Genomic DNA, 72,089 nt, shown 5'->3' on the forward strand with positions numbered 1-72,089 from the left:
CGAGTAGCAGCAGCAACAACAAGTGTTTGGGGGTGAAGAGGGGGTATTTATAGGCAAGGAAGGAGAGAAAAGGAGGAAAGGCGGGCCGGATCGGCTGGCCCGTTCGGTCTGCCGGCCCAGCCGATCGGCTGGCCTGTCCGATCGGACGGCCCAGCCGATCGGCTGGTCCGTTCGATTGGGCGGCCCAGCCGGTTGGCTGTTCTGTCCGATCGGGCGGCCCAGCCGATCGGCTGGCCCGTCCGATCGACTGCCCCAGCCGTTTGGCTGGCCCGTCCGTACGGAAGCCTTTAGTCCTCGTTTTTGGCGCGTTTTCGACTGTTTGGGCCATATTTTCGTATATTTATATTATTATTTAATTATTTGTCATAATTACACACACGAAAAGGTCGCATATACGCATCTATATATCCAATATTCGGTGTGATGATCGAGTTACGCGTGCCTTCGAGTGCGTTTTTCGATGTGATGAGCCACAAAGATTATCGGGACACTACTTGCTCGTGTTGCCGTCATCGTCACGATGGCTGGAGACATGGTACTCACCCGATAGTCTTTGTTAGCGTTGCTTGTTTACGTTTGACACCTCACGGTTATTGAGGAGGGTAGATTAAGTCCTCACTCAACATCATCGTGAGTGTTATAATTTATTGAAAATAGGTTTGTAATAGCGATAGAATATGCGTAATCATTCGACTATACTTTGATTTAGCGATATATTTGATATAGTTACATTATGATCCGAATCTCTGGTGCTAGGCGTAACGAGTGTATCGAGTAGTAACAACGCACGAAGGTGCGGGTTGTTACAGTCTCCCCTGCTTTAGGAAATTTCGTCCCGAAATTAATCCATTAGTAGGGTCGTAAGAGTTGATGCGAATGAGAGTAGCGATTAAAAGCGTCTAGATAAGCGAGCTATTGATTAAAGATTCGACGAGCGAGAGCGGTGAGAAGGTACGATTCGAATAACCAAACGCGATGACACACACAAAAGCGATTCCATAACGTTTTAAACTTACCGATAATCGATTAATCTTGAAGATATTTAGGAAAATCCCCTCATGGCGCGGCGCTAACTGCATCGTTGTCCACACCAGCGCTATGGGGAGGGTTTTCGTTAGTTTGATGACAGATTTTTGAGTTATACATTTTAAAAGAATTTAGCGGCAAAATAAGTTTTAAGAAAATTTTCCTGCAACGTGAGTTCGAGCTGAAACTCGGTTGTCGAACCTTCGTTTTCAGGAAAATTTCTTTTTGTCATTGCAAAAGTTTTTTTAAGGAAAAACTGAACTTATGAAACTTCCATTGGGCACGGAGCTAAACTGATTCGATGTTTCCTCCATGTTGTAAGGAAATTTCACTTGTCCAATGGTTTTAACAAAGTTTTATAAAAATCGGTTTTCTTTAACAGTACGGAAAAATAATTTACATCGAGCCCCACGTGGCACTTTCCCACGAAAGTTTGCTAATATGATTAAAACACTTATATATAGGAAGTACCAGCGGCGTATCCACCATATTTCGCCCATATTACCTCTGTTTCGTGAGGCAGTGTCACGCGCGCCGATAAGACACAGATAGAATTTCGATCCCTCGGTCCAAGCGATAGGACGCTAGACCGAGTTGTGAATTGAAGCGAATTTGATGCAGACAGGGCGTTGATAGCGAGTGCGAGTAGTTCGATCGTACCAAAACATTGATATGGCACACAGGGTTAGATGACGATTGATAAGCGATAGTGAATGATGCGATTTTGATTCGACTAGATGCGATTTCGATTTGTTCCCACGTAAAAACCCACATGGCATGTTTCCACGAGAGTTGCTAATATGGAAAACACCACGTTTCCCAGATTAGTTTTGTCCCGTGAAGCGATGTCATGTACCCAAATTCTACACAACTGTGATGACTTACAAGCGATAACCGAATATCGATAGGCAATAGATTCTGATAGATGATAAGGGACGATCGTTGCGTTGTGAATGATATGCGATTCGATTGAGTTGAATACACCACAAACAGTAACCATTGCTAGCCCGCATGGCCTTTTTCCACGAAAGTCTGCTAATATGGTCAAAACACCACCATGTTTCGACCCTATTAGTTTTATCTCGTGAAGCGAGGTCGTGCCTGCTAAGATAACACAGATAACACGAGTATCGATGAGTGATAGCGACACGCGATGAGAGTATCGAGTCGAGGAAATAGGCGCGAAATGCGTTAAAGCGAAAAGCGACGAGTGATTTTCGGTACTCGTCTAACGATCCGCAATAAGCGATCCACACCAGGCGGTAGAAGTTCACACAGTAGTCAATAACCAGCGTTAGAGATTGCGGGATAGACACCAGTTACGATTGCGATTTCGAGCCGTATATCGAGTGATTTAGATTGCGAGATGGATCCAGCAAAACTGCGATTGAGTTGCATTCTAGACTTACGACCAGTCTTGCGTTGCTCCAATTGCTCTTCGGGGTGAACTTACCTAAGTCCATCGATGTGGCAATTGTGTTGCGTACGCGGACTTACGAGAAGTCTCGCAGTGATGCGATTTTAGTTTTGTTACGCCTTGCGATCGATTTGTATCATGTCGAAAATAACCATTATAATATAATAGGTCTAATAACGTCCAACTCCAAATGGCACTTTCTTCCTGAAGCTTCGGTAGTATGGTAAAGCACACCTTGTGTTACCCCTACTACTTATGCCCCGTGCTTTGGTGTCATGCTTTGTTGACATGGCCAAGACCCTTGATCATGCTTTTAAACGTTATGGCACCATTAGAACTTCACTACGATCTCCGTGCACTGACCAAAATAACCCCGTGTGCACCCGCGATTAGTTGTTCCTTGCACGTACATCGTACCACATTCTAAGAGTGTTGTAAGGGTAAAATACATTATATAGTACATTGTGCTAGTGTTTAGACAGTGCTCGAGTATAAGAGAAATAGAGTCCACATACGACGATAGATGAAATAAGTTCCACACATAAACGAAAACGACAGCGATAAGTCATATTATTACAACAACATTAGAAGCAAAATAACGTTGCTGTGGAGGACACCTGCGGAGACTGTGGTTGTTGCTGACTTCCTTCAGAGTTGTGGTCCTGTGCGGCAGCGCTGTGTATGATGACCATACCAGTTGCAATTTGCGCAATAGCGACAATTTGCTTCTGGCGGGTGATGATACGTGCATGTGAAACACAGGGGATGGGGCCCATTGTAAGCACGTTTCGGTTGGACTGGAACTGATCGGAGAGGTTCGGGTTGTGGCAGCCCAGTTGTTGAAGAGTCTGGGCTCACGGTCTTTCGTTTGCGGCTAGGTTGAGCTTCCTGAGATGACGCAGTGTCGTTGTCGGATTCGTCTGACGATTTGACGGAGACATTGTCGGAGCAATCCTTAGGAGAACCTTCAGAGGAGCTGTCAGATGAACCATCGACCGATTCTCCAGAGGAATCATCTGATGAGTTGATGATGATTGCTTGATGAGCTTGTTTGACAGGCTTCTTGGAGAAGAACCCGTCCAAGACTCGTTTGCTGTTGTTCTCTGCGGCTAAACGGTAGGCTTCTTCGATGGTAGCAGGTCTTGCAGCTTCTACAAAATCACCCACACACTCAGGTAAGCCGCGTAGGTACTTCGCGATGGCTTTCCATGGAGTGTCAACTTGACCTGGGTAGATTGCACTAAGCTGCTTGAACCTTGCTGTGTAGTCAGCATTGTCACCTTCGGTTTGCTTGATTTCCCAAAATTCGTTTTCTAGCTTCTGGACTTCATGAGGAGGACAGTATTCTTCCTTCATGAGTTCCTTCACCTCGTCCCAAGAGAGGGCGTAAGCTGCGGAGATTCCACGTTTGTTGCGTTCGGCGGTCCACCAGTCGAGTGCTCGTGATTGAAATACTCCGGTGGCACAAGTAGTACGAAAACTATCGGGACACCCACTTTGTCGAAGGGTGACTTCGATAGAATCGAACCACTGGAGCAGTTGGGTCACACCTCCTTCACCTGTTGTCACGGCCCCCGACCCACCCTGGACGGAGTCGGGGCCCGCGATGCAGATTTCAGTGGTACCCGTGGTATTTAATTTATGCGACAGCGGAAGTCCTTTTTACAACAGGATCTTTTCACCGGAAAATGCTCGTTTAATATATTACACAAAGTTTAAGGGATAAATCCCATAATTTACAATAAGTTGATTTCACACAGAAATCTTTATTTTTCCAAAACATGTTTTATTCATTTATTTACACTGAGCCACTTCTCTGAGCTTGATAGTGCTTTACTGCACTTTTCCTGGATCACACAGATCACCTGAAACATGTTTGAAAAAGGTTTTGTCAGCGGGGAAATACTGAGTGAATCATTCCATTTTCTGAAACGACCCGTTAGTTATAAATTTACAGTATTAAGAGCGATTACAATGTTTCTATCAACCAATTATCAAGAATGGGTATTTGTCACTCGACCGGATCTGTGACTGTGGTCATATCACTATTGGTCCCGTTGCCCTAATAGTGACGGTTTACTCACACAGAGTAATAATCACTCACATAGAGTAATATTCACTCACATAGAGTGATAAAATAGTAATGTGCACAATACCCCACATACCAGCTGTAATTTGGTGATTACAAAGACTTAATCCCTGTAATTATAACCTTGAAAATAATTTGAGGTATTGTAATACTTACTCACAAACTGTGAGAAAACAATTTAAAAAGAAGAATGACTCACATTGCAGATTAACGAGCAATAGATATAAGCCTACTGATTAGCCTTGATTTCACCTAGTTTAACACAATGCACACACAGGCAGGTTAGTAACTAATACAGCAGTTACGACAATTCACGAGATTAAACCTTCACAACGATTAATCAGTGCGATACTCGATAATTCAATCGGATTCACAACGAATAACAGAGCATAGTCCGAATTCGAACAACACTCTAATATTCAAGTCGAAATCACGACGAATAATCAAAGTACAAGCTCAATTGAGCAGCACCTGGACTATCGTTGGATAGTTATAATCGATCGGACGTTGAATCGTAATAGCGATCGAGTTATTACCCTGATTGCGGCAGCACTTCGTGATCGGTGTGTGTTTTGTGTGAACGATATTTGCTATAACTCAGAGCTCGATTAGAATTTGAACGTCGAAATAAAACACAGAACTAAGTCCCACGGCCCTCTATTTATAGTTGGAATTTGGCCTCCCTCGCGCCACGCGAAGAAGACCTGTATACCCGTCGCGTGGCGCGACGGGTCTATTTCCTAGCCTAGGTTGTTTCGTGTCCAAACTAGCCTTGGTGAGCAAGTTAAACGAATCAATTTCGTTTCTACAGCAATTTAGAAGATAAACATCACTAGGGTTTAACCCCCCCTGAGTTTTAGGGGCCCTGATCCTGATTCCGATTGTTACGAAAATTTTAGGGTTTATGCGGAATCACTTGGGTTTCTCAATTAGGGTTTCCTTATTACCTAATTACCATCCTAATTATGGATTTTAGTGGCAGTTGTTACATCCTCCCCACCTTAAGAAAAATCTCGTCCTCGAGATTTATTGGAATAAATGAGGATATTTGCGCTTCATTTCTGATTCTAGCTCCCAAGTGTATTCTGGTCCTCTCTTTGAATTCCATTTAACCTTGACCAACACCAGTCGTTTATGTTTGAGAAATTTGACTTTTCTATCTTCGATCTGTATTGGTTTCTCTATAAACTTTAACTTTTCGTTCACCTCTACATCTTGAAGAGGTACTACCAGGGACTCATCTGATAGACATTTCTTGAGATTGGATACATGAAATACATCATGTACTCCAGCTAATTCTTCTGGTAGCTGTAAACGATAAGCAACTGGTCCGATTCGTTGAATCACTGGGAATGGTCCAACATACCTTGGACTTAGCTTTCTTTTTTTTCCGAAGCGTACTACTCCTTTCCAAGGAGAAACTTTTAAAAGTACTTTATCTCCTACTTGGAATTCGAGCGGCTTGCGACGATTGTCTGCATTGCTTTTCTGACAATCTCTGGCTGTTTTTAATCTTTCCTTGATCTGTGTTATCTTGTCAGTAGTTTCTTGTACAATCTCAGGACCTGATAATTGACTTTCTCCAATTTCTGCCCAACATACTGGAGTTCTGCACTTGCGTCCATACAATGCTTCGAATGGTGCAGCTTCGATGCTTGAATGATAACTATTGTTATAGGAGAATTCAATTAATGGCAAATGGCTATCCCAATTACCACCAAAGTCAATTACACATGCTCGGAGCATGTCTTCTAGCGTTTGTATTGTCCTTTCACTCTGTCCGTCTGTTTGTGGATGATAAGCAGTACTTAGATTTAGTCGAGTTCCCATTGCTTTCTGAAAACTTTTCCAGAAATGAGATGTAAAACGACTATCTCTATCCGATACAATGGAGAGCGGGACTCCATGTAGAGATACTACTTCGTCCACGTACAGTTGTGCTAACCTTTCCATGCTAAAGGTTTCTTTCATTGGTAAGAAATGAGCTGACTTGGTTAATCGGTCTACGATTACCCAAATCGCATCATTACCTCTTTTGGTTTTGGGTAACTTTGTAACAAAATCCATTGTTATGAGTTCCCATTTCCATACAGGCATTTCTAATTGTTGAAGTAATCCTGAAGGTTTCTGGTGTTCTGCCTTAACTTGTGAACAAGTTAAACACTTGGATACGTATTTGGCTATATCCTTTTTCATTCCTATCCACCAGAAATTATTTCTTAAATCTTGGTACATTTTATTATTTCCTGGGTGCATGGTATACCTAGATTTATGAGCTTCTTCTAAAATCTTATTTCTTAACTTTCCTTGCTTAGGTACCCAAATTCGTTTCTTATGGAATTTCCAAATTCCATCATTTCCTTGTTCTAGTTCTTTTAGGTAACCTTTCATTCCTTCAGCATCGTCTTGGATGGCTGTTTTCTGAACTTCTCTGATTTGTGCCATTAAATCTACTTGTAGATTTAACCTCAGAGCACGGACTCGTTTCTGTTTCTCATGGTACTTACGACTTAAGGCATCTGCAACTACATTTGCCTTTCCTTCGTGATATTGGATATCACAGCCGTAATCGCTTAGCATTTCCATCCATCTTCTTTGCCTCATGTTTAGCTCTTTTTGCCCAAATATATATCTTAAACTCTTATGATCGGTATAGACAGTAAACTTACTTCCATACAGATAATGTCTCCAGATCTTAAGGGCAAAAATTATGGCTCCTAATTCTAAATCATGAGTCGTATAATTTTCTTCGTGCTTTTTCAATTGTCTAGAAGCATACGCAATTACCTTCTTGCGTTGCATCAACACACATCCATAGCCTAACTTTGAAGCATCACAATATACTTCAAAGTCTTCTGTTCCTTCGGGTAAAGCTAAGATTGGTGCATTTGTCAACCTATGCTTTAAAATTTTAAAAGCTTCTTCTTGTCTAGGTCCCCATTCAAACTTAGCGGCTTTACAGGTTAACTTAGTTAATGGTACGGCTATCTTCGAAAAATCTTTGATAAATCGTCTATAGTATCCAGCTAAGCCTAGAAAACTTCTTATCTCCATAGCTGTTTGTGGAACTTTCCATTTCGTAATGGCTTCTATCTTAGCAGGATCTACATGGATACCTGCATGATTTACCACATGACCTAAGAATTGTACTTCTTGTAGCCAAAATTCACACTTTGAGAATTTGGCATAAAGCCTTTCTTTTCTTAACAAAGTTAAGAGAACGTGTAAATGCTCACTATGTTCTTTTTGGCTTTTGGAGTAAATAAGTATATCGTCGATGAAAACGATTACAAATTTTTCCAGATATGGTTTACAGATGCGATTCATCATGTCCATGAATGCTGCTGGGGCATTCGTTAATCCAAAGGGCATGACTGTAAACTCATAATGACCATACCTAGTTCTGAAAGCAGTTTTAGGTATGTCTTCTTCTTGTACTTTCAACTGATGGTATCCGGATCTTAAATCTATCTTTGAGAAATACCTAGCTCCTTGCAATTGATCAAAAAGATCATCAATCCTAGGTAGTGGGTATCGATTCTTAATCGTAACCTTATTCAATTCTCTATAATCGATACACATTCTCATCGATCCATCTTTCTTCTTTACAAACAGTACCGGTGCACCCCAAGGGGATGAACTCGGTTGTATGAATCCTTTGCTTAGTAATTCATCTAATTGCTTTTTCAATTCTAGCATTTCGGTAGGTGCTAATCTATAAGGTGCTTTAGCTATTGGTGCAGTACCTGGAATTAAATGAATTCTAAACTCTACTTCCCTATCAGGTGGTAATCCAGGTAATTCTTCTGGAAAAACGTCTGGGTATTCTGAGACTACGGGGATGTCCTGAAGTTCTTTATCTTTAGTGTTAATGATTACTGAAATCATATACACCATTTCCTGTTTTCTCGAATAACTAGCCAATTTCATTACTGAGATAAATTTCAGTGGCTTTCGAGGTTTATCTCCAGTAATCAAAATTACTTCTCCTGTAGGGGTTTGAATTTCTACTGCATTTTTGTCACATAAGATTTGTGCATGGTTGGCTACTAACCAATCCATTCCTAAGACTACATCGAATCCTGCTAAATTCATTGGTAACAAATTTGCAGAAAACTTATGGCCTAATAATTCTATTTTTCCTTCTTGCCAGATTTTATCTATATTCACAGAATTTCCTTCTGCGGTTTCAACTGTGAAAATTTTCCTAAGAGTGGTTAACTGTAACTTAAGAGCTTGACAAAATGAAGTATTAATGAAACTTTGGTTCGCACCAGAGTCAAATAATACTTTTGCAAATACGTTGTGAACTAAGAACGTACCAGCTATCACATCTGGAATGAGTTCAGCCTCTTGAGTGGTCAGCTGGAATGCTCGCGCATTTCTCTTGGTTGCTCCTTCAGCTGGTTTGGCTTGGTTAACTACAGGTTTAGCTACCTTAGGACATTCAAATTGAAAATGTCCCCTTTCTCTGCAATTATAACAAACTCTTGTTTTCTTTCTGTAGTCTTCTTCCCGATGTCCTTTCATTTTGCAAAAATTGCAAACCATGTTGCATTGTCCATAATGCTTCTTTTTGCAAATTTTGCAGAAAGGAGATGATGAGGACTGCCCGGTTCCTCTTTTCTTGGTATTACCCACACGAAATCCTTGGGTAATCTTTTGAGCTATTTCCTTCTTGCGATCTTCTTCTCTTGTGCGTACCAACTCATCCGTCAGGGTATTAGCTAATTCTACCGCATCGTCAATAGTACGAGGTCTCGCAGCTTTCACGATGTTTCGGATTTCACTAATTAACCCCCAGATGTAACGAGAGATAAGTACCGGTTCTGGCGAAGCCAGTGATGGCACTACCCTTGCGTATTCAAAGAATGTCGAAGTATAGCCCCGACAATCTATACCTAACATACGATGACTCAGGAACTTGTTTGCCATCTGTTCCTTCTCGTATTCGGGACAGAATTTTCTTTCTACCAAACTCTTAAATTCTTCCCAACCTATGGCGTAGGCTATCCTTCTTCCTTTTGCCTGGAGGACCGTGTTCCACCATTCGAGTGCTCCTTCTTTGAACAGATTTGATGCATACATCACTTGATCCTCTGTGGCACATTTGCTTATTGCAATTACTGCCTCGGTTTTCTCTAACCAACGCAGTGTTGCAGTTGCCCCTTCGTTACCTGCAAATTCAGCGGGTTTGCAAGCAAGAAATTCTTTGTATGCGCAACCAGGCGTTGCAGCTTTCATTCTTTTAGGGAGTGGGGCCTGCTGCGGATCATGATCGTCATGATTGCCGCCTCCATTTATGCTGTTACTGCCGTTATCTTCTGGAATACGTTTACTAGGAATTAATTGTGGCTCGGCAGGTTTCTGAACAGCAGCTACAATTTCTGGAATAGCATGAGCTATCCCTTGGGCGATAAAGTGCTCGATATCTTGTCGAGTTATATATTGATCTTCCTGTTCTTGCTCAGATTGATTTACTTCATTAATTGGTTCATTATTAGCGTTTTCCATCTGCTAATTGGTAAAATTATTAGTGTCTAACTTATCAATGACAAAATTCACATAGATAAACACATAGATTATCACAGCATAACCAAAATTGTCGATTTCTCGACTTTTACTTTGTTATGGTATATTGTATATGCATCCATACACACTGTATTTTACAGAGTTTTATTGCCCATTTTACAGAATTTGAGTTACTATCATACAATACGGTTTTCTGTGGTTTAACTGACGGTTCTAGTAACGATGCTCCCTCTCATCGTACTTCCAAGTTAGATGCTCCCCCATTTCCCTGATCCTATTACCTGTACCTATCAGTTCTTCACCGAACTGACGGAGTTCAGCTAGGTTTTCATTACTCATGGGAGGATTTGGGAGTGGTTCTGGGTCAAATTGTGGAAGGAAGCTATAAGGACTGTTGACTATGTTTTGGAATTGCCAGTCATTGGTCCACCATTCCTCCATTTGGCCTAATGGTCTGGTATGAACTAGTGGGTCTGGAATAGTTGGTCCTAGGTTTAGTGGAAATTGAACTGTAGCCGGGTAAGAGAAGAGATTATCATTGATAGGCTCTAAAACATCACAATTTTCCAGTAGGCGATCTATTTCGTCTTGGAACGTGAATTCCTCAGATTGTTTAGAGCTTTCGCCAATCTCTATTCCCTTTTGTTTCAGATCTATTCCTATTTCCTTTTCGGGTGGTTTTGGACTTTCTCCAGTTTCTATTTCCTTTCCCTTGTTCATGATCACAGGATTTTCTATTTTAGGGAGTCTCCTAGTGGCAGGTTTCCTACGGCGTACTTTCCTCCACCCTACGTATCTTCTCTTCTTTTTAGGTTTGGCTTTTTCCAGCGGTGGAGCTTTGAATTCCACAGGTTCTTCTATGTCAGCAATGTAACCAGTAAAGTCGTGCGAGACTTCGATAGGCACTGGATATAAGTTGAGATTCTGGAAGACTTCCGACATCTCATTCATGCTGCATAGCATATATGCAAAATGCAATGTTAAAACTTTGGAACAAAGTTTAACAAACAAACACTGAAGTTTTATTGCATATTACTTTTTGTACATAAATAACTGAAATAAACACACTGGGATTTTATTTATTTACGGGATTGTGATTTCTCTTGCTAGACCCAACTTATCGGATATTTAGAGATTAGTATTTTCTGCTACAGTAGCTAGCATATAGAGATTTGCCCATTTCTCGTCTATTTTATTTTCCCAAGGTGTACTATTATCCAATTCTTGGACTTCTGGGTTAAACCTAACTCTCTTGGTTCGGGGTTTCTTTTTCTCCTGACTCTTTTTAAGTATTGAATCCCTTTTCTCTGGGGAAAGAGGATTCTCATAGTTTGCTTTGCGGACAAAGATTCCTTCTTCTAGGTTTACTGGGTTTCTAGAAGAAGATGCCACATCTAGTTTGTGGTAGATAGCAGACAGCTTTAGCTTACCCATACTGTCACTAAAATAACCAGTTAATACAACATATAATCACCGAATAATAATTAGTAAAATTAAGCATTTGGACAAAATACTTAATTTAGGCTTAATCAGTGGCTCGATCAGTGGCTCAATTTAACTATTAGCTCTGATACCACCTTCTCTGTCACGGCCCCCGACCCACCCTGGACGGAGTCGGGGCCCGCGATGCAGATTTCAGTGGTACCCGTGGTATTTAATTTATGCGACAGCGGAAGTCCTTTTTACAACAGGATCTTTTCACCGGAAAATGCTCGTTTAATATATTACACAAAGTTTAAGGGATAAATCCCATAATTTACAATAAGTTGATTTCACACAGAAATCTTTATTTTTCCAAAACATGTTTTATTCATTTATTTACACTGAGCCACTTCTCTGAGCTTGATAGTGCTTTACTGCACTTTTCCTGGATCACACAGATCACCTGAAACATGTTTGAAAAAGGTTTTGTCAGCGGGGAAATACTGAGTGAATCATTCCATTTTCTGAAACGACCCGTTAGTTATAAATTTACAGTATTAAGAGCGATTACAATGTTTCTATCAACCAATTATCAAGAATGGGTATTTGTCACTCGACCGGATCTGTGACTGTGGTCATATCACTATTGGTCCCGTTGCCCTAATAGTGACGGTTTACTCACACAGAGTAATAATCACTCACATAGAGTAATATTCACTCACATAGAGTGATAAAATAGTAATGTGCACAATACCCCACATACCAGCTGTAATTTGGTGATTACAAAGACTTAATCCCTGTAATTATAACCTTGAAAATAATTTGAGGTATTGTAATACTTACTCACAAACTGTGAGAAAACAATTTAAAAAGAAGAATGACTCACATTGCAGATTAACGAGCAATAGATATAAGCCTACTGATTAGCCTTGATTTCACCTAGTTTAACACAATGCACACACAGGCAGGTTATTAACTAATACAGCAGTTACGACAATTCACGAGATTAAACCTTCACAACGATTAATCAGTGCGATACTCGATAATTCAATCGGATTCACAACGAATAACAGAGCATAGTCTGAATTCGAACAACACTCTAATATTCAAGTCGAAATAACGACGAATAATCAAAGTACAAGCTCAATTGAGCAGCACCTGGACTATCGTTGGATAGTTATAATCGATCGGACGTTGAATCGTAATAGCGATCGAGTTATTACCCTGATTGCGGCAGCACTTCGTGATCGGTGTGTGTTTTGTGTGAACGATATTTGCTATAACTCAGAGCTCGATTAGAATTTGAACGTCGAAATAAAACACAGAACTAAGTCCCACGGCCCTCTATTTATAGCTGGAATTTGGCCTCCCTCGCGCCACGCGAAGAAGACCTGTATACCCGTCGCGTGGCGCGACGGGTCTATTTCCTAGCCTAGGTTGTTTCGTGTCCAAACTAGCCTTGGTGAGCAAGTTAAACGAATCAATTTCGTTTCTACAGCAATTTAGAAGATAAACATCACTAGGGTTTAACCCCCCCTGAGTTTTAGGGGCCCTGATCCTGATTCCGATTGTTACGAAAATTTTAGGGTTTATGCGGAATCACTTGGGTTTCTCAATTAGGGTTTCCTTATTACCTAATTACCATCCTAATTATGGATTTTAGTGGCAGTTGTTACACCTGTGAATCCCATCGGGTCACAGGCTTTGAAGTGTTTGTAGAGGAAAGTAGATTGCGGCTCTTCCGTCTTAGAGTCCTTCGCGGCTCGAGCATTGCTGTGAGAGTGCACTTGAGCGACAATTTGAGGAATGAGCTTGACCACTTCCTTGGTCACAAGCGAGGCAATCCTCTTATCGGCGCTTCGTTTGGCTCTTCTCCTAGCTATTCGTTTCGAGATAGAGTTGTTGGAAGGCATCTAGACAGAGAGAGAGAGAGATTTGGAATGAGATTCGATCATAATGATTTCGAGTTTACGATGCGATTGAGCGTGGTCGAAACTTGTAACGTGCAATATAAATAGACTTCACATAGGAGCCACATAGGAGACACGAACTTCCTAGATTCTCACACAATGTCTTGATTGTACTTAGATATAGATAGTTGTAGTTCATACCTACACACATATATTATGATTTAGAATGCGCGAGGACGCGTCGAGAGAGAGGGAATGCGAGAGAAATCGGACAATTTGGACATTAGTTTTGTTGCGATCATTCGGTCTTTGTTTTGGATTGCGATGGCTGTGCGAGTTGTGCGTTTTGTAAAATAGGAAGCGAAAATTGAAAATCGCAATTAAACACATAAAACGTAACTGAGTTCATCAACTTGTAAAATCTGGCGAGTCATAGGCTTAGTAAAGTACTCGGAGTGCCTCGGGTGTTTAGGCGTCGACTACCCAAGGTGACCCAATCACACCCAACAAGTTCGTGCACACGCGTTGACCCTGGAGATTTATGCTTCCACTAGGATGCAGCTCATGGCAATCATCCTCCTAGTCATCGCATGGCTCGAGTCATTGTGATGGTCGAGTCCCTGGTGAGAGCTTTTGAAAACTATTTTAGAGAGTGGAACGGTTCATTAAGGTGCGGGTTTCACCCCTGACTTAACAGTTTCGTTCCCAATTGCGGTTATGCTCATCGAATGAATCCGAGAGCTCCACTAGAATTTTTCAAAAGGGAGGCTTTCGTCGAGGTATGGATGTCACTCCTGACTCAACGAAAGATTCTCGTGCTAGAAAAATGCGCTGAGTGAGCAATCCTATCGAGAGTTACTGGTTTTCACACCTGGTCTCGATTGGATCGCTCGGTTGTGAGATGCGAGTATTTTCGAAAACATGTGTATTATGTCTGCCTTAGGAAAGGCTAGTAGTATTCCAGCCTTAGGAAAGGCTTCTTCGTGTGAAGTTGTAGTATGCGGGGTTGACACAAAGTCATAGTTTTTTGCAATTTCGATCAGAAGCATCAGGTAGGCGCAATACAAACCCTACTGGGTTCGTACGAGGCAGCCTGTGGGTGCTTAGACTATAGACTAGGTCATTCTCTAAGACGTCGACCCGGACTAGGTCGAGTCTTGCCTAATTCCCTATAGTTATGGCTCTGATACCAATCTGTCACACCCCAACCGATGGCGGAATCATCGAGGCACGACACTAGGCGAATCAGATTGCTCAAGAGAATCCATAACGACTATATTGCGATAATATTTATTACATTCGTTATCCCATACTAACAAATAATACAATCACATAAGTCATCACAGATTTCTTGTCATCTCGAACAATTCAAATTCGTCAACCTAGAATTTAGGTGAGTTTCTAGACTTCCTAGCTTGATTTGATGTAGACTTCGACTAATCCTGCAACATACGTTAAAATATTGTCAATACAAAAGTATTGGCGAGTATACAGGTTTGTTATGTAATAGTATAATAGATTAAAAGTGCTGCGAATTTCCATATGCATAAACGCAATACACGACATATATACTCACAAACTGATACTACCAGCTAAGTCCTCGATGCTCGACTCTTCGATGGCATAACTAGACCCCGTCGGGCGCAATAGTACTATACTAGTCTGGGTGGGACGTCACGAGTATAAGTCCTAGCATACATGCAACTAGCATCGCGTATATCTATGCAAACAGTTATTCGCAAGTGATAGATTGACAATTTGAATCATTCGTTTGATAAGTTCAATTTATAAGGAACGTATGTTACACCCAAAATTCGATAAAAAGGGTCAAGTATACTCACAGTGCGTATTTGGTTGGATTGACGAGATGATGCCTGAGAATGTCCTGATTTCAGACTAATTACATGAGTATTGGGTTACGCGTTAAACGGTATCGAATTACATGAAATTGGACGAAAATTGGATTGGAACTGGTCCATTCGGATGGACCGCTCGATTGGCCGGGCTGCCCGATCGAGTGGGCCGTTTGATCGGCTGGTCCAGCCGATCGGCTGGGCCGCTCGATCGGCCAGCCTGTCCAGCTGTTTTCGGCGATTTTCGCGTGTTCTCCGGTGGTTTTGGTCGAGACGTTGTCGTGACGTGTTGAACAACTGAAACCCCATCAATTCCGACCTGTTCTAACGGCCGGGAATCACCCCCTTTCATCAAAACTGGCCGTTCTTGGCGGTTTTTCCGTGTTTAACCCGAAATTGGTCGTCTCTTCGGTAGGAATCAGATCCTTGACCAACACGACACTAAGAATGAGTAGAAGGTCGGTCTAAACTCTGTTTCTACCATTTTTATTGTCACACCCAGACCACGTAGAACATACCAAACGTGGCGGAAATGTCGGGGAGTGTTGTAACAGAATTAATTGTTTCAAATCCATGGCAATTGAAGATCCGTTTTATTAATCAAACATGAAAGTTTACATTGTTTAAACAAGAACCAAATAGTACATAACATAAATTAACTAGTTCTTGTCTCGTTTTAAGTCACTAAGGCACAGGTCCGCCTAAGTACATCTTGATAAGTCCTATGCATCATCTCCTGAAAACACATGTGAAAATAGGTACGTCAGCATAAAAATGCCTGTGAGATACATTGGTTTTGTGAAAACGGAATTCATGACTTATGTTTGAGAAAATGTTTAGTCATGAACCTTGTAATTTGCTTTGTCTTGTAAATCATAAAAAAAAACGATAAGATCAGATGATATGTATAAATAAGAGAACACTATATGGTTAAATGAATAACCAAGTAAAAATGAGTTTGTAATAGATAAGTCGTTTGTAAAACAATGTCATGTGAAGAATATGTTATTTGTGTAAAATGTAATGTATCTAACTGAAATGACTTGGATAACGCTTCGATATGTAATACTATACAAGCATTTATATATAGGAAGTACCAGCGGCGTATCCACCATGTCTGTATCATATTACATACGCCACGTTACACCAACCATTTACCCAAACCATCCACCATGTAAATTGTTCATGTATAAACCAAATGTCAAGTGTTATTGTGTAAACCATGTAGAAATGTCTATGTTCAATGTAAACCACCAAGTATGTGTATCAATGTCAAAATGTTTATGTTCGATGTAGATAATGTAATGTGTACCCAAAATATATCTTGTATGGTAAGCGAGATGTATCAACTTAAACCATATGTAAAATGCACAAAACAAGGTGTTGAAGTTAAACATGGTTTAAATCAACGTTATGTTTTGTGGAACAATGCATGATCAAATGTAAATCATGTAATATGTAACCAAAATGATATGTATGGCTAGTGGAATATATCAACTAAACCATATGCACGAAAACATAGTATTGAAGTAAAACTTGGTTTAAATCAAAGTTATGTTCTGTGGAAATGCATGCTATACTGATATTAACATTTATGCGGTATTGTGAAATATGCATACATCCAAGCCTTGAGACTGTGGCGATAAACCCTTAAACAAATTAAAGGTTTATCTAAGTTATGTATATCGAATTCGGTCATTCCTTACTATCCTATCAAACCCAGGATTTCAAGAACGGGAGTTGTCAATTCCTATGGTACCACTACCTACTAACGAACGGCGTGATCAATGTTAATGAATGTATTGTTCCATGTTAAACAAACCAAATGTTGTACCAAAATGAAGGCATGTGATGTAAATAATTGTACTAAGTATGCACACAATGGGCATAAATAGCATGAAATGTAGTGTAAAACAATGTACTAAGTACGCACACAATGGGCATACATAGCATGAAATGTAATGTAAAACAATGTACTAAGTACGCACACAATGGGCATACATAGCATGTAATGTAAGGCAATGTACTATATATGTACTATCGAACATAGCAAGTATAAGATGTGAAAACCGGAAAGCATGAAAGTAACAAGTAGGCACATGCGTTTCACCCCAAAACAGTTTGGAAAACAGTAAAAGAGGGGTTCAATGTACTCACCTGAGATTGCTTTGAATTCCTTGTATAATAACCAGATAATGCTAGAGATCACGGAATATCAAACGGCACCTAATAGGTAGCTACATTAATATACCGGACCAAAATCGGAAGGATCGGACAGTATGCGGGTTCGTAAACCAAACGAGTATGGAGACTCGTGAAATATGGTTTAACAAAGCCTACACACTAAAATGAAACCTAACCTAAGTGCTTACGACCCATTACGACCCGTTTAGGTAGCTTATGCTACCTTACGCGTCGTTCGCGTAGAACGCGTCTGGAACGCCTAACATCGTGACCACAAGGCATAACCTCGAAAGGTTATAGCTATGGTCACCTAATGTGTTTGGTCGGATCCTAATGATCGACCAAATGAGTCAGGTTCGAAAGTATAAGCGATGGTTTAGATCGCTTACCTTACGACCCAATATAAGCACTATACTAAAAGTGACGAGCTAAGCATGTTAGAACATGCTTAACTAAGTTTAGAAAACAGGTTTGGCATCAAAACAAACGGCTTTGATGCCCACGAGTAGTTTGGTTACAAAATATGCAAGAATGCACATTTTGGCCGAAACTACGACTCGTCACTGAGCCTAGATAACGTGGTAATCAGTAGGTATAGTCACTACGGACTATAACCATCATGATCACGCTCACGTTATGAAGTTCCATGAACTTCGTGTTGACCATAGGCTGGTCAATGCAGAAAGTCAACAAAACGTTGACTTTCGGACTCGAAAAGCGAATAAAAGAACGAAAGAACACTTACGGAGGGTCCCCGAATGCTAATCTAGATCAAAATAGCTCAGGTATGAAACAAAGGTTCCAACTTAGAGCTTAGATCAGATTCTTGTGGGTTTTAACCAAAAAGGGGGGGTATTTATAGGAAAAGCAAAGCCGTTAGGATCGTTTCTTGAAAAACGTGATCGAATCTCGTGCGTACACTTGTCGCAAACTTGTGGTTACTGAAAATGCCCCTTAGTGAGCTGAAAGGGCAAGTGAAAACATGTGGACGAGGTTTAATCAGCTGAGATTCGCTGACTAATCGATCTTATCTGATCTGCTAGTCTGACGCGCCCCGTGTAAGGATTTGGGCAATCCTTACGCGCCCCGCCTGGCCCTGTCTGATCTGCACCACTTGCAGAATTTATAGTTTTGGTCCCTGTCGCGTATTTAAGCCATTTCCGACACTTCTAAGGCCCGTAAAGCCAACTTTAAGGCCCTAAAATGATGCCTAAACATTGTGGACATGAAACATGCCCAAAAATATGTCGGATGTTGGTTCGTTTGGCCGTACGAACGCGAAGTTCGGTTAATTACGACGGAATGCGCATAAGCGCGAAAGACGATCCAAATGACGCGACGAATGGATTTTTCTCATGCTAAACACTAAGGCATAATATAAGGATGCTTACATAAATTTTTGGACGTCCGGATGTATTCAGAACGTAAGTTATGCGCAAAAGTGCAAACTTATGCACTTTTTGACACTTTTAGTCCCTGAATGATCCAAAAGTTTGTTTTAGCATACCAAACCCCTCAAAGCCTATTTCTAAGCTATGTAAAGGATATTTATGGTATGTTTAACTTATGGACATGTTCCGGAATGTTTGTTACAGTTCAAATTGGCATACTTTCGCAGTTTGTCAAGTTTAGTCCCTGTAAGCGAATTAACATGTTTTTGCCATACCAAAGCCTTCAAAACTTATTTCTAAGTTATGTAAAGGTTATTTAAGGTATGTTGAGTATATGTTGGTGTTCCGGAGTATTTGTCGCATTAAACTGAGTACGTTTACGCACCAGTTTGCGTATAACTCTCCAGAAAGCGATGTAGAGTTTGAAATTGAATAAAAGTTGATATGTGCAAACGATACACATATTCATACAAGACCAAAGTATGAAATACAATATTTCATTGGTTTGGCGTTTGTTTGATGGTTGAAGTGACACAGGTGTCACATTTATGTATAGATCTGATGTGAAAACCTTGATTATTCTTGGGAAATCCCTTGGTTCTGAGTTGTTCTTGGTGGAATGAGGCCAACACTTGAAGTTCATAAGAATTTCGTGGTGACATCACTCTGGAACAACTCAAATCCATGGCTGCTTGATTAGAGAACATTGATTTAGACGAGATTTATGTAAAGTTGTACGGAAACCATTCGAATCTGAGTTGCTCTTCATGGGATGACATCACCCTTGAAGAACTCCATGGTGACATCACCCTAGAACACTCCAAATCCGATGATTTCACGGTTAAAAGTTGAGATTTGAGAGGTGGGAAGATGAAAGATTACATATAGATCAAGGAAGTACAAGATTTGAGTTGGAAACTTACAAGATTCGCGAGAAATAGAGAGATTAAGGGGTTGGAACATCTTGGTCGAGTAGCAGCAGCAACAAAAAGTGTTTGGGGTGAAGAGGGGGTATTTATAGGCAAGGAAGGAGAGAAAAGGAGGAAAGGCGGGCCGGATCGGCTGGCCGGTTCGGTCTGCCGGCCCAGCCAATCGGCTGGCCTGTCCGATCGGACGGCCCAGCCGATCGGCTGGTCCGTTCGATTGGGCGGCCCAGCCGGTTGGCTGTTCTGTCCGATCGGCCGGCCCAGCCGATCGGCTGGCCCGTTCGATCAGGCGGCCCAGCCGATCGGCTGGCCCGTCCGATCGACTGGCCCAGCCGTTTGGCTGGCCCGTCCGTACGGAAGCCTTTAGTCATCGTTTTTGGCGCGTTTTCGACTGTTTGGGCCATATTTTCGTATATTTATATTATTATTTAATTATTTGTCATAATTACACACATGAAAAGGTCGCATATACGCATCTATATATCCAATATTCGGTGTGATGATCGAGTTACGCGTGCCTTCGAGTGCGTTCTTCGATGTGATGAGCCACAAAGATTATCGGGGCACTACTTGCTCGTGTTGCCGTCATCGTCACGATGGCTGGAGACATGGTACTCACCCCATAGTCTTTGTTAGCGTTGCTTGTTTACGTTTGACACCTCACGGTTATCGAGGAGGGTAGATTAAGTCCTCACTCAACATCATCGTGAGTGTTATAATTTATTGAAAATAGGTTTGTAATAGCGATAGAATATGGGTAATCATTCGATTATACTTCGATTTTGCGATATATTTGATATAGTTACATTATGATCCGAATCTCTGATGCTAGGCGTAACGAGTGTATCGAGTAGTAACAACGCACGAAGGTGCGGGTTGTTACACTACCATCACAATCCTCCGCGTAAAGCTCAAAATGGTGATCTTTCTCCTTATTAACAGCCGCAGCTTTACCCTCGGAGTAGCCATACTTTCGACCACTATTGTATCCCGCCTGACCCAATTCGTACATATAAGTGGCAAGCTCAGGGGAATTCACAATACGGTCAGCAAGCTGCAAGCAAGGAAACAACAACATAAGAGGAACTGCCAAAACATGCAAAAACAAACATAAAGTAAAGAAAATTACCAAAGGCACGGCGCGCGATAACAACCACCTGCAATCGGCAGATATCTCCCCAACAAGGCCATCAGAGGCCGCACATTCAGAAGTTTTCTCCGCAAGAAGCTTTTCAGCGGCTTCACACTAGGAAACTTTCTGTTTCACAAGGAGCTCCAACTTGTCAACGCGATTGACATACTCCTTCTCTTTCTTCTCAGCCGCAAGGCGCGCCTTATGGGCTTCCTCAGCAAGCTCCTTCTTCTCCCCAGATAATCACACAATCGCCTCGCGCTGAGATTGCATTTCAACATTAGTGCGTTCACAGGCTGCCTCCCATTCTTTCTGCTTCTGAACATTAACTTGCTTCTGTTCCCTAAGTTTCTGCTCAGCATCAGCAAGCCTCCATTGCAACCCTTTCTTTTCAGCATTGAATTTCTCTCTCTTCAGCTAATGCCTTCTTCGCATCCTCAAACTCAGCTGATTCCTCCCCCCATCAATCGCCATTCGCGCAGAATCTCTTGAGATGTGGCAAAGAAATTAACTCCAGCATGAACATGATCGTCCAACAACTCAAAGCGATTGCGCCTTTTCTGGAGCATTCTCTCCGCAGGGGGGAGAGACAAAGAGAAGAAATCATGACAATTAGCCAAATCACTCATCCGGGAACCTTGAGTCAGATTCCACCGAGGAGCGTGTGGCAGGTCATCACAAGCGGGATTGTGCGTATCCCATGAATCAGCATGAACTTTCTCAAACTGAGGGCTACGAACAACACCGGAAGTAGCACCCTCACCACCTGGGGCACGTTTGGTATAGATAGTTTGGCGCGGGGTAGCTTCACTAGACTCCAACTCGGTCTCCACACCCTTACCTTTACCCCCAACACCTTCATCACCGGCAACATCGCCACCACCTTCACCTACAGTCTCTGCAACAACCTCACTCGGTTTCTCCTTCTCCCCGGTACCATCGCGCGGAGGGGTTAAGCCAACTGTCCTCGAAGGAGGAGACTGCGGAGGAGTGCTGTCTGAAATATCAAACCTGCGAGGCCCTTTCCCAGGCTTCACTCCTTTCATAAAAAACAACCACAACAATAAAAAATAACTCAAAGAAACATGCAGAGAATATACAACTACAACACCATTACCAGTAGGGGCAGAAGCAGCAAATATCTCCTCCAAGAGATTCCCCCGTTGTTCACTAAAGATACCCATATCTATTTCAGACTCGGACGGCGCAGGATGAGCTTCTTTGTGAAGTTTAGCCTTTTTTGACGCAAGAAGAGCCGCAGCCAGCTCATCAAGTTTGCGTTTCTTATCTTCAAGCGCTTTTTTCCTCATATGCTCTGACAAAGTAGCACGGTCTTCCGGATCAGACCCGCGCGGTTTCTCTCCAGCTCCTAAACCAGATAACGTATCAGATATGACTACATAATCTAGAAAAGGAAGAGCAGAGGGTCGATCACAAAAAATACCAGCTGTCTTGCCCTCAACCCTTTTCTCCCCTTTATCAGACTTATCAGCCTTAGCCTTCTTCCTCGCCTCCACCTGAGAAGAAGGAGCAAAAGGAGTCTCTACATCATCACCAACAACCTCCTGAATAGGTTCATCAACACCACCCTGCGCAGTACCTGAACGCGCGTAATAAGACGTTAGACCTCCAAGGGACTCGTCAGAACTTCCACTCGAGAGAACAACAACTTCCTCTCGAATAGGATCAACAGGGTCATCTCCATCATCTTCACCTAACGAAACATTGGCGTATTTACTGAAACTTTCATCAGATGGGTGCAAGAAACGGCCTCGAATCTGGTCTAGCCACGTTGGCTTCCCATCCTCCTGGAGAGCCTCAACCATGGCACCCGCTGCCTTCGGGTCCAAAACGTTTATCAAACTATAACCAACTGCCAAAGACAAAAAGATAAGGAAAGGCACATGTAAAACAAGATAAGTCAAAAACCTTTCAAGAAAAACACATACATTTACCCTGATAGTTGTAAACAGGAACACCCAAGGGATTCTTTGGTATCCACAACAAGCTCATTCCCGCACCAACCAAGGCCATCTCATCCAACTGGGAAATAGCAGTTGCCTTGTGTGTTATCTTCTTATACCAATCTTGGGCAGCATAGTCCGCCAAAACATCCACCTTCGGAATCCCTTCACTCACCAACCGGTAGTGCATATCCATTGGAATAACACCGCGACGTATGTAGAAGAATTTCTGTTTCCAGTCATGCAAACGCTTCAACGGAACAGAACAAACTGTAGAAACACCCGTTCGGGCGTTGAAAGAATAAAAACCAGTATTATAAGTGACACTATAAAAGACGTTGAACATCTCAAACGTCGGCTCGATACGGCAAGACCTACAAACGAACTCAAAATGAGTAATACGCGGAAGCCCAATCGCGTTGATCTGAGAAATATGCAACCCATAGTTCCTCAAGACAGAGGCAGTGAATTTAGTAATCGAAAGCCTAAAGTTACCCTCCCGGAAAAATGCAGCGTACAGAGTAATACAACCCGGAGGAGCGTCCACGGCGGTGGAACCAGCAGTCGGATATTGGGCTCCCCATTCAGAGCGAAAACCCATTCCTTGAACAATATTGTTAAATTCTTCTTCCTTCCACCCAATGACGGCCTAGTCAGGACCAGGAGGAGCCCTCCCTTTATGTTTCCTCTTCCTCTGAGAAGGATTTGCACCCGACATAATGTAAGGTGATGAGAAGTTAAATGAAGAAGTTCAGGGAAAGAACAAAGGAACGATGAAGAAGATGAAGAGAAACTAACTTGAAAATTTTGAAAAGATGGAGAATGAGGGAAAAACCGCCTCATATTTATACCCATCGCATTTAATGCGATGGGTAGTGGATCGTCAGGTTCCAGAAAAAGCAACCAGCAGGGAAGGAACACGTCAGAGGAGAGAGAAGACGTCACCCCCCCTTTTTCAGGAGCGTGGGTAGCACACGCCTAGAAAACCGGAAAAGTAACTGACACAATGACAAAGGCAACTGTTCAACTCCGATGAGACAGGAAGCCACCAGACGGTCACATCAGTTGACTCCTCCCAAGACAACAAAACTTCACTCAGAAGGAAGCAATAAAAGGCCATACGCCATGCGCCATGCGTCTATTTGGCTTACTTTTTTCAAAATGCCAAAACCCATGCGCGATGCGTCCATTTGGCTCACTTTTTTCAAAATGCCAAAACCCATGCGCGATGCGTCCATTTGGCTCACCTTTTTCAAAATGCCAAAACCCATGCGCGATGCGTCCATTTGGCTCACTTTTTTCAAAGTGCCAAAACCCATGCGCGATGCGTCCATTTGGCTCACTTTTTTCAAAGTGTCAAAACCCATGCACAATGCGTCCATTTGGCTCACTTTTTTCAAAGTGCCAAAACCCATGCGCGATGCGTCCATTTGGCTCACCTTTTACAAAAATGCCAAAACCCATGCGCGATACGTCCGTTTGGCTCAATTTTTCAAACTTAACACGTCATACAAACCGCCTTAAAAACCACTACCCTTATAAGTCCAGAATCCCTCCTAGACGATCAACTCAACTAGAAGGCACACTGGACTGGGGGGACTTGAAGAGGTATGGTCCCAATTCCCTGCCTACATGGTAGGGACCACACCACTTTTTGAGCATACATGGCGACTACATCAGCAAAGCAATCCAGAAGCTTCTAGAAACTTCTGGAAGATCTGCAGGTGGCACCAAAGATGCTCCATCCGACAAAAATGACAACACGTGCCACCAGTCGTAGAATGCCACATAGGCCTGCGACAAATCAGGGGGGCAGAACAGACAACACCAGTACAAGGTTTCCAGCATGGACGAATGTATACGCGCCACGTGTACCACTACACCGGCCATGGCAGAGCAGACCAAGAGGATATTCCCCTTGGTCGGACAGCTGGCGCGCGTCCACAGCTGGCACAACTGCTCCTCCCTTCTTCACCCTCCGGCTATAAATAGGACCCTTCATCATTCAGGTTCAGGATCTTTACTTTCTTCACTCACTCTATACACACACTGTTTTATTCTCTCAGACAGTACTTATTCTCACGCCGGAGCCTGGTTAAGAGGGAAAACCCCCATCTCTCCCTCTTAACGAGACTAACGGTGTTACTGTTTTGCAGGACCCGAGCTATTATCACGAGTAAGGAAAGAGATTGAACCTACAGAAGAATTAACCCCACAGATTAACCTCGATGTTAACATGTGTTTCATCAGTTCCTCCTCATTTTTTCTATAGATTCAGTATCCTCGGTGAGAGCTTTGTACCAAGAAAAGTAATAAATTGGCAAGCTATCCTTTGATTAAAGTTGGCCGCCCCTTGATTGACAAAACGTACAAATGATTTCCAAGAAGATAACCTTACCTCAAATACATACATCCAATATGATCTTTCAGTTTTTAACCAACTTCATATTAGCCCCTAACAGCTAAGCCAAGGTCAGTGAAGGGTAACTTACCGGAATTGTAGAACATTTCACCATTCACCTCAACTTGGCTAACATTAACACCGTATAAAATTACACCCGCCCAGGTTACTTTTAGTCCAAAAATAAGGTAAAAACATCTGAGCATACGACTAAGATTGAGAATATTTGAAGCCAACCACTTACCCAACATCTTGGTTAGTTCCACGTTTATATATATACTTATACAAGAAATTTATCAAATGCAATTTTTTATAATGATGTGGGCTAGCCTATTTAATAGTCACATCCTTTTTAAGGAGGTATTAGGTTTAAACGTGGGCAAGCTAGTAGTTTATAATTATTGGTGTAAAGTAGAGCAGGGCCGGTTATAAGCATGTGCCGGATGGGCGACGGCTCAGGGCCAAAAACGCAAAAGGGCCCGTAAATTTTTATATAATTTTTACATAATATTCAATATATATAATTATAACCCTATGTTTATAACAAAGTAATAGTTGCAGTTGAGTGGTAGAAAAGATGGTTTTTAAGTCGTTGGTTACGAGGTCGAAGCTTGCAGTTACCGTTTTTTACAATTTTCATACTCAGTGTCCTAAATTAAATGCCCACAACACTTCATTTAATGACAAAAGAAGTATTCTTTCTTCTGCTATGTTTAACTCAAGTTTTCTTTTTCTATTCCCTTAAATTTTCTTTTTCTTTTTTACCAAATTCTTTTATTGTATAATATTATTATTAATTATAAAATATTTTATTTTTTTCCTTAACTTCTAAAATATTTTTTTTTTTTTACAAATTATTCGAATCGACCTGAATTTGTTCGGTTTGTTATAGTACTCGTACTCGGGTTTGATCGAATTGTTGAGTGACACAACAACGGCACTGAATTTTTGTTTTACTAGGGCGTGTAGGGCCCTTTTTCTTTTGTCTCGCACAAGGCCCAAAATTCTTTTAACATTTTCGGAAACGGCCCTGAAGTAGAGTATGAGTAACATTTGCAGATACACACTTTTAAGGAAAAAAAGATATCGTTGAAAATTGAAATATCTATACTTACAACATGATAAAAGAAAAGTTTCATTAGACTTATAAAATGATTTTGTTCGATGATTTCGATATTTTTAAGATTTAAGATTGAGACGGGCATAAATAAATAATTAAGAGTTAAGCTACGAAGGTATAGGGCGTCAACCTTCTCCCACCTCAGCAAAAGAACCACAATAACGCCCCTTTCCATACAGACGCCATCAATGGAGCGCTATTGAAGCTTGGTGGTTGCAACTGCAAGCAATAACGAGAGTTTGAAGGCAAGCCATGTCTATACTAGCCTATGACAACAGCTATATTTAAAAAAATCAATTAAATTTTTTAGTCACTCTCTCAAACACACTCTCACAAAACCTCTTAACCAATCATTTTTTTAGAAAATGTCTTCAAGTTCCGAGACGTCAACCGACTCTCCAACCTACTCGGGTACGCTTGATGATTTGCTTATAACTTATTATTGAGACTGATTTTTATGTTATTTAGAAAAAAGAATAAATTTCAAAGTTCGTCCTTTATGTATGTCTAATATATCAAAGTATGTCCTTTATCTTTAGTAACCTCAGAAAACATTCTTAATGTTTGAAAAACCAATCAGGTTATGTCCTTTACCCTAAACCTTGTTTGTTTTACCAGTTAAATCAGGTCACGTGAGAAGCACATGAGGGTATATTGGTCTTTACCTTAATACTAGAAAAATAAAATTATAAAAAATTCAAATCTTCTTTCTCTTAACTATAAGCTTCATAATCTACACATTATATCTTCAAAACTTCAAACAAAACCCAGATCTTCAAAACACAAAGAAAAAAATATTCAAAACTTCAAAACCCAGATATTCAAAACTTCAAAACCCGGATATTCAAAACTTCAAAACCCATATTATCATCAACATTATCATCAATAACCCATGAACAAAAAACCCCCCAATTTCTTACAACTCACCAAAATTAGGGCAACAAAGTGGTTTATTGAGATCGATGACAAATGATTCATAGAGATGTTCATAACACTTCTATTCTGTCGAAGAGGTTCATAACCACCACCACCCGCCACCCAATCACAAGCACCATCACCATCGCCATCTCCACCGTCGACCTCCACCACCATAACCAACGCTCACTCACCGGAACCCTATGGCCGGAGTGACAGATCCGTCGCCGGTCAGCCGTATGGCCGGAGAACACCGCCACCGCTGACATCGACCGTACCGTATGGCCGGAGTGACAGATCCGTCGCCGGTCAGCCGTCGTCGCTCGCTCTCTCTCTCGCCAATCTCCTTCTGCAACCACTCTCTTGCCGATCTTTCTCTCTCTTTCGTCGACTCCCGTCAACCGACACCACCGTGAGCCGTAGTCGGCTCCGTCGGCCGGAGTCTGGTCGGGCATTTCCTGAGGGAGAGGGTAGCCGAGAGGGGGGGGGGGTGTTGAGAGATGAGTGTGATGTTTCTTTTTGTTAGATGATAAATGTACAAACACTGATTGGTGTAATTCTTGAATGTGTCTTGAATAAGGTCTGCAAAGAGAGATTGGCTAGGGTTTGTTTTTGTAAGTGAAGAAGATGAGGGTTTAGGATCTGATTATGTTAGGTGCGCAGATGGTGGTTTTGATGATGTGATTGGTAGGTGGTTGGTAGAATGACATTAATGCCCTCATGTGCTTCTCACGTGACCTGATTTAACTGGGAAAACAAACAAGGTTTAGGGTAAAGGACATAACCTGATTGGTTTTTCAAACATTAAGGATGTTTTCTGATATTATTAAAGATAAAGGACATAGTTTGTAATATATGACATACATAAAGGACGAACTTTGAAATTTACTCTAGAAAAAATAACTTCGTTTTTTAAGTGTTGGTGCACTCTTAGGTGTTGGTCCCTAAACTTGTTTCAATGGTACATTTAAGTTCATTTAATAGTGCGTCTAAACTAGTTACAAGGGCACCTACAAATGAATTACAATTGTAGTCAAACATACAATGGTGTGTTTAAAATCAATTACAATTGTCATCTAACATACAACGGTGCGTCCAAGTTGTCTATATGTGACACATAAACAAACTATGCAATTTATAATCACGTGTTCAAATCATTACAACAATGCGTCTACATGATACGTTTTCTACATTTTACAACTTTTAGGGTCACCTCAACCTCGGTATATTTCCTCTCATATTATCATGATTGTGTTGTGTTGTAACTTGCATAATTACGAAAATATTTTGGATTAATTACGGAAACATTTTAAAACACGACACAAATATTTAAAAATGCAGAAACACACCTAAAACCAGAAAATAAATTGCTTTAGCATTAGATTTTAGAATTTCCACCACAAATTACTGACAAACAAATTAGAAGTTACGGGCACAGAAAATAAAGTCCGATTTTGCTCGAGACAAGCAATTAAAGTAAGATACTTCATGGATTGTTCTTGTCAAGATCATCAAAGTATGGATGTTCCATTGCTTTCTTAGCCGAAATCCTTTTTGATGGTTCATACTCAAACATTTTCTGCACAAAAATACTAACAGTTAGAACTATATATTGATACAAGTCGAATTATTTTAATGAACTTATATAACAAATTTAAATTCTTATTTACCGAAAGGAGATCAAGGCCGTCTTGATCCAGATTCGGTACAGCAGTTGAAACTGGCTTCGGTTTCCATTGGGGATACTCGTGCCAGTCCTTGAGCTTGCTCACTCCGGGCCAGATTTCTTCGTTCGGAGTACCCAATAACCTGAATGAATATGCACACAAAATGATGATCAAGATTTCATGTTACATAGGTTCAAACAATGAGAAATGATTTCCCATTATAAATTATGGACCTGAAGATATGCAGCAACTGTTGAAGCTCAGAATCTCCAGCAAAGATCGCGGTTTTTGTGACTAGTTCAGCTACAAATTTTAAAAAACAAACCACTTGATCAGGCACAACTAAAATCATTAACGATCACTAATATGGGTGTGAAATTATGAAAACACGAAAACCCGATACCTACACGAAATTGTGGGTTTGGGTTTAGTCTAAACGGGTTCGAGTTGACCCATTTAACCCATTTATATTATATTATATTTTTTTTTCAAATTGTGTTTTTATGTCATAAGTTAAATTGGTTGGGTATATTATGCCATGATTATAACTTAAAACAATAATCGACATAAGATTTTACATTTAAAATGTAATTGTTCAATATACATTTGTATTTTTTGTTGTAAAGCTTTTAAAAAATAAAAAAAATCCGGGTCAACCTACGAATTTTTTTGTCGTGTTCGGGTTCATGTGTCTAATAAGATTTTCGGGTTCGGATCGGGTTGGACCTGTCAACCCGCGAACACGACCTGTTTAACACCCTGATTCACACTAACTACTAACTAGTGGAACGAAAATAATGAACTATGAAGAGAAGTGTACCAAATATGCAGCCAACAGACCACATGTCAACTGCGGTCGAATAATGGGTGGAACCCAAAAGGACCTCAGGAGCCCTGTACCAAAGGGTCAAAATCTGCAGTGATAAAAATAATAACAAACTGTCAACTAACTGCAGATGAAAGATTATGGGTCAAACACAATAGGCACTAAACGGTTTATACGGTTATACCTCATGAGTATACTTTGGTAGTGGTACTTTAAAAGCTCGGGCTAGTCCAAGATCGGCTATTTTAAGCATCAATGTCTTTCGGTCCATCAAAAGATTGTGGGGTTTAAGATCCCTGTGCAATACACCATGAGAATGACAGAAAGCAACACCTTCACAAAGCTGGTACATCAAGCTCTGCATCAAACACCGGAAACGGTTATTGGTACATGTTCATTGCAGAGAGAACAAAAATATTGTTGATAATATGTACACCTTGATGACTTTGGGTGGAATGTTTTCACCAGTTTGGCGATACGAGCGGATGAATTTCTTCAAATCAGTTTCCACATACTCGAACACCAAGTACAGAACAGTATTCCCATTTTTATTCACACCTTGCTTCACATCCATCAGCCTGTTTGATATCGTTGTTATGAGTCAAATCCAGAATTAATCATCATTAAGTTAAGCAAAAAAAAAAAAAAACATGAAATCTGGCCTCTTCAAGTTAAGCAAAAAACATTAAATCACTAATTTAATCAGCAGTATTTGAAGAAATCACTAATTCAAACCCTAAATCTGACCTCTTATGTTTGATTACAAAAATACAAACAAATAATCAATATACAGAATAACTGAAGCATAAATAATCACGAAATAGAAGCATAAATCTGACAAAACGAACTAATATACTCATCCAAACCCTAAATCCGACCTCTCCGATTTAATCACGAATATACCAACAAAAAATCTGTAAATTAACAAATAGAAGCATAAATCATCGCAAAATAAGCGTAAATTTGAAACTATATACTCAATTAATCGCACAAAGAACATATAAACCCTAACTTTTCATCATAATAAGGAATTCTAGATTCAAATGATATTGAAACACATACTTAACCACATGAGGATCACGTGAGAGCATCCGCAGGATCGAGATCTCTCGGAGCGTAGTAGGCGGAACGCCTTCTTCGTCTTCATGAAGTTTAGTTTTCTTGAGAGCAACAATTTTGCCGGTGGCTTTCTCTCTGGCTTTGTATACTTTTCCATAGGTGCCTTCACCGACCTTTTCGAGCTTCTCGAACGCCTCCATTGCCGTCTTTGTGGACTCCATTTTCGATCTCAGAGGATGGATGAATTAGGGTTTCAAATGAAGAAGATGAAGTGGGAAGGGGGTGGAGTTTATAAAGAGAGCGCTTGGGTTAACGGTATTTTTTTTTGAAATTTGAATTTGTGACGTTGGTGAATAAAGTTTGTAAAATGCCGGTTTAATGGGTTTTCATGGAATCATATGTTATGATATTATGATAGAGATACTTTATGATGTATTTTTGCATAATTTGTGGAATATTTCGAACCTTATGTTAACTAGGTTTTCTTAATTCGTGCGTTGCGGCAAAAAGAAACAAATGATAATGTAAAACAAATGTTGTTTTAAAATGAAAGTTGTTGTTTAGAAAACAAAATCGTAAGTTATTAACGAACGTAAATTATTAAAAATATATGAAATTAAATGATAAAGAATATATGAAATTAAATGATAAAGAAAATATGATTTAAAAAAAAGGAAAAAGGATGATTTAAAAAATATAAAATAAATTATTAAGATATGAAGACCCATTTACCATTCATGGCCCTTTACTACAGGGATTGGTAAAATTTGAAGCAAAAAAAGTATAAGAAAAATGAATGTTCTCGAATGCTAAAACAAAACATAAAACAAATATATAAAGACATGATAAGGTTGGAAAAAGAAAACTAAAATCAAAACATAAAACAAATGTATAAAGATAAGAAAAGATTGGAAAAACAAAACTAAAAGAACTGTTTAAAAAAAATCAGTAAAAAATAGAGATAAAAAAAATAAAAAACTTAAAATAATTTGAGTAAAAAAATAGCTTCAATCATTTCATGGTATGTGGTAAGGAAGCACCATTCATGTCCCTTCACAATTAATATATAACTAGATAGAAGCACCCCCGCGTTGCGGCGGGGTACAACCGTACCAACAACATTAGTCACACATCATCGTCAACGGCAAGCAACACTGAAAAAGAAAACGTAAAAACATTAGACCACGCACATCCGTAACAACGTGTAGAAATCGACTCATTAATAAAAGTTGTTAAACCATAATCATGCCTTAAGTATAAGAGAAGTTAATTATAATCATTTTGAGAAAAGTTAGAAACATTTTGTAGTATATTTTGTTAGTACATATATGATTATATACTAAGCCCCCACGTTGCGGTGGGAACATAAAACCGTGCCAAGTTGCACCAATGCTATACCACTGCTGATGACCACCAACACCGGAAAAACTCGTAAACAAAATAACAAAAAGAGTTAATTACACAAATGGGTCCTGTGGTTTGTACCTAATTTCGCCTTTGGGTACTAACTTTATTTTTTAACAGGTTTAGGTTCTATGGTTTCAATTTTGTAACACCTTTGGGTACTAACACCAAAATTAGTTAATTAATGACTAAAATACCCTTGAATTTTTTTAAGTTTATCAATGTAACACATTTGGGTACTAACACCTAATTTTATTTAAGTTTAAATCAATTTTAAAAAATCTATTTATTTTTTTTTATTTTCATCTTTTTTTATATCTCTTAATTAACATAAACTCAATTTTTTTTATTTTCATATTTTTATTAAATTTCTTGTTTAACATAAAATCTATTTGTTACACCAGTATTTTTTTAAATAGACATTTTAAATAAAATCTACTAGCTATATAGTTTTATCTAAATTAAATTTCTTACTCGTTTTAAATAATGTAAACCTTACTCGTTTTCAATTTTGGATTGAAATGATTGATAATAATAAATATTTTTCATGTAAAAAAATTTAAGCCTTTTTTTAACTCGTTTTTTTTTTCATTTACATTTTACTATTTTAGAAAGATGTTTAATTTACATAAAACTATATAGCTAGGTATTTTAGATAAAACTATATAGCTAGATATTTTAGATAAAACTAAAAAAATTTAAGCCTTTTTTTAACTCGTTTTTTTTGTAAAAAAAGATATTTAATTTACATAAAACTATATAGCTAGTAGATTTTACTGGTGCAACTAGTAGATTTTATGTAAATTAAATATCTTTCTAAAATAGTAAAATGTAAATGAACAAAAAAAACAAGTTAAAAATGGCTCAATTTTTTTGACATGAAAGATATTTATTATTATTATTATTATTATTATTATTATTATTATTATTATTATTATTATCAATCATGTATATCCAAAATTGAAAACGAGTAAGGTTTACATTATTTAAAACTAGTAAGAAATTTAATTTACATAAAACTATATAGCTAGTAGATTTTATTTAAAAAAATACGTGTGCAACAAATAGATTTTATGTTAAATAAGAAATTTAATAAAAATACGAAAATAAAAAAATAAATAGACTTTATGTTAATTAAGAGATATAATAAAAAGATGAAAATAAAAAAATAAATAGATTTTGTAAAATTGATTTAAACTTAAATAAAATTAGGTGTTAGTACCCAAATGTGTTACATTGATAAACTTAAAAAAATGCAAGGGTATTTTAGTCATTAATTAACTAATTTTGGTGTTAGTACCCAAAGGTGTTACAAAATTGAAACCATAGAACCTAAATCTGTTAAAAAATAAAGTTAGTACCCAAAGGCGAAATTATGTATAAACCACAGGACCCATTTGTGTAATTAACTCTAATAAAAATGGAAAAAGTTACATTGGGCGAAACGTAGACGTAAATTCATTGAACCACACACACCCGTTGCAGTGTGTTAATATGAAGAAGTCAGACCGAGACGTAAAACATATAAAAGAATAGCTAAGTCGATATATGACCTGCGAGTTGCGACGAATCCATCATATGAGAAAAATAGACGTAAAAACATTGAACCACATACGCACATTACGTCGTGTATGGACACAAAAAAAATAAAAAAAATTAATGTGTATTACAAAAATAAATACATAATTTAAATAAGTAATAAAACTAAAACAAAGAAATCATAAAAAAACAATAATAAAAATAAAGATAATAATAAAATATAATGTCCAATGAACCTACATCCAAACTTTTTTGAAAAACTCATAAAACATAAGGTACAATACATGTATGCTCTCAATACTTGCTAATTGATAGTGTGATAATATATAAAATATTAGGGGTGTTTAAAACTATCCGTATCCGAAAATCCAATCCAAAATATCCGATATCCGAAAAATCGGATATCCGGATTTTTCGGATTCGGATTCGGATAGTGATTTTTAAAATTTTCGGATATCCGAAATATCCGAAAATTTAATTTTCATTTTTTTTTTGGATATCCGAATATCGGAAAATATCCGAAGTACCCGAAAATATCCGAAATATCCGAAAAATATCCGAAATATCCGAAAACTTATATTCGGATATCCGAAACTATCCAAAATATCCGTTTCCAAATATGAAAAAAATAATAAAAATTAAAAATTAAATAAAAAGTTTGATTTTCAGATATCCGATTCACTATCCGAATCCGTATCCGTATCCGAAATTTCGGATACGGATTCGGATAGTGAAATCTGGTATCCGAAAATTTTGGATATCCGAAATTCGGATATCCGGTTTTGAACACCCCTATAAAATATTAAAGATAATAATAATAAAAAAAAAACATTGCATTTCTTGCCACCAGTAACTTTAGGCTTATTTTAAATAATGCTATAGATAATAATAATAATAAAAAAAAACATTACATTTCTTGCCACTAGTAACTTTAGGCTTATTTTAAACATATTATTTTAACTTAATAATAATATCAACAACAACAATAATAAAAAACGTTACTTTTCCAAGCCATTTGATATGGTTCAGTTTCGAGATGGAAAAATAAAACGAGAACCAGAGAGAAAATCAATTCATCTTTTTATTCATAATCGACTTAATACAAGCGGTGCCATTTTATAGGGTTATGATAGGATATACAAAGAAATATCACAATAACCCATTATTACTAATGATATAGAATCATAAAACATGTAACTAAAGGAAATACAAAGAAATGTCACAAAATCAATTCATTATTACTACTTGGGTCGATGGATGGCACGTAACGGTAACACCACTCAAATTGAAGTTAATTGCATAAATATTCCTTATGATTGTTTCTATATTATAAATTTATTTCTTTCAATTATAAATTTTACAAGAATCGCCTTCGTCCCCCTACCGTCCCGGTCCGTTGCCGGTTTGAACACCGTGCCGCCCCTTCCGTCGCCGTCCAGTCATCGTCCTCTCCGTCGGAATTTCGCCGTCCAGGACGGAGCAACACATGTGGGCCCCCCTCTTTCTTCTCGGCGCCGCTCTGTCACCCCCGTGCCGCCACCCCCGTCGCCGTCCATCCCTCGGTCACCATACCGAGTAGTCTTATATTGGTGATAGTTCAGCAAAAATGACTATTTACTTCTCAACTCGTACAAAGTAGGTTAATTAATTCATCAAAACAAGCATAATTTACTCAGTAATTTAATAAAAAAATATTGACTTTTTTGGTTTTCACTTATGAATATTGACCAAATAAATCATTGACATTTTGACACTGGCGTGAATGAATAGAGAATATGAAACTCGCTGGTGGCACAAGTTTGAAAAAGGACCAATAAAACCGAACCACGTAGACAGTTATGTCAGTGGGTTTGTGAAATTCGCCACCGGCTTTTGCTGTGAGGCTAACTTTGAAGCACATATATCATATAATGAACCTTTATAAGTTTAAGAGCGACAGAGTGAGCAACCATGAAATCATTATACATATCCTAGAAATTATTGATGTGAGATATGCTCTCTTGTCATGCTTGCTTATGTGCTCTTAATGCTCTTAACAACATGATGAACTTTAGAGAAATATAGCGTACATAGTATATATATATAAAAAAAACAACAACAACAATAATAATAATAATAATACGAGATACAAAGAGTTTCAAATATTAGTGCAAATGCAGTTAACATGAAGGACTAATATGCTTGTGGTGTACCCATTGGCCAGCTTATTTTGTTGTCAGTTGGCATAGCCCTTTACTAGCCCGCGAGCAAAGCATGAGGCAGATTTATCCCAAAGAAGCCATCGGTGATTTTCACCCAAATTCTCAATCCGCTAGCGTAATTGCCTACGTAGCTCGGTTTTAAGGGTCCATTTTTCAAATTTGTTATGCCGGCGAATTTTGCACTCAGTTCAAATTCGAGGTGTCAATATTTTTTCAACCTTAGCCAGTCAAAATACTATTAATGAATTTCCCTAGATATTATATGTCGGGTAAAAGTTGTAGTTACACTTCAAGAACCACAAAACCATAGCATACTATTCAAGTGGCATCATAAGCTCCAAAATCAGAAGTCAACTTTCAGACATGGTAATACCGTAATAAGGTCAACTTTGCTCGAGATAAGCATAGATGACACATTTCAAAGATTGGTCTTGTCGATATCATCAAAATATCGATGTTCCATTGCTTTCCTAGCTGAAATCCTTTTTGATGGTTCATACTGCAACATTCTCTGCACAAAAGCATAAAAATAATCAGAAGATATATATACAAGTTCAACTCATTTTGGTAAATTTTGAAAAATAAATTGAATTTATTATTTACCCAAAGCAGATCGAGGCCATCTTGATCCAGATTCGGTACAGAAGATGAAATTAGCTTCGGTTTCCATTGTGGAAATTCATGCCAGTCCTTAAGATCGCTCACTCCTGGCCAGATCTCTTCATTCGGAGTACCCAACAACCTGAAGAAACCGGTGTTACACGCATTCAAGAAATGATAATTAATTTACATCCAAAAGTTATGACTTTAAAACCTGAAAATTTGCAGCAACTGTTGAAGTTCAGAATCTCCAGCGAAAATGGCGAAGTTTGTGACTACTTCAGCTACAATATTTTTTTAAAAAAAAGATCAAACGAGATGATAAGTTCTTTCCAACACGTGAAACTAGCATAAACCATCATGAACTAGTGTATAAACTTTGCCTACCGAATATGCACCCAACAGACCACATGTCAACAGCGGTCGAATAATGGGTAGCACCCAAGAGGATTTCAGGAGCCCTATACCAAAGGGTCAAAATCTGCATTTGTAGAAAAAATTACAAGGGCACAGTACTAAAGTGTTACTCAAGAAATATACAAATTTACGAGGATGATACCTCATGTGTGTACTTCTTAATAGGTACAGTGAAAGCTCGGGCAAGTCCAAGATCAGCTATCTTAAGCATCAATGTCTTTCGATCCATCAAAAGGTTTTGCGGTTTAAGATCCCTGAAACAGACCGAAAAACGAAATTCATACCAAATGCATAAACAATGTTCTAATTTCTCAAAACAATGGATACCTGTGTAATACACCATGTGCGTGACAGAAAGCAACTCCCTTGCAAAGTTGGTACATCAAGCTCTGCAACGAGTGCAAGAAACAATGTTAATAAAAGTTGAAAGATGGGAATTTTGAAGTTGACTTTTGATGAAATTGTACCTTGACGATTTTGGGTGGAATGTTATCACCAGTTTGACGATAGGATCGAATGAATTTCTTCAGGTCAGTCTCCATGTACTCGAACACCAAGTAGAGAATTGTACTCCCATTTTTATTCACACCTTGCTTCACATCCATCAGCCTGTTTGGTTAGCAGTTGTGATCGAATCCATTAGTCAATACTTGACACCATTTTAGTTTAATTACTATGTTCCAATACAGGCAAGAAACCAATAAAAGAATTATAAAATTTGAACAAACATAAACATAAAATAGGATTGGCAAATGTTTTACTATGTTCAAATTTCAGGCCAGAAAACACAAACAAATTTGAAGAAACATAAACGTAAAACCCTAACAAGAGTTAAAAGACCTAATCTCTTCATCACGCAAACCCTAAGAAGCACGATACCATTTCAATTTCAATTTCATTACTATGTTCAAATCATAGGGTATAGACACAAACAAAATCAGAAAATTTGAACAAACATAAACATAGAACCCTAACAAGAGTTAAAGATCTGGTCTCTTCATCATGCAAACCCTTAGAAGAACAGTGCATTGACGGTTTCAATTTGATCACAATGTTCAAATCACAGGCAAAAAAACACGAACAGAATTCAACAAATTTGAGATAACATAAACATAAAACCCTAGCAAGAGTTAATAATCCAGTCTCTTCATTATGACAACCCTAACAATCACAATATACAATACTAGAAACAAGCAATAACAACAAGTATATTCATCAATTGATCCCTAATCAAACTGCTATCATAACCTAAAACAGTAATAATCCAATAATAATATTGAAATTAGAACGATCGGAATTAACAATAACATCGAAACACAAAACAAAAGTGTATTCATGATTCATAAAACCCTAGCAACCACATCGATCACAAATTATCAGTTGAAGATATTCACATACTTAACAACATGAGGATCGTGTGAGAGCATTTTGAGAATAGAGATCTCTCGAAGCGTTGTAGGCGGAACTCCTTCATCGTCTTCATGAAGCTTGGTTTTCTTAAGCGCAACGATTTGTCCGGTGGCTCTGTTTCGTGCTCTGTACACTTTGCCGTACGTTCCTTCACCGACTTTCTCTAGCTTCTCGAACGCCTCCATTGCCGTCTTAGTGGACTCCATCTCTTTCTCTCTCTAGAAAAGTTGCAGAGGGTTTGAAATGAAGAAGAAGAAGAAAGGGTTTGGGTTTTATATATATAACCGTTTGGAACAACGTTCTCCTGATGTCTGACGAGTAACTAACTACCTTTTAATTTCTCTATTTACGTATTTGCCCCTAGACTTTCTCCAGTATTGCAACAATTAAGACTAGTGGGTATGGGGCCGTCCCCATGCCCGTCTTGTGCTCGCTGCCCCGTCTTCCCCACCCCCCTGCTCCGGCGCCGGGCAAGCCCGTCTTCTCCGTCTCCCCAGCAACGATCTCGACGCCCCTCACTCCCACACACACAACTATACATACATACATACATACATACATACATATATAGAGTCGCTAAAATAGAAACCAACTCCAGTTGGAAGAACCGTGAGAACCACTCTCCACCAATCAGATTACAACAACAAAAAGGGTGTTTTGGTCATTTACTCCCAAATGTCTAATCTCTGTCTCTCTCTTCATTAATGGTACCAGAGATTCTCTCCTCTCTCATCTCTCTTCTCTTTCATCTTTCTTCTTAGACCATGGGGTATGGTGGGGCTTGGGTTGTGGCATTTGTTGACACGTGGAATGGGAGCCCCCCCACCGCCTGGTTACGTGTCCGCGGGGTATGGCGGCGCGTGGGTTGGGTGCACCGGTGGCAGAATATTAAAAAAAAATTACAAAAAATTTATAAAAAATCACACAACATTTATAAAAAAAAAACTACAACTTCATTAAAATTTAAAATTACATAATCCTAAAAATTACATAATTTCTAAAAATTACAAAATAACAAACCTAGAGCGGTAAATAAATTTCAAAAAGGTCGATCTTGTCGAACGCCTTTCGCTCCTTGCCTCGAAACTCTATGTGCGCCACCGCCACCCGGTCCTCGTGGCTCAACTCGCCGCTCGGAACGGCTTCGTAGTAAGCCTTGAAACGCTCGAGCTTGGGCCGTAGCTCGCGCCATTTATGTTGGCACGCGTTGAGGTTGTGGCGGTCATTACCGACGTTATGTCGGTAGGCTGCGAATGCTTCCACCCAACCGTTTGAATTTTAAATTCAAAATTTGAAACTCCGCTATGACGTGGCGGGTGAGCGAATGGGAGGCAGCCAGCTAGCATGGCCATACCGCCCCACGCCCGGCTTGAAAGCCAAGCCCCAAGGGCCACGCCCCAACCCAAGCCCCATACCCCATGGCCTTAAAAATTCAAAATCATATTCCTTTTCATCTCTCTCATTTGAGAGACACAAACCTGCAAAACCCCAACACCCCTCGTTCCCCTGTTTCCGGCCATAACCACCACCCACACCCCTCTTCAGTGGCGGTGGACCGACCACCACTTTGGGCGGTGACACATCACAAACACCGGCAGGTTTCAGGATTGAGATTCGGCGCATCTCTCTTACGGCGACTGTGGGCGGTGCACCACCGTTGACCGCTGCCGACCACCCAATCGGAACCCTACCTTTTAAAATGTCAGATCTTTGTCTCTCTCCTCACTTTTGAAAACTCATCCCTGATGAAGAAATACTTCATCATCTTCATCAGAGTATAGGGCGACGGATAGATCAGAGAGAGAGAGACAGAAGGAGAGAGGTCGAAGATGATGATGCAACGGAGGTGCATTGTCGGGCAAAGCTAACGTTGTGGCCGACGCCCTCAGTCGAAAAGATACTGCACCTAGACGCGTACGAGCACTACAACTTACCATCCAGTCTAGTCTTCCTGCACAGATACGAGATGCTCAGGTGGAAGCATTGAAACCAGAAAACGTCAGGGCTGAAGCCTTACGCGGCTCAAGACAATGGTTGGAACAAAAGGGAGACGGCGCCTACTATGTAACAGGACGCATTTGGGTCCCACATTATGGAAACTTACGCGAGCTGGTGATGGATGAAGCACATAAGTCTCGCTACTCGGTACATCCTGGTTCAGATAAGATGTACCACGATATCAGAACTACGTATTGGTGGCCTAGCATGAAAGCCCACATAGCAACTTACGTTGGCAAATGTTTGACTTGTGCGAGAGTCAAGACAGAATACCAGAAACCATCAGGCCTACTCCAGCAACCAAAGATACCACAACGGAAATGGGAAGAAATTTCCATGGATTTTGTTACTGGCCTACCTAGATCTCAATGTGGGAATGATACTATTTGGGTGATCGTGGATCGACTCACTAAGTTTGCACACTTTTTAGCTATTAAGGAAACAAACAAGTTCTCTACATTAGCAGACATTTACTTGAAGGAAGTAGTTTCGAGGCACGGGGTGCCAACCTCCATTATTTCCGATCGTGATGCACGATTTACTTCCGAACTGTGGCAAGCGATGCACAAATCTTTTGGCTCTCGATTAGACATGAGCACAGCTTATCACCCTCAGACGATGGGCAGTCTGAGCGCACTATCCAGACTCTAGAAGACATGCTTCGGGCATGTGTTATCGACTTCGGCAACGGCTGGGAAAAACATCTCCCGTTAGTGGAGTTTTCGTATACCAACAGTTACCGCACCAACATTCAAGCCGCTCCATTTGAGGCATTGTACGGGCGTAAATGCCGATCACCTCTTTGTTGGGCAGAGGTGGGTGATAGTCAGATTACGGGTCCGGAACTTGTAGTGGACGCAACGGAAATAATTGCTCAGATACGACAACGAATGGCGGCAGCTCGTGACCGTCAGAAAAGCTACGCTGATAAGCGCAGGAAACCACTCGAGTTCCAGGTTGGGGATCGAGTGCTACTCAAAGTCTCACCTTGGAAAGGTGTAGTTCGTTTTGGCAAACGGGGCAAGCTCAATCAGTGATATGTCGGACCGTTCGAAATCATAGAGAGAATTGGCAAGGTGGCCTACAAACTGAACCTGCCAGCAGAACTCGGTGGAGTTCACAACGTTTTTCACGTGTCGAATCTGAAGAAGTGTCTGTCAGATGAGACCCTCATAGTTCCTTTAAAGGAGCTCACAGTCGACGATCAGTTGCGATTCGTCGAGGAACATGTTGAAATCACGGACCGGGATGTTAAGGTCCTCAAGCACACCAGAATACCTCTTGTTCGAGTTCGTTGGAACTCCCGTCGTGGCCCAGAGTTCACCTGGGAACGAGAAGACCAAATGAAACTCAAGTATCCCCAGTTGTTCGGAAACAATGCAACTAATACTGAGGCTGAAGCTACTACAGAATTTCGGGACGAAATTCCAAATCAACAGGGGGATGATGTGACACCCCAGGATAACCAGTAAACTACACAACACAACTAGCTTCCTCAGTAACCGCATGCTAAATTTCGGGACGAAATTTCTTTCAAGTTGGGGATAATGTGACAACTCGAGTTTCCAAGATTCCACTTTCGCATTTATTGCACGTTAACTGTTTAGTTGTTTACTTACACGACTTGTTTGCTTTGTAACTATACACGTTGTGATATGATAAAACGTATTGTGATTGTTGCATGTATATGTGTTTAGTAATATAACATGAAACCTGTTGAAAAACTTAAACTATTTAAACCATGAAAAGGCCCGACGAAACAAAGTGCTTCGCCATAACCAATCACGACGAAACATGAGTTTGTTTCGTTATCCCTATCTCGACGAAACAGGGTGTTTCGCCGAGCCCAGTTTCGCCGAAGCCCATTAAGGGTCCAATACGTTACGTGACTATATACTGGGCATTCTGTTTCATTCGCCACATGTTTGGCAATCAGAAACCCTAGAACTCTCTGTGCGACGTCAACCTTGAATCCTTGAAGCCCTCTAGATCAATCGAGTTATTGCTCCATCTATTACGGTTAGCGTTTAATCCTTGCATGATCATTAGATTGTTATCTTTGCTAACTATTAATCGAAAACATGATTCATTGATGTTATGTAATGCTTGACCTTATGTTTGAATTCCCTGTTGATTGTGATGATGATCATTATGAACGATAATGAAACTGGTAAACACGGTTCGGATGGTAATGATAAAAAGGTTGAATCTGTTAGCACATAGGGTTCTTGTTGTTAATTTGATTGGGGTATTGTTCAATGATATAGGCTGATTAATATTGTAAATCTTTGAACTTGATCATCACATGAATAGACTGTTTAAGATTAACATGTGTGGTTCTGTTGCGATTGAATGAATACCGTATGATTTCTGTATGATGATTGTTGTATGATGATGCTTGATGATAGCATGTAACGGCTGAGAATGATAGTTAGGGTTTCTGGGTAATCAACTACGTTACGACGTAACTGATGCCTCCACGAAATGCTGATATCGACGAAACACTGGTGTGTTTCGTCAACATTGGTCACGGCGAATCAGGCACGGCGAATAAGGGGAGTTTCGCCGAGAATATCATGACGAAACAAAGGGTGTTTCGTCGAAGGGGAGTCTTGACGAAACAAGGGTGTTTCGTCGAGTGGGTAAACTGTACAGTAACTTGGTTTCTTTCTGTTAAGAGTTAACTGAGTTAGTAACTGCTGTTAAATGTTGAGCATGACTTGTATGAGTTTGAATACGTGCTTTGTACTATTTGGTGATCACTGATTCAATATCCACTGTGATTGTGCTTATACGTGAACTTCGTGAATGTAAACTGATTGTGTATACGTGCGTACTTTAGGACTTGACTGATTATTTATGAGCATACTTTAGCATACCGAGCAAACCAAGGTGAGTTCACACTCTTACCAAGGCATGGGATTCCCGGTGGGTTGGGAATGGGGTTGAATGATTACTCGTACTTTCATCGCTACTGGAATACGTACCACTGTCCTCGTTCGGGGAAGGACACCTATAGATTCAACTAGACTAGAACACATGGGAAGCCCCCACTAATCTTCGCAAACATGTCTGGGAGGACGCAATACGAATACTAATCTTCGCAAACATGTCTGGGAGGCCGCGATACGAATACAGATACAACTAGTCTAGAACACATGGGAAACCCCCACTAAACTTCGCAAACATGTCTGGGAGACCGCGATACAAACTAATACGATGCATAGTTTTCAAAGCAAACATTTGATTTACGAAATGAATACTATAACTAAACAACCAACTGTGAACTCGCTCAACTTTGTTGTTGACTCGTTGTTACATGCCTTGCAGGTCGATAGGTACTCATGGAGCTTGCACAGGGAGGCGCAGTCGTTGTGGGACATGGATCGTGGATGCCATGTTAAACATTTATGACATTTCAAACTTATACTTGTGTTGGGTTTTCATATTTATGCTTCTGCTAAACACTTAACTACGTTTGTGATTTGAAACACCTTTCATATTGGGTTGTTGAATTTTATTTATTACTTGTTATGTTCAATATGATTGGTGGCTGGATCCTGGTCAGTCACACCTCCAGGCGGTGATACCCCGCGTGTGGATTTTGGGGGTGTGACATCCACCGCCGTCACCGCTTCCACCACGACCACCGCCGTCACCGCCGTCAGCAACATCAGTCATCGCCGGTAAACGAGCCGTTGTTCTCCGCCGTCTCCCTCTCTCTAGTCGAACTACCTCTCTCTCTCTGCTTCTATGCTGTGTGCCGCCATACGCCACCACCGGTTGGTGGTGGCCGACCGTCTACTCGAAGAAAAACAGGGGCTGGGGTGTGTGCGTGAGAGTGATGAAAGGAGGGAGGATTGAGTGAGCTTGTTGGAGAGGAAAGGGGTGCCGAAATTACAGCCGGAACCGGCTGGGATCTCTCCGGTGACCGGAGTTTCATGAAGGAGATGAAGGGATCTCTCCCTTGATTTGGATGTAGAGAGATTGAAGGGGAGAGGAGTTTGGATTTTGAATTTTGGAGATGATCTGGATTTTTTTTATGAGAGAAAGATGAAAGATAAACATTAAATAAAGAGAGAGGGGATGAGGAGAGAGAAGCATTAAATGGAGAGAGAGAGAGAGTGGGGATTTGACATTTGGGGGAAAAGACTAAAATACCCTTTTAGTTGGCATAATCTGATTGGTTGAGAGTGGTTCTCGCGGTTCTTACAACTGGAGGTGGTTTTCATTTTAGTGGCTCCTTATATATATATATATATATATATATATATATATATATATATATATATATATATATATATATATATATATATATATATATATATATAAACGGGTTCATCCCCCACCCCCTAGGTCCATCCCCTTTAGGCCCCCGCTTACGTGGCGGCCCATCCCCTTTGGGATGAGGCTCTCCATACCGGTTAGTCTAACTTTACCATATAGTTTGATGAAATATGTTTGATTACCTACAAAACAGAACACAACTAGCATTTAACAATGAGTACCGGAGTTTTCTATGTGATTGACTCCGATATGAGAATAAGTATCTGCTGGGATATAAGATAATCAATGTTGAGAGATACTAAGAGGTTGTTTGTTTACCTCTTAACGGGGCTCTTAATGGTTCAGACCTCTTACTGGTTCAACACTTAATGGTTCAGACTATGTTTCGCGAGCAGATTTGTGAATGATTCATACATTTGCCTCTGAATGGTTAAGTAATATAATGAGTCTGAATGATTAAGACCTCTAATCTGAATTGGTCAGACATTTGCCTCTGAACGGTTAAACATTATATTGGCTCTTAATGGTTCAGATCTGTTACTGATTCACCACTTAACCATTCAGAAGTTGCCAAAGGTGGATCGAATGTTTTCCCCCTTAGTGAGGAGAAAAGCTTAGTATCCATTTTGAAGAGTTGAAAACAAGAGCATTAAATGATCTTCATATGTTTAATAGTGAGCTTTGCTATTCGGCATTTGAAGAGTTGAAAACAAGAGCAAAAAATGATCTTCATATGTTTTATAGCAAGCTTTGCTATTCGGCACAACAAGCTGTTAGACGGTCCTTTATATGATGGTCACAGGTTTTATCGGATTGGTAAAGTTATTTCATGTCAGGTGATTCATATTTGTATCAGTACCGGGACACTCAGGTAGTTGTAGATATTCTGTTAAGACTAACATGTATTTACCATCATCCAGGTTGATCTGGACGTCATATGGTCCGGCCATCTAGCGTTTGGAGTTAGTCGGTTTTTTCTCTTTTAGGTGTATGTTGGCAATCCGGGATTTATCCAATCACATAATAAAATTATTTGGTTTCAAAGTCACTTAAAATTTTAATTGAAATCAACATACATACTTGATGTGAATTTTTTTCATGAAAATTTTGTTATGATGTGAAGTAATGAACATATGTTGAGGATTTATTTGCCTAAAATAATTTCTTGTGTATTTTTATGAGAATATTTTTCATGAAAATTTTGTTATGATGTGAAGTAATGATCATATGTTGAGGATTTATTTGTCTAAAATAATTTCTTGTGTATTTTTATAAGAATTTTTTTTCATGAAAATTTTGTTATCATCTACAGCTGTGACCAACCGCCAATGCCACTTGCCGCTGCCGCCCAACACCAACGTCGATGCCACCACCACCGCCGCCACCTGCCGCCGCCACCTTTGCTGCCACCCACCACCAACGGCCACCTTGTCGCCACCACCACTCGTCGTCACCGCCGCACCGCCACTCGCCGCCACAACCACCACCACCACCCATCACCGCCGCCGACACCCACAATCACTACCACCGACCACCACCACCACTCACCGCTAATTTTATTACTCCGTTTTTCATGCTTACTGAACAATACACAATAATAATTCATTCCATTCATATGGTAACCAAACAAGACATGGAATGGTAATGATATATTGCATTCCCTCGTCCATTCCATTACCTCATCCATTCTATTCATTTGTCCATTCCATTACCCCATACCAAAGAGACCCTTAAGGTTTGTTGTATTTGTGGGGTTTTTCCACCGTGCATGTTACTGAATTATATACTTATTTGACTTTATGCTAGTTCAAAATAAACTTTGACCATCAACTAACAAAACAAGTTATAAATATTCTCTACTTGAATGTTATTAGGCTCTTTGTAGTGCGGCTGTATATCACGCCGGAGCCATCTATGGCGCTCCATAGCGTCCGACTACACTGTTACGGTCAGCGCTATGGGGTAAGTTTTTTGCATCCCCGCTATGTATATTACGGTGTTACCATTCCTTCCCCACTCACACACATATACATACATATATAACCCCACTACACCCATAACCCCTTCCCTACACAATTGCCACTTGTCACATAACCCCCCACTATGGGGCTCTACCACTACACATGGCCTTAGTGTTTAGTATACTCAACAAACTTAAAACATGTATTGTAAGGCTGGAGGGTGTGGGGGCGCCACCCTCGCCACATCACACTCTATAGCGCCCCCCGCGCTATACACCCACACCCATCATTTTAAGAAGGGGTGCCATTGATGGGGCTCCATCATGGTAACGAGCTCGAAGGGCTTTATCAGGTGGGGCCCATGTAAATTCACCCAATGAATTTTTTTTTTAATTTTTATTAATAGGGGGCTCCATCCACACCATGCAAGTTAAAGAGGGGTGTGATAAAGCCCCAAGGGTGACATGGCGCTGAGGTGGACTGATAAAGCCCCTTGGGGACTCTAACCACACCCTATAGCCTAAAAGACTTGCATGATAAACTGTTCTTAATGTATGAAATATATAAATTTGCATTAAATAAATCATAACATAAGAGGTGATATGATATTTGAATTTGTTAAATATAATCTTACAGCCATATAAACAAGATACAACTCTTGTATTCATTTAACAATAAAGAACAATGATACACTCACCTGATGTTGGTTCTTAATAAAGTAACCTCTAAATAAAGCCCACAAAACAAATCAAGAGATGTGAAATATGTTTTTCCTCTAATTGACGTTTGTTTTGTGGACTTTCTTTGGAATCTTTTGTTGCCAATCGTCATTTTGTGAATTCATCTGCAATATACATCAGTCGTTTGAAAAGAAACATATGTATAAACAGTTGTGCACCAAGACTGAGATGGAAAATCCCTAGACAAATAATGCATAACACTCGGAGATTCACATAATTTATCTCACATTATGAACCTTTATCTTAATTTGGATTGAGAAAATTTATGCACATTAATCTCATTATTTATATTTTTTGATTAATTAAGATATAATATTTTTGAGGTGAAAAAGAGATGAGTTTACTATTTTTCAAAAAATAAGGATTCACCAAAAAAGAGGAATTTTTTGCATAAGTAGGTGGTTTGAACCACAAAAGAGTGTTATTAGGTGGGTTTGAATTATGTTTTCATATTTAGGTAGGTTGTGATATGAAACAGCGACGTTCATGAAGGTTTTCTGCAAAAGCTGGCAAGTACTGCAAAAGCTGTCCAACATGTTTGAAGGTTGCAGATTAATACAGCGACCTTCTGAAGGTCGCTGTTTGAAGTTACAACTTATACAAAGTCGCTGTTTCATGTACCAACCTTATTCAAGGTCGCAGAATCATACTACAATGTTATATAAAGTCGCTTTTTCATCTTACAATCTTATACAAAGTCGCTATATCATCTTACAATCTTATAGAAAGTCGTTGTATCATCTTACAATCTTATAGAAAGTCGCTGTATCATCTTACAATCTTATACAAAGTCGCAGTATCAAACTGCAATGTTAATCAAGGTCGCCTTTTCATTTTACAACCTTATTAAAGATCGCAGTTTCATCTTCCAACCTTATTCAAAATCGCTTTTTCATTTTACAACCTTACTAAAATATTAGTCATCTTTGCAGAATACATGCAACTTTCGTTGTTTGCTAGGTTGTCCTTTTCCTGCATGAAATGTGAGTTGTCCTTTTCCTGCATGAAATGTGAGTGGTTAAATGTAAAGGTGAAATGACTAAACCCTAGGCTCTCACATGATATGGAATCAAACCTGCTAAGTTGAATAGTATTGTGTAAGAAAAATACTGTAGTGTAAGAAAAATACTGACTTTCACCATGAATTCGAAAAATGAGGCACATATTGAAGTCTTTACATATGAACATAAAGCAAAGCACTCGAGATACATTTTCAATATCAAACGAAGCTTCAATCCTTTCATTACCGATAAATATTCAGTCAAGTTTTATCAGCCGAAGATGAATTTTGAATGTCATCCTGGTCCGATTAATGCATCGGTGTTGTTCTTGGGCAACAATCACCGTGCGTTTGAGGTATTCAAAAATCCAACAGCGTATGATGTGCCATTAAATATTAGACGATCAGATCGAACGTTCTGGCAACATATGAAAGAAAATCCGGTTAGTGGAAGGGTAGAAGGTTTAATACATGCAGCAGGATTCAGCGGGATACTGCAAATTGGGTACAAGTATGTTGACCACGCGTTAATAACTGCGTTGGTTGAGAGATGGAGGCCAGAAACTCACACGTTTCACCTTCCTTTTGGAGAAACGACCGTGACATTACAGGATGTCAACGTGTTGTGGGGGCTACCGATAGATGGGTTGCCTATTTCTGGGGCTGACACTGGTATGTCGATGTATACTGTACGAGACAAGTGTCAAACAGTGTTGGGGTTTACCCCTGAGGAAGCTCATGTGAAGGGCAAAAGGGTTATGTCCAGCCGAGTTTTAGCACAAATAACGTCATCCAATTTTTCTGAAAATGAAGCATCAGATGAAGATTGCATTTTTCGTGCACGTCAAATAATATTTTATTTGATAGGGTGCACAATCTTTCCTGATAATGCAAACCACCTGATTGATGTCAAATTTTTAGAATTTCTCGTAGACTTGCCCGCATGTTCGGGATATAGTTGGGGCGGTGCTGTGTTAGCTCTCCTTTACAAAAACCTTTGTAATGCTACAGCACCTAATGCTATAGCCATTACTGGCCCAGTTGCGCTTCTACAAGTGTGGGCTTGGGAGAGGTTTCGTTGTTTTGCTCCTGCTGTTGCCCGGTTCCAGTACAATGCCCCGTTAGCTGCTCGGTAGTGTGAATTGGAAATAATTAAATTTATTATTTTGTATATATATACCTGACTTATGTTATTTTTTTATTTATCCTTTTAGGTGGAAGGGAAGCTTATCGTGTACAGATGTTTCCACACATTGCCTGAGAACATATAGATCTCAGCTGCAATCAATGACCGAGGCAACGGTATGGTTGTTAGTTGTTGACATATAAAATTTAAGTTTGTTTGAACACGTTTCTAATGATTGAATTTTTTTTGTTGCAGTTTAATTGGAGACCATACGACGACATTGTGGGTAGACTCCCCGATATATGTTGGAGTGGTATGGGAATTTGGCGGAGTTGTTGCCCTCTGCTATGCTACTCGGTTGTGGAGCATCACTATCCTCAACGAGTGATGAGACAGTTTGGCATGTTCCAGTATATACCTAACCCAATTGCCATAGATCATAATGAGCATGCCAGACTTCATTCCATGAACCGGAGCGGGAAAACCGGCTGGAACTGGTTAAGTCGTCACGCACCGTATATTAGTCAGTGGGACGCACGTCATCAAAACTTGGTGACCGGGGAACTCATGACATCTGTTGGAGTTGCCAATGATTACATGTCGTGGTACATGGAACATACGGTGTTATATGTGTCTAACCCACAGTTGTCAGCTGGCCCTACGAGCGGTTTTCAAGACGAAGGAGCAAGGGTCCAAATGATGGTATATACAAGTTTAAAATTATTGAAAGTTACCTTTTTTATTTTTAGTAAAAAATTAATTATTAATTATTTTTTTGCAGTCGGAGACGATGGGTCTAATTCACCGATCTGAAGATGTGGACATTATTCATGGTGCGGCGTATCGGGCCCTTGAGATGTCTAATGTTCCACAATACACACAATATCCGACTCATCTGTCACAGGAGCCGTTGGACCTTGTTTCATATCCTCGTACACAGAGGGTAGGCAGGCCCCGACGTCGTGCTCATGGTGGTAGAAACGTTGAAGAGGCCGGGACATCAAATTGGGGCCCAAACTTCGAAACAGGGGGGATCAGGATCCGGTGGTAACGAAGATGTAAATTTTGCGGTAAACCTTGGTAATACTGATATGGGTGGATCATGGCAGTCAGCGTTGGCTACGGCATGCTCCGAGGGTTTTGACGTCGGTGACTTATTGAACCCCCAGCAGAATGATATGGGTAACAACAATCAGTTTGTAGACCCAAACATAAGTCAGGCGGGGTTTTTTAGCCCCTCGTCCCATATGATGGACCCCAACACAAGTCTGGCAGGGTTTGTTACCCCCGCGTCACAGATGATAACATTTATGCCGGAGACCCAAACAGACTATCAGTATTGGCCCCCAAACCAAAGTAACGAAGATCACCGGAACCGTTATGCAGATGTTGAACCAAACCCCTTAAACTGGAGTCTCGACTTGAACCTGTTTCCACCACCACCGAATGACCCATAGAGTGTAATACTTTGTGAAATAAATATATTGTGTAATACATTGTGAAATAAATATATTATGGTTTTTGTTTTTGTTATTTGTGCAATATATTTTATTATTATTTTATTTTTCTAAGTAAACTGATACTAAAAAAACACATAAACTAACACAATCATGAGGTATTTATATTTGTTTATCATTAAGGGTATAAAGGACATTTCACAATGTTAAACTAATAAGCATTTTTCTCAAAAAGAAAAAGTATTTTTAAATCAATTTCCACCCACTATAAATACCCCTACCATAGTGAATGAGAAGTCCACAAAAACCACAACCACCTTTATGGCTAACCAAGGTGACAATCAAGTAGCTGATGAGCAAAACAATTCGCATGTGGTCCAGAGAAAGTCATTTTCGATTCTAAACAAGTTAAGACGTCCAACCGGTCGTTCTAGCACTTCATCTTTTCCAAAGCCAACCGAGGTCGTGCTAAATAACCGTGGGTCGTCCGCTCAGTCGAGTAAACCTGGTGGCAGCCCTCCAGAAAGAAAAATTTTTGCATTTCCAACCGAAAATTCCAAAAATTGGTCAAGGGATGCTGTTGAGTTTTACCTAAACGGGGATTCCCCTTTTTGTTATTCTCGCTTTTTAGGGGAAATACAGCTACCTAGAAGCTTTTGGGGTAGCCTACTAGGCTACGAATCTAGTGCATGCCTAAATGACATTGTAAACCCAATCCTTCCAGTATTAAATTTTGATTATACAAATCACTGATTAGATATATATTTTGTTTATGGCAGCATGTTCAAGCGTGGACGTTAAGGCTGATGCGGCTTCGACAATCTAAACTTTTAAAAGACCCGTCAAGGAAATTGCGTTGGACGGTTTTACCTCCGCAATTTTATGAAGACGTGTGTTATACGAAGGATTGTTTAAGAGCGGTAGACATGGCGGGAAAGAAGGAACCGTACCCTCCATTTTGGGAGGTTGATTATTTGTATATTCCGATATGGATTAAGCAGGAGGACTGGTTACTATTCCGTGTTGATATGTTTAACATGGAAATAACACAATATTGGACTGATAAAAGATGGGGAAATGAAAAAAGACGGTTGGTTGAACACGTGATGGACATTTTTCCAATTTTCTTCAAGCATTTTCTTGACCAAATCCACTATTGGCGAAACTCGAGATACTGCACAAAGAAAAAAGTTTCATTTGGTTATGTTCAAGACGGTGTGCCCTCAGGACAATGGTAACATTGCTAATTCAGGGGTGCTTGTCTGTATGATGATGGAGAACCTTGTAAGAGGCAAGTCGCTCATTGATGAAACTGACTTAGAAGAGAGTTGTACCAACTACCGTCGCCACATGGCTAACGAGCTTTATAGATGGCGTTGTATGTAGGATGAATGTTGTTCTTGTTTATGAATTGTGCTTTCGTACTTTCTTTATAATAAAAATTTAATGTTTCGTCATATTCCGACATATTAGGCTTTTTGTCAGAAAGGGCCAACCTTGCGTTTTCTAGGTGTGTTATCTCACCGGTGCATCCAAGTTCGCCATCACCGGGTTTCTTCGTGTCGTATGCTAGGGTGAATAAGGCCCAGGGGCATTGGCGTTGTCTCGCCAGAGGTCGTCTCCTCTCGTTTTGAGGGGGGAAACGGCCAAAAAGCCATTTTTGGCTTTTTGTCAAAAAGGGCCAACCTTGCGTTTTCTGGGTCTATTTTCTCACCGGTGCGTCGCAGTTCGCCATCACCGGGTTTCTTGGTGTTGTATGCTAGGGTGAATAAGGACCAGGGGCATTGGCGTTGTCTCGCCAGAGGTCGTCTCCTCTCGTTTTGAGGGGGGAAAAACGGCCAAAAAGCCATTTTTGGCTTTTTGTCAAAAATGGCCAACCTTGCGTTTTCTGGGTCTGTTATCTCACCGGTGCGTCGCAGTTCGCCATCACCGGGTTTCTTGGTGTCGTATGCTAGGGTGAATAAGGACCAGGGGCATTGGCGTTGTCTCGCCAGAGGTCGTCTCCTCTCGTATTGAGGGGGGGCAAAACGGCCAAAAAGCCATTTTTGACTTTTTGTCAAGAAAATTCGAAATTGATATATTATAATTTAATATAAGTACGATAAACAATTACACGTTTTACTACATGTAAGGGTGAATAAGGACTTGGGGCATTGGCGTTGTCTCGCCAGAGGTCGTTTCCATTTGTTTTGGGGGTGAAAAACGAGCTGCATAAAACTCATCCGCCATCTCTCGTCTGTATTTCGCGCAAGCCTCGACAACATCTCCCCCAATCCCGACGTCCTCGTCATTAACCAGTTTACTTAACAACATACAAACTAACACCCCTAAATCTGGTCCTGGGTTTTCCTTTTGATGTTGGCAAACTTCAGTATGTGTCACCATTGTGTTTTCCACATGTGGGCGTCCAGAATGTTCCCAGTATGCAATTTGTTCCAAAAATGTTTTGAATAACGATTCAAATTTTATTAGGGTTGGGTATACCCTAACTTGAATCAAGCTTGACCCATCAGAAACACTTGAAGTACACGTCCCAGTAAAATACAAAGTAAGGTGAAGTGTCCGCATATCAACACGAACCATGAACCAGTCTTGAAGGTCAACACAGATTGGAATATAAACCTGAGACAAAAATAAATAAGATAAACATATTTGGTTTAAGATATACAGTGGGGGATGATAGTGTTACCGTATCGATGTCCAAAATGGAGGGTAATGTTCCTTTAATCCAATAGCAAAAGATAAAGCACGATGGTTAGGATTCTCTTCCAAAAGGTCGAGAAATTGAGGTGGGAGAATCGTCCATGGAAACATTTGTTCTGGTCTTTTGGATTTTTTTATTAAAATCCATCTGAACCTCATCATTCTCGTCACCCACCCACACACATGCTACAACGGTGAAAGTTTTATAACATAAGAATAAAACTAAATTTTCAGAGGGTTTTAATAATTTATACTCCTTACCAGTGGCGACAAGTAACCGTAGTTCTCGTATCCAAGTAGGGCACCCCAAAACTCGGACCCGAGTTGTCTCCTTCCAAGGAATCCGCTATAACAGAAAGAAGAATCTCCGTTATGATAAAACGCCATTACATTTTTTGACCACGATCTAGACTCTTCTGCTTTCTTGGGATCTTCTTAGGGGGGTATCAGGGACTTCCTCCAGCTCCAATAACGAGTCTTCCGGGTCCCCCATTTGTTGTGTGTCGTTGGTGCAATTCGAGATGGGGGTATGAGTGACTATTTATCCAGAGATGTTATACTAGGTCGCTGTTTCATTCAGAGATGTTATACTAGGTCGCTGTTTCATACAGAGATGTTATACTAGGTCGCTGTTTCATTCAGAGATGTTATACTAGGTCGCTGTTTCATTCAGAGATGTTATACTAGGTCGCTGTTTTATTCAGAGATGTTATACTAGGTCGCTGTTTCATTCAGAGATGTTATACTAGGTCGCTGTTTCATTCAGAGATGTTATACTAGGTCGCTGTTTCATCTATAAAAGGCCCTCCATTGGTACCACCTCATCACTCTTCTTTGCAATACCATTTCGTAGTAATGGATAAGCGCAATGTTGGCAAACGGTTACCTCCTTTCTCCCACTTTCAAAACAATTGCTTAACTGAAGAAGACATGAAAGCTATTTTGGAATGGGAACTACCCCCAAAGGTTACTGTTCTGGAGGAAGGAAAGAAATCAACAAAATCGGAACCTGTGGAGGAAGGAGGATCGTCTTCCGGTACAGTTGTGAATCAGCAACTGGCGAAACAGAAGGACGTTCGTGGAAGAAATAAAGAGGTTGAAGAAATCCCCGTTGTTAAAAAAGTTTGGACCTATGACAATCAACAGTTTGATTTCAACCCTAACCCGGAGGAGGATTACGACCCAGAAGTCCTAAAGGAAGCTTGGAACTATGAGGAAGAAGAAGAAGACTGGTCCTGTGTTTGGCACAACCCATATTCTGGAGAAGAGTCAGACTCGGAACTATCATCTAGAGGTGACTGCCATTGGAAATAGGGTTGCTCCGTTTCTATCATGATGTTTGTTGTAGTGGTGTTTACTTGAAAGTTTTTTGTCCTTTTCTATCTCTTTAGTGGAAGAAGGTTATTGTACTTTATTGTATCAGTAATTTATTGTACTAGTATTATAATAACTACCCACCCCTATACTTCTCCTATCTATAAATACCACCTATCACCCAAATATGTCTTCACATCTTTACCTCACCCCACTAGTTATTCGGATGGCAGATGGTGATAACGAATTACACATTCATTTTCATTTGCATATACATGAAGGGGAGCCAAACCCTGCAAATGTTGAACGACAACCAAACCATAACTCTGTTCAGCCACAACCGAACCGTAACACTGCTCATCCACAACCCAACGTTAACTCTGTTCAACCACAACCTAACCGTAACTTTCTTGCACCCCAAACCAACAGTAACCATATTGGTCGACAACCAAACCCTAACAGTGTGCTCCCCTCCACTGAACACCTGCATGCCCCTCCCAGACCTTCACCCCTCAACCAACATCCTCGCCCACCACCATATGTTGAACATCAAAGTCCTTGGATTGTGCAGAACCCTAACCCTGCATCATCAAGGGTTTTAGAACCATACCCCCCGATATGTAGGTTTGGATGCATCTACCATAGCTTGTGCTACCACCAATACGACAGTGATCGTGACTCTAATGCGTTATCAGATGATGCCGTCGTTAGTGATGATCTATGGGAACAATATCACAACATTGACAGCGACTCTGATACATCCTTTTGATTCCAGAGCATGACTCGAATGCGTTATCAGATGATGCCGTCGTTAGTGACTTAGGGGTTCCTGTATTGGTAGATGTATTGTGTGTTCGTGAATTCTCCTAAATTAAAATAAACCACGTAATGTTCTTTGATGTTTTTATTTTGTGTTTTGTGTTTGTGAATTTTCTTAAATTAATAGTCGTAAAAACTCATTTTTTTGGAACACATGTCTTAATTGTTAAATTACACCACCAATTGAGAATTCAAACAGAAATACCAAACACAAAACATAGGAGGATACACCTAACAATTAACATTAAAACCATAAAAAGATACTAACTTAACGTCGACCACAGGTCTTCCTGTTGTGCCCGGTTTCTCCGCATCTGCTGCATCGACGTGCCTGGGGTTCATCGTGGTAGTTAACATCCATCTCGTTTTGAATTCTTCTTGAACGAACCCTGCCACGATGTGTTGTGACCCTCGAAGGGTCCCCTTGAATTGTCCAGTCCGCTTCTTCCCACTCATCTTTGTGTCCCAGGGTGAAAAAATGACCGCTATACTGTTCCTGATAGGTGGTGGTGTGGAATATGGAGTGGGTAACGTCATGTGGTTGCTCACCCCTCCAAGCGCAAACGGCGATAGCATGGGAACAGGGGAATCTAAGCATTTGCCATTTCCCGCATAAGCACCGGTGGCGTCTGTATTCAACGGTGTACTCGTTTCCACCGTCATCATTGGTTTCTTCCTTTGAAACCAACGCGTAACGACCTTCTCTGACATCGTAGACGGACACTTCATGTTGCATGGCTACGGAATGCAACTTGTTAAACCTGGACCAAATTCGAGGGGGTAGAGGGGTATTACAGCTTTGGGCCATCTGCGCGTGGCGAGCATACTCTGATACGTCCTTGGTGAACGTATAATGAATCAAGGCTTTTACTGGCAGGAGTCTTGCTTCCCGTAAGACATTATTCATAGACTCAGATATGTTCGTCGTAAGGTTACCCCAACGACGGTTTCCGCGGTCATGAACAATAGTCCTCTTGCTTTTGTCGATGTCGTTCAGGTAGTTCCAAGCACCCCGATTTAACAGTTGTATTTCCCTCACAGCCCAAACATACTTTCTTCGTTGACTTGTGCTCCCGATCATCTAACACAGCTTCCTAAGAGATTTGGTCTTGAACCTACCACTAAAATTGCTTCTGACATGCCGAAGACAATAACGGTGGTAGGCGTTTGGTTCCCTCCAATCCAGAAGGTTCTCCATCGCATTAATTATCCCGGCATGACGGTCTGATAGAACACAAATTCTACTGTTACAGTCTTTGGTGACGTATTCTCTCAAATTTTGGAAAAACCAACACCAACTATGAACCGTCTCTTCGTCCACTAGCGCGTACGCCACTGGCATTATGTAGTTGTTGGCGTTTTTGGTTACCGCAACCAACAACTTACCACGGTACCCTCCTTTTAAGTGTGTGCCGTCCACAGAGATGACAGGCTGGCAAAGATGAAACGCGCGAATAGAAGGACCAAATGCCCAAAAAACATATTTGAATGTTGGATGTCCTAGAGCCGAGTGCGGGTGATGAAACCATGAAACCACCGTACCAGGGTTTCGAGACTGAAGCCGTAACACGTACTTTGGCAGCTCCTGAAAGTTGCTTTCCCAGGTTCCATATATCCTCTCAATTGCCTTTCTTCGACCACGCCACGCCTTTGTATACGTAACATCGACAGACATCGCTTGCTTTATATGCGTCCTGATGTGTTTCACCTTCAACGCAATGTCTGTACGAATTTGTGGCAGGATGTGTGCAGCGATATCCTTAGATCTAAGGCACCTGTTGTTGTTGCGTACCACCGTGGAATAACAAGTGTGGGCAGGCGCCCAGTTGGTAATTTGCCAAAGGTGTTGGTGTTTCTGTTTTGATGCCGTTGCACGCCATTCACACAAAGGAGCATGAGGAAAAGGGTTTTTAAATTTTTTTTTTCTCGTGTAGCATTTAACTTTGTATAAAGTTGGTTTGCTATCCATCACAAAAATTTCCCTTCCACGGCGAATGTTCCATTCTCGGATAGCAAGATCCACCTCCTGTTTTGACTTGAAATACATGCCGAGACGTATCTGTTTTACTTTTGGATTCCATACGTCCATTGGATTATCTTCATAATCCGGACACATGTAATCCCTAAGTTCCTCGTCCTCGTCTGGGTCGTCATGTGTCGCTGGAATGATAGGCCTCGGCTGAGCCAGGGTCAATTCAGTGTGTTGGTTGACTGCAGCCTCGTCGTCAGAAGTACCTTCGTCGGATGGTGGTGCCTCTTCACTTTCAGAACTTTCTTCGGTGCTGCAACTTTCTGAATCATCAAAACCGTCATTATTGTTGTCACCCACCAGAAACTAGGAGGACGGACCTACTATGTTATCAACAGCAGGCATCAAGTGGTGTTCTTGAGTTGTTTGCCCGTATCCCTCGTCATCTTCATCAGAATCTTGGGTGTCAACAACATTACGTTGTGTAATGTCATGCAGAAGGTTTGTGAAACTCATGTGTTGGACAGGATTGACTGCCTCCCACTGAACATAGATCTCAACAATGAAGTTGGTTTCTGATACTTGGGCTAAATAGTTCATTGTTTCAATACCATCATCGTTGAAAATTTTTGTTGTCTGAGATATGCCCTGAAACGTGTACCCTAGTAACAATGAAAGGCACACCGATTCTTTCTGAAGTTTAACATGATTATAGATTGAATCCGCCAATTCGTCATACGACGATTTATGGCGCATAAGGAAAGAGGTTGTTAGCATGGATTGGTCAAACTGAACAGCCCCGTTAACAAAGGAAAACACACCGCCCCAATATAGTCTTACGAGGTATGGCCGAAAAGAATCCATGAACTAAGAAAGTGAAATGTTAAGATATGATAAGGATGAGTGGGTTGTGTAAGCTGGATTTGGTTTGTTAGGAAATGTTAAGGATGAGTGGGTTGTGTAGTGGGTTGAGAACCTAATACAACTAGTATTTATAGTGTTGGAGTAACAAGATAGTTGGTGGAGCCCACCATCTTCTGGATGAATATACATATAATAATATTTTTTAAATATTCAAAAAAGTAAAAATGGTAGTTCTCTTAGAACAACTTTAAATACATTGAAATGGTTATTTGTTTCAACTAATCAGTTAGTCGGATTTTATTATTCGTTTGAAGTGTTGGTTCTAATTTTGTTTTTTCAACCATCATTGAAATTAGGGTTACAACAAGGCATGATACAACACAAAATTTAAAAAGGTTATTTATTTGGTAATTCAACAAGATTACAACATTACAGTAAGATCTATTAAACTCGCAAATTACATAAATGTAGTACTATTTTAATTACATACAGGCAGAAACACAATGTTCATTTCGTAGTATTTTAACAAATCATTTCTAATTGCAAGACTGTTTGTCGGACAGAAATACAATGTTCACTGCGTACTATTTTAACAAATCATTTCTAATTGCAAGACTGTTTGTCGGGCTTCCAATTAGAAGTAAAATACAGTGAATCCCGTCTCATTTCTTCTTATATCGAGCTTCCTGATGCAACTTTTTATGCGAAGGAAATGAGAGGTCGAAGGTTAAGGATGCTGGAGGATCTCCATGGGGCTGATTCCAACACCAAAACTGGCAGAATAATTTACGGGAGGAGGTGGTAGATGACAAATACCTCAGCGTCTGCTAGGTCTTTCATAAGACTCAATAACAGACGTTGACGCATCCACAACAGCAAATTTCATTATCTTCGTACACCTTACGGGAGGAGATGGTAGATGAGAATAATCTTTCTCCTCCACACAAGATCTTCCCACTTGATATACGAAAATTAAAACTGAGAAAAACATCATGACGAATGATCCAAGAGAATCATCATACATTGACAAAATTTTCCTATCGGCAAAAATATCAACTAACGAACATTTTTAATAAAGAACATGATACAGAGACACAATTTAAATTTCAACATTAAATTTTTTTAACAAACACAGCATGTTGTTCACAACACACGAATTTGGTGTGCATATCTTATGTGTAGTTGGGTTATAAAACATATAAATTTCAAATTTCAGAACACATATCAACATTGCAATATCATTCTGCGATCTTCATTAACTTTGTAGTATGAAACAACAACCTTTATTAAGCTTGCAATATCATTCTGCGACCTTTATTAACTTTGTAGTTTGATACAGCTACTTTATATAAGACTGTGATATGAAAAAGCGACTTTATATAAGATTGGTACATGAAAAAGCGACCTTCAATAACATTGGTACATGATTCTACGACCTTCACTAAGGTTGGTACATGATTCTGCGACCTTCTCTAAGATTGTTACTTCAAACAGCGACCTTCACAAGGTCGCTGTATCATTCTGCGATGTTCAACATTATATGCAGCTTTTTGCAGAAGATCTGATTTTTGCAGAAAACCTTCATGAACGTCGCTGTTTCATATCACAACCTACCTAAATATGAAAACATAATTCAAACCCACCTAATAACACTCTTTTGTGGTTCAAACCACCTACTTATGCAAAAAATTCAAAAAAGAGATGGTGTGGGAAACAAATTTGGGTTCATTCGGTTGAAAGAAGTCGACGATGTGGATCTGTGGTTGGAGAAACTCAAGACTGTGACCATGGATGGTGCTATTGTGGGGTCATGTCGCGAGATTTAGTAGAGATGGGCCGGTTAACCATGTTCCACCGCCGCGTAAGGTTGTTAGAAGTAATGAGGTTCCTCAGAATATCGATACGGAGTTTAAGCCGGTGGGCGGTGCCTATGTAGGGGGTCAGGCTAAGGCTTCTTGTTGGAATGGAGGTGGCAAGGATTAAGGAAAAGCTTACCGGTATCAGTGAATCATCGGTACCGATGGATGAAGAAAAACTATTTTTGTTAATTCGGTAATTTCGGAGAGGAGCAATATTTGGAAAGGAAAATCGTTAATTGTTGAAGTCAAATCATTGGAAGATCTTAAATAATTTAGAAACCTTCCTATCCCAAAAAATATGTTTGGCGCCAAAAGAAGCTATGTGGGAGGTTTGAATGTTCTTCTTTGTTACGACGAGACGGGGTTCGCGTTAGATTTCTTAGTGAATCAGAAAGCTTTTTGGGATTCTTGGGGTAGTTAATATGTCGATTTAGGAGGGTCAACAGTTAGAATACACTCGGTTGGTTTGGCCCATTATTCGAATCATACCGATCAAGCTGTGGGATAAAGGGGTGGTTAATCTTATTGGTGAAAGATTTGTTGAACTTGTTATATTTTGCTTCTTGTATTGTTGTTGTATTTTGAAACAATTGTTGTACTTTGATTCCATATGTTGTAACTTGACAATTTGCAATGAGATGAAATTAGTTTTGAATTAATTATTGTCGCTATAGTGTTATGAAGTCTCGAGTAATCTTGTTTTCGTCTCACTCCGATGTTTCCGCCATCGGTTGGGGTGTGACAATTTGGCCGTATAATTCATCTTTCGGAAGCTTCACCGAAGGATGGGTATTTTGCATTTAACAAATTGGCAGTTATAGTGAATCATGGTAGGAAGGTTACCGATGAACTCATTGTTGGTTGGAAGGATCACCGAGTCAAAGTTTGGGTTCATGAAGAGGAGGGAGAGTGGTCGCTAAATTTTGTTCGTTGGGTTGATGATTTTACGTTGTCAAAGCCATGTTCGGTCGATTTTGTGGATCATATGGAAGAAGTTGGTAGGAAGGAAGGTATTTTTGAGGTAAATGAAAAAGTGCATGGGCATCTTAAGTCACGTAACATTGAAAATCGCACAAAGGTGCCAGAGATGGTGGATCTAAGTGGTCCAGAAGATATTTTTTGTTAAAGCTAAATATAAATCGTTTGATATGGACGATAGGTCTTTCAAGAGCATTCTCATTCAATCCATCAAATTATACATACATTTCATTAAAAAACAACTCCTATATCAATATATTTTCACTAAAAATAAATATTTTTTCTCTCTCCTTTTCGATTAAATAATATTATCATTACATTTTTCTCTCACAACCACTTTCAATATATATTAAAAAAATTATACTGGGTGAACAATGTCCCCCTAAATATACAGATGAACAGTAACATTTTCTCTCTCCTCCACTCACAACCATTTTTTATACCCTTTATAATATAAAAACTACCCTTTACATATTTTGATGGTTTGGATGAGAATGCTAAGGCCTCTTTATTTGTTACTCCAATTAAAAAAAGGAAAAAAGGGCTACGAATATTTTAAAAGAAAACGCAGGGAAGGCGAATGTGATAAAGTTTCTAGTTTCTAGGAGTCACTGTGTTCGCAAGAATGGTGATAGATACCATCCGGTTCCAGATCTCAATTTGAAGGTAGATGACGCATTTGATGTGGATCGGATTATTTGGGGTGAGGACTGAGGAGTTCAACAAAATAGTGAAAAAAAGTAAAAGAGCTGATCCGATTTCGCATACTTTTAAATCAGATGGTACAATTCTGAAGAGAGGCAGAGCTGGCTCGGTTGAAGCCTCTGGTAAATCTGATAGAGTTGGGGGGGGGGGGGGGGGGGTAGTGATGCTTTAGATGATGTGATAAAAAAATTGGAGGTTAAAGGTACTCAGGAAGTTGGAGTTAAAATTGGTGTAAATCTGGAAGAGTTCGGGTCGGCTGTGGAAGCAGCTATTGAGGGGGAAAATAGGGAAATTGTGCCTCATGAATTTTATGTCCATTAATTTAAGGGGAGGGAACGACGTGGAAAAAGTACGTTGGTGTTAGATCTAGTGGACCCCACAAAAGAACAGATGATTGGAAAACCAAAATAGTCTACAACCTTTGATCACAAATAACAATGCTTTGAAGATCTACTCCTCTCAAAGGCAAAGACTCAACATCTCCTACTCTAAAGTCCGCTAAAGCCAAAGGTTTGCCAAAGAGAACCACTGCTGATGAAGACAAAGTCTGTTGAAGCAAAGGTCTGATCATCCTCTACTGATGAAGACAAAGTCTGATGAAGCTAAGGCCTGTTGTGGATCAATAGATGATAAAGATCAATAGATGATTCTTAACAAATGATGATCAACAGAGTTCATCAATGTAACAGTGCTTAGGCTCTAGCAGATGTTAGGAGTTTGTTAGGCTGTTAGATGTCCCTGTCTAGGTGACGTCAGTTTAGATGCTTCGGATGTTTCGTTTGTACTATAGATAGAACAATGCTTGTACTGTTATATTCATCACTTTCACCTTGACATTTTTGTACGAACAAACAAGGAGTGATCAGGCTGAGGGGGAGTTGTTATTCTTCATGCATACGTAAACTTGTAATTGCAAATTTATAAAAGCATGTTGATGAAAGCAATATCTATATTGTTGTGATTGAAAAGTTAATTAATCCCCTGCATATTTCATCTTTGTTTTATCTTCATCCATTATTTCCATCTTAACTGTCACAACAATCAAACTCAGATCCTAACAGTTGGGTTCATCCGTTGTCATTGGAGTTTACAGTTTCCTTTATTGCTATCCAAGAAACATAGTTAGCAGGTATTTCGGAGGAGGAGATAGGGAGATTTTGGGGAAACCGTCAGTTGGAATGTTGTTGTGTGGATGCGATCGGGAAATTGGGGGGGGGGGGGGTTGCTATCTTTTTGGAATCCAAAGGTCTTCGGTAATGTTTCGATTATAGTTCGTAAGAGACATTTTTCAATTATTTCTGGTTATCTTAAAGCTTTGTCTTATCCCCTAAATGTGTTTAATATTCATGCAACTAATGATGCGGGTAGGAGAAAAATTTTATGGGATGAGCTCTTAGATCGGAGAAATCGGATTCAAGGGTGGTGTATTTTATTAGGCGACTTTAATGAAGTTCGGGAAGAAAGTGAGAGATGTAATTCTAATTTTGATGACCTTGTGACTTTTCGGTTTAATTGTTTTATTCAAGGGGCGGGGCTTTTGGAGTACAATCAAGTTGGTAGAAGGTCTACTCGAATTTCGGATGATGGTAATAAATTGAGTAAACTTGATCGAATTCTTGTTTGTGATGGGTTTATTGAGGCCTAGCCAGAAGCTACTTTTAAAGTTCTTTTTAAAGAGTTGTCGGATCATAGCCCTTTGATTCTACTTTGTAGTAATGTTGATTTCGGCCCAATACCTTTTAAGTTTTTTAATTCGTGTCTTTCTAAACAAGGTTTAATGGAGACGGTTAAAAGGGTCATTGACGTAAAGGTAGATATTAAGCAAGGGGAGTAGGCGTCGTGTGATATCTTTAAATGGTTAAAGGTGGCTCTGAAATTGTGGCGTGATAAGTGGAAGTGTGAGGAGGATAAAAATCGGGTGGAGATTGTGAAGAAATTGGATGATCTTGAGTCTCTAGCGGAAAGTAGAAGTCTCGATGCGGGGGAAAAGAAGCTTCGAGTTGAGTTGTGTACCACCGACTTAAGAAATCTGGAAAAGCAAAATAGTAAGGATTTTAGGCAAAAAGCTAGGTTGAATTGCGTCAAACATGGAGATGAAAATTCAATTTTTTTTATAAGTTTATTAACTTTCAGAAGGCTTCTAAAAGAATTAATGAAATATGTATAAATGTGGTTGTGTTTAATGATCCAAGCAGCATGAAATTGGAAATTTTGAAGGCCTTTAAACTGAAGTTTAGCAAACCTGAGGTTAATCGACTGACCTTGTCGGTTAATGATTTTAGGAAGATTTCATTGGCCCAATCCAGAATGTTGACTGAGCGGTTTTTGGTAGATGAGATTAAAAGGGTTATTTGGGAATGTAACGAATTCTCTGCCATGGAAAACAGAGAATGAAGAGAAATGAATCAAACCGAGAAGATGTGAATAGAAACTGAGAAATCGGTGGGCGCCAATGAAGAAACACTGGCTTAATCGACCGGAATCAATTGAACCAGGGGGTTTGAATCTGCATAAAAGGGTTAATTCTTCTCGTTTGATTCAGAGGTAACTTATCTCCTTCTTTAAACAACAACTGCAAAACAAACAGCCGTTAGACTCGCCATGGGGAGAATGGGGGTTCTCTCCGTGACCACCCTCCGGCTTGAGAATAAGTATAGGGTTTGATGAAGAAGAAGTAATAGTAAAGTGAAGTGAGACGTAACGGAAAGTAATTTCTGTGAGCGGTTATTTTCCCCACCGTTAATCACTAACGGGTGTGTGTGCACACGGATCGTGGTCATGATCAACGGATGGGGTGATGCCACGTGGAAAGTGGGCAAGTGTGGATCTTCATTCAATTTGGTGCCATCATCGTGACTTTGAGGAGTGCCTGGGATGATGCCACATGGCCATTCGGTTATAACCGAATGGTTGTGCACGATAAAGCCTTCTAGAAGGATACAACTATAATCCTATGTGGCTCTTCCTCATGCTAATTTTGTTGTAACAGAAAGGTTACTTTTATCCAAGTCTGGATGATATTTACGCGGAGGTTTTGTTAGGATTTTATCCTATCTGTTGCATGAGAGCTTGCGCAATGATTTATTAGTTCCTTTTGGCGCGCGAATGTTAAATACTGTTTTTCTTTTTAAGTTCTCTTTTAGAACCAGTGCGCGGCCGCACATGGTTCATTCTAAAGAGAGCTTATTGACGAGGTTGTGGTATGGTCTCAAGCACTTGTGCAAGGTTTTTGGGACCTTACCCTTTCAGAGGGAGATAAGGCACCGGGTCCTAATGGTTTTTTGTTTTTTGTTTGTGAGGTGGTTTTGGGACCTTCTTAAACCTAAATTCATGGAATTGATGTACCAATTTTATGAAATGGGGTGGATTAATTTTGGATGCAACTCTTCATTTTTTACTCTAATTCCTAAGATTAATGATCCCATGTCATTGTCGGCTTTTAGACCTATTTCGCTCATTGGGATTGGGACTGTATATAAAGTGATTGCTAAAGTGCTTGCCAATATACTAAAAGGGGTTATGCCTTCGATTTCTTCTATGACTCAATCGGCTTTTGTGGAGAATAGAAACATATTCGATGGTCCATTTATAGTGAGTAAGTTATTTCATGGGCAAAAAAGCATGGGGTGAAAGTTATGCTTTTCAAAGTTGACTTTGAGAAAGCTTACGATTCAGTAAATTGGATTTTTTTTTTGTTGAATAATTTAAAACTTATGGGTTTTCCAAAAAGATGGAGGAGGTGGATTAAAGCTTATCTTTCGTCTAATATGGCGTCCGTCTTAGTTAATGGTTCACCAACTAAAGAATTCCATTTGAAAAGGGGACTTCATGAAAGGGATCCTTTGTCTCCATTCTTGTTCATTTTGGCCTTAGACGCTTTGGAGGGTTTCATGAAGAAAGCTATGGTACATGGGCTTTACGAGGGGGTGGCTCTTCAGAATGGTGGACCGGTTTTGTCTCATTTATGTTATGCTGATGATGTTATTTTTTTTGGGCATGTGGAAGGAGAAGAATATTTTGAATTTGAAGAGAATCCTTTGAGTCATTTACCTTGTCTCAGGGTTAAAGGTAAATTTAAATAAAAGCAATCTTATGGGGGTGAGGGTGGATGATGAGATGGTTACTAGTGTGGCGAAAAAATTTAATTGTGTTGTGGGGTCTATTTCGTTTAAGTTTCTTGGCCTCCCTATTGGCAAAAATGTGAAATGGGTGAAAGCTTGGAGGCCGATTATTGATAAAGTCACAAAGAAACTATCTAGATGGAAGGCAAAAATGTTATCCATGGAAGGGCGAATTACATTAGCTAAGTAGGTGCTTGGTAGTATGTCTTCGTATTATTTTTCTCTTTTTAAAGCACCCACGAAGGTTGTTAAAACTTTAGAAGGAATTCGTAGGGATTTTATTTGGGGAAAGACGGGGCCGAGAAGCAAAATGAGATGGGTGGGTTGGGATAAGAATGTGACACCTAAGCCTTTAGGTGGTTTGGGTGTGGGTGAGATAAGAAGTCTTAATTGGGCTCTTCTTATGAAGTGGTGGTGTAGGTTTAAGAATCAACAAACTCATCTTTGAGCGAAGGTAGTTAACGCTATTCATGGGAGTGGAGGGGAAGAGGATGGGGTGCTGATTAAGAAAAGTATCAAAGGTATTTGGAAGGATCTTATTAAAGCAAAGATGGATATTGTGAAATGCGGAGGTGTGTGAGCCTGAAAAGTTAGGTTTTGTTGAAAATGGGAGGATAAGGGAATTCTCAGTGGCCAAATTTAGAGAGGTAATAACTGAGATAATCAGAGTTAAAGTGGAAGTGGGACGTTTTGAATGGATTGGGTTGGCTCCAAGAAAGGTGTGTTTTTTTTTTTGTTTGGAGGGCTACGAATGGCAGGATCGCGGTGAAGCAAAGTCTTGAAAAGAGGGGTATCCATGTGGAAGACTCGATTGTGTGGGTTATGTGGATATGAAAGTGAGAATGTGGAACATTTATTGGTTTCGTGCTCGGTTTCTAGTGCTGTATGGTGGAACATTTGGGTGTTGCTCAAACTTCCAACTGATGGCCATTTTAATTCGATTGTGGATATCCTAGAGTGGATTCATAAGTGGAAAGGTTCTAACAAATGGAAAAAAAACCATTTGTGTTATTTTGTTTGCGGCTTTGTGGATTATTTGGAAATCAAGAAATGAGAGGATATTCGACGGGAGGAAGGTGCGGGTGGATCATATTGTCGATAGAATTAAAGAGGAGTTTTTCATGTGGTTAAAGTGTAGATCCACATATGCAAGTTTTGATTGGGAGAGATGATGAGATTTTAATATTAGAGTTATAATTATGCAATTTTTAGTTTTTTTAGGATTCTTAGCTTTCTATTGGCTATTTTATTTGATTTTGAGATTTTAATATTAGAGATATAATTATGTAATTTTTAGTTTTTTTTGGGATTCTGAGCAACCTGTTAACTCCTATGTTCTGTTTTATTTGTTTTTTTTTTTAATAAAATAGTAGTGGTTTGAAAAAAAATTGTATAAACCGGATTATTTTAGTGGGCACGCAAAAGGGATACGATACGAATAAGGCGGAGAAAACTCCGGTTCACATTAACGATGAAGACGCGGAAACAATTGCGTTCAGAATGACGTCATCACATGGTTGGATGACAGCTGCTCCTTCACGTTTTGTTTGGGTGCATTGCACCCCACCGTAAATCCCTTATACTCTTTTGACTTTGACTACTTTTATATCCTAATTTCCTGTCTGTGCCTAACCCAAAATATTATTTTTAAACATGATATTTAGTGCTTGATTTGTTTTATTAATTATATTAAAATTAAAATATATAAATCTTTTTAGATTAGATTACTGGTGTATTCATTGTGTCACAAAAATGTAGAAAAAAATAAAATAAATTAATAAAAGTATACAGTTGAAGTACTTCCTATCCTATATTTATATATAAGATAAGATTAAGTTACAGATTTTTCTAGGCTGTAAAATACATGTTTTATAATATGTTGCTTGCAATATGCTCCTTCTTATCCTAATTTAATGCTTGCAGCTGTCTCAAATATTTAACAACTACTTGTTCTTTTAGTTAAAAAGGAAAAAAGTGTTTATGAAGCAACTAAATATTTATTATTCATAAAAAATAATAAATACAACATTTATTTTTATTTTATATAATATGTTTATTATGTTTTTAGTGAATAAATTATTTATAAGATAATTACGTATATTACATGCATTCTTTATTGTATGATATAATCTTAAAGTTTATCTTAATCGTTGGATGAATTGCCCAAATCAATTCTTACATTTAGCACGCAAAAAGGTACATTTTTATCTGTGTGCGCTTCCTTGCGCGTATAAGGTATCCTTTTCAAAACCACATAATATTCCATGTGCTTAAGAAAATCATTCTAATACCCTTATCTATTATTAAAAATAAAATAAAAATGTATAATCATTGAAGCTTAGTTGATTTATCTTTTTAATTAACTGATTTCCCTCATTTCCCCCTTCTCACTCTTACCTTATTAAGTTTCATACACATGGGTATACCATAAAAGTATAATGAACCTACACATATACAATTATACATTTATACATTATATATAAATATATATGTAAGTTTTCACATATTAATTCAAGTATACAAACACCCATGTTAGAACATACAAACACTCAAATAGTGTTCTTGTAAATCAAATGCTTTAACTAGAAAGGTGACCATTTAATGATAGTTAATACTAGTTAAAAGCTTACCCCAAACCACAAGGTGACCATTTAATGATAGTTAATACTAGTTAAAAGCTTATCCAAAACCACAGTTAAAAGCTTATCCAAAATCACAACACGTTTGACACAAGTCATATCAAGAAACTAAGGGCTAGGGTTGAGGTCACTTAAAAGACATGAACATAAACTTGTTGCTTAAGTGGTGGTGGCGATACAAACATGAAGATGAAACACTCTGGGGGAGAACCATTACAACAATACATTTATGGTTACATTCAACATCATATCTACCGGTGAAAGAGGGCATCTCGGAACATGGGACAATATTGTTAGAATGGGAAAGGAGCTTGAGAAATACGATTTAGCGATAGAAAATATGATAAAAGGAGATGTCAGGGATGGGAAAATGGTCAGATTATGGCTGGATTGGTGGAACGGAGAGGGTCCGCTAAAAAATAGGTTCCCGGAGCTATTCGGCTTGGAAAGAAATAAATGTATAACTGTAGAAGAACGTATGACAGGTTGGGAATGGAGGAGCAATCCGAGCACTAACAATCAAAGGGAGCAACTGCAACAGCTTTTGAGCATTATTCAGACCGCTGATTTTGGTGGTCGGGCAGATAAATGGAGTTGGGCAGCAGCAAAAGACAGTACATTTTCGGTAGCATCATCTCGAGCGCTACTAAACAGATACGCTATCCCGTTGTATCCACTTGTATGAGTCAAATTGGTTCCAAAAAAGGTTAACATATTCGCGTGGCGAGCAGTTCAGGATCGGTTAGCAACTATGAAAGGGTTAAAGAAAAAGGGAATTTTATCGGGCACATCGATATGTAAACTGTGTAATGATGAAGAAGAGGACGTCGATCATCTTTTTACAGGATGTTATGTGGTTGTACAAATATGGCAAAGGATAAGCACATGGTGTAGACTACAACAGATTCATGCGACTAGCACAAAGGACCTGTTGAACTTTCACAAGAACGACACGGTTAATAAGCATAATAAAAAATTTATACAAGTAATTTTTTTGACAACCTGTTGGGAGATTTTGAAAGCAAGGAACGAGCACATCTTCGGTGGGAAACGAATAAACTTAGAAGCAATCTTCGGGGAGACCCAAGCAATTTCCTTCATGTGGGTAAAATTTCGGCCGAAACGGATAAACACAGAATGGGAAAAATGGACGAGGTTTGAATTTGAGAGATAACTAATCAATATACTGTTTTGGATTGTATGTAGTTTTATTATGTTCTAGGCGATGATGTAAAGGTGGTTGGCTTAGTAGCTTACTAACCATTGTATTGTCCGAAAGTTTGGTGATGAATAAAATGTTGTTGTTTGCCGTTAAAAAAAAAAAAAAAAAAACTAAGGGCTAGAAATAAGTAGTGTTGTAAGAATCGGTAGGCGTTAGTCGGTCAGTGGGGTACCGATTAGCGGTTAATCAGAATTAGTCGAATCATTATTTTTATATGTATTTTTTTAGTTATATACACAAACATTTTTTATATGTAGTTTTTTAAGGTAGACATGTTTTAACCCCTCATTGACCCATTTTTTAAGTAATTGACGAGAATATATAACTTCGGGAGAAATTTGGCAGGGATCTGGGCAGAACAGGAACGTCATTGACCGCCTACTGATTAATTGGTGAATCTCCGATGAGTGATTAATCGTCGGAATTTTTACACCCATCAAATGACTAACAATGAGCATTCAGTTTTTCATCAACTTTACACTTCATTAAATTTCTAAAAATAAAAAATAAATATTTGAATTTAACAGTGATTCCTTATTTATATGAAAAATATCCTTTTTATGATTCCTTATTTATATAAAATTACCCTTTTTAAGAAAGATAATATATGATAAAAAATATAAAAATAATATTAACCGAATATAGATAAAGGGTTGAGATCCTGTACAAACACTGCTAATTATAAGAACCGTAAGAACATATCTGAACCATTGATAATTAAAATCAAGGGTTGATATCGATTATAAATAAAACCCTTATAATTAAAACTTACTACTAACAAATTATGGGTAATTTTGTAAAATTGCTAGTCATTTGACCATTTTCCATTAAATACAAATTCCACCAAGGTTTTTTGAACTAAAATAACTTTTATATACTTCATTATTTAAAAAAAAATATATACCGTAAAATCAAGTATTTTTTTATCTTTAATATGAGTACCATATTGCTATACCTCTTTTGTATTTATAAAAGTGATTTTTAAAAAAGTTAACAAAAGGTGTTTTATAATTGTGCTGATAACGTGCTGATTATGTGTTAATTACAAAATAATACAAACAAACATCAAAAGTAGATATAATCAGCACATCTAGTGTGCTGATAATGGAGAACGATTGAGGATGTTGTGCTAATGTCGTTTATGTTGATAATGAAGAACGATTGAGGACGATGTGCTGATAATGAAGAACAATTAAGGATGTTATGCTAATTATGTAGTGTTGTGCTGATTATATTTTTTGTAATTATTTTTAATTAGTTATAAATAAATATGGTCAAAAGGTCTAAATTACCCCTAAACTAATTTTTTATTAATGGACACTTGTCAATTATGTGTTAGTTCTTACGGTTCTTACAAACTTAAGTGTTTGTATTTGATCCCATTCCTATAGATGAATATAAAAGACCGATAAACATAAAGAATTCCAACAAAATAAAATAATAAATAACATTAAAAAAGAAGACCTATGAAAAAAACAGTTGGATATAATGATGCATCCGAGTTCGAATCATTGAGTGAGACGTGAACAAAGAGGCCCAAAAGGTTTTCTCTTTTTCTCCCCTGCGTGTTTCAGAAATTCTAGAGAGAGAATCTAGAGAGAGAGAGAGAGAGACAGATCTCCCGCCCCTATTTCCTCTTCGATTCACCTCCCTAAAACTTCTGCATTCTCGTAAACCCTAGCTTTCTGCTCATCATCAACCTCACTTTTGCCTCACTGCCGTTGTTCAACTCGATCTGGCAGATTCAGATTCGGTTTATGTTCGATCTGATTTCACGCATCTGGATCGCACCGAATCCGAATCTCTTTCCGGTACGTACGATTCGGATCCTTTAGATATCTATTGTAGTTTTGTAATTTGTTGTGATTGAATTTGTTAATTCTAGATGTGATCATATTTTAGTGTCGGTGATGCTTAATTGT

At 39.4% G+C, this 72,089-nt stretch overlaps 3 protein-coding genes across 3 annotated transcripts in view; 1 reads left to right on the forward strand and 2 right to left on the reverse strand.

Annotated features, from left to right (window-relative positions):
• Nucleotides 1–28,632: 28,632 nt before the first annotated feature.
• Nucleotides 28,633–31,130, reverse strand: LOC110869074 (cyclin-dependent kinase B2-2). Its single transcript, XM_022118368.2, has 7 exons — nucleotides 30,838–31,130; nucleotides 30,212–30,353; nucleotides 29,960–30,133; nucleotides 29,770–29,863; nucleotides 29,183–29,252; nucleotides 28,953–29,091; nucleotides 28,633–28,861 (listed from the first exon to the last, which is right to left on the reverse strand). Exons 1-7 carry the CDS (start codon nucleotides 31,053–31,055, stop codon nucleotides 28,769–28,771), a joined length of 930 nt encoding a protein of 309 aa, XP_021974060.1. The 5' UTR covers nucleotides 31,056–31,130; the 3' UTR covers nucleotides 28,633–28,768.
• Nucleotides 31,131–36,178: 5,048 nt separating this feature from the next.
• LOC110869075 (cyclin-dependent kinase B2-2) lies at nucleotides 36,179–38,666 on the reverse strand. Its single transcript, XM_022118369.1, has 8 exons — nucleotides 38,394–38,666; nucleotides 37,463–37,604; nucleotides 37,323–37,384; nucleotides 37,138–37,249; nucleotides 36,966–37,059; nucleotides 36,793–36,862; nucleotides 36,582–36,720; nucleotides 36,179–36,489 (listed from the first exon to the last, which is right to left on the reverse strand). Exons 1-8 carry the CDS (start codon nucleotides 38,609–38,611, stop codon nucleotides 36,397–36,399), a joined length of 930 nt encoding a protein of 309 aa, XP_021974061.1. The 5' UTR covers nucleotides 38,612–38,666; the 3' UTR covers nucleotides 36,179–36,396.
• A 33,010-nt stretch (nucleotides 38,667–71,676) lies between these two features.
• LOC110869076 overlaps nucleotides 71,677–72,089 on the forward strand; it is a 6,505-nt gene continuing 6,092 nt past the window's right edge. The window contains exon 1 of the mRNA XM_022118371.2: nucleotides 71,677–71,978. The gene's annotated coding sequence lies outside the window, so the exon portion shown is untranslated. The remainder of the gene's footprint in view (nucleotides 71,979–72,089) is intronic.

Source organism: Helianthus annuus, chromosome 12, assembly GCF_002127325.2.
Source record: "Helianthus annuus cultivar XRQ/B chromosome 12, HanXRQr2.0-SUNRISE, whole genome shotgun sequence".
Lineage (NCBI taxonomy): Eukaryota > Viridiplantae > Streptophyta > Magnoliopsida > Asterales > Asteraceae > Helianthus > Helianthus annuus.

Coding starts and splice junctions, on each gene's coding strand:
- LOC110869074 (XM_022118368.2), bottom strand. CDS start 31,055: ATGGAGTCCACAAAGACGGCAATGGAGGCGTTCGAGAAGCTCGAAAAG. Junction 30,354..30,837: donor CGTGATCCTCATGTGGTTAA/GTATGTGTTTCA, acceptor GATATCAAACAG/GCTGATGGATGTGAAGCAAG. Junction 30,134..30,211: donor TTCCACCCAAAGTCATCAAG/GTGTACATATTA, acceptor TGTTTGATGCAG/AGCTTGATGTACCAGCTTTG.
- LOC110869075 (XM_022118369.1), bottom strand. CDS start 38,611: ATGGAGTCCACTAAGACGGCAATGGAGGCGTTCGAGAAGCTAGAGAAA. Junction 37,605..38,393: donor CACGATCCTCATGTTGTTAA/GTATGTGAATAT, acceptor CTAACCAAACAG/GCTGATGGATGTGAAGCAAG. Junction 37,060..37,137: donor TTAAGAAGTACACACATGAG/GTATCATCCTCG, acceptor CTACAAATGCAG/ATTTTGACCCTTTGGTATAG.